This window comes from Apium graveolens, chromosome 8 (assembly GCF_009905375.1).
Source record: "Apium graveolens cultivar Ventura chromosome 8, ASM990537v1, whole genome shotgun sequence".
NCBI classification, from domain to species: domain Eukaryota; kingdom Viridiplantae; phylum Streptophyta; class Magnoliopsida; order Apiales; family Apiaceae; genus Apium; species Apium graveolens.
Genome location: NC_133654.1, coordinates 113,172,088 through 113,244,176, shown reverse-complemented (window position 1 = coordinate 113,244,176; position 72,089 = coordinate 113,172,088). Strand labels below are relative to the sequence as shown.

Here is a 72,089-nt window from a genome sequence, read left to right as displayed (position 1 = left end):
TTACTGGAATCACACTTTCTACACTCACTAGAAAAATGACCTGCCAAGCCATATTTGAAACATTTAAATTTTGACTTATCAACCATGTGTCTGTTTGGCTTGGCTGCTCCAAAATTCTTCTTGTATTTGAGCTTGGCAAATCTTTTGGATAAGAATGCTAGATGCTCATCAATATCATCCATGTCATTTTGACTCAATTTTTCTTCATTTTCATCTATCAACCCTTTACCCTTGCTTTCACAGACCTTTGATATAGATTCAACAGCTTCTACCTTCTCCCTTACTTGCTCAGTACCATCACAAATAATCTGTATTGTGTCCCAAACCTCTTTGGCTGTTTTATAGTTAATGATGTTGTCAAACATATCACCATCAACACTATTAAACAGTATGTTCATGGCCTTCTTATCTTTCCTGACTTGTTCAATGTCTGGATCAGACCATTCATGCCTAGATTTTGGAACTGATGGTTCATTCCCTGTAGCAGCTCTCATGGGGATATGAGGACCTCTTTCAATGCAATCCACATAAGCTTCATCTTGAGAAAGAAGATGTAGGTGCATCTTCACCTTCCAGTGGTGATAGTTGTCTTCGTCCAGAAATGGAATTTTAACTCCAATATCCTTTTTGTTCATCTTGTTGAATGTTGTGATCTTTACACTCTTTGTACTTCAAGAGTTTGCTCTGATACCAATTGTTATTTCCTAAACAATACAACAAGAATTACAGAAGGGGAGGTTGAATGTAATTCTAGCTACTTTTTGAGATTTTAAAATTGTTAAACTTAATATATATAACAGTGTTTAATTTGCAACAGTGCGGAATGAAAGAGTAATAGAATGAAAGATTATGTTGAACATCCGTCAGGAATATGTTGATCATCCGTCGGGAGCCTTGTAGATCATCCATCGAGAGTCTATTTGTCACTTGATTCTATTTCACTTATACAGAATTACAAGACATCTCATATTTACAATAAGCCAACCTATTCTGCATATCAATCTAGTAGTCTACATGACTTAGAGAATCCTACATAATCTACTAAACTAAAACATGTTGTTTGCATAAATTTGCAACAGTACTTATTTATTACATAAACTACACTCTCGATGGATGTCAAATTGTCATCCGTCGGGACTATAAAGTTCATCCGTCAGGACTATATAAAAAAGTCCGTCGAGAGCTACAAATTTCACTAAGTTAAATCTACTAAGGTGTTTTGTTTAACTTATCATCAAGTTCACAATATATTCCTAACACACATTTATAAAACCATCCAATTCTAAAACAATTCAATATGATAACCATTGTAATTCAATTATAAAAACAGAATCCTGATTAACATTGATAAAACATTTATCTCAGAGCATAAAACATTTCACAGGTATCACCAGCGTATATCAAGGGGTAAATATGAAGAACGGCTTCAATCCTGATGAAGAATCAAGTATCTGATGAACAATGGTTCAATGAAAATACATGGTATAGATCTTTGGTGTCATAGGGTATTCCAGGGTGTATAAGTTTCTGTATGATCAAGAAATTTTGTTACAATACTTGGTTTATGGTGTGTATGTATTTGTGGAGTAGTATTATATTTCCATGGTTTAATATCTGTGAAATCAATCATTGATGGTGTAACGCCCACCAGACCCGGAGTATAATTCTGGGGGTTACTAGCTAATCACCAAACCTGTGCAATCTGAATAACAAATAATAAAGAAATGTATCTAAACACCTTTAACACTAACCAGGATCGTTTTAGGTTGAAGTATGAAAACAAGAACCACTAACTACTTTATTACAAACCAAATTCAAAATCTTACAAACTCTCTTTATTACAAACCATTGTCTAACCAGTTTTTAAACTAATTTCATCTTTTATTCAAACACAGACACTAACTATCTACACTCCACATGTTCGGGAAACTCAAAGCTTTCTTCCTGGATTGGGATCAACACCTTGGGTATGAGAAGATCCCGAGGCTTGACCCGCTTCTTTACCACTCGAGTCCTGATGGGTTTTATATTCCTTCTTAATTGAAAACAATAAGGTGAATAACAACAAAAAGGGGTGAGCTAAAAATTGCTCAACAAGTCCGTAAAATATAAACAATGTTAAAGCAGTATAAATGAATCGGTAATCTGGGTATATCTGCAAAGATATAACCCCGCGAGAATAGAAAGAAGGCCACTGTTGGAGAATACAAACAAACTAAACCGGACACAAGTTTGCATCTATACCCTGCTAATCAGTCAGAATACAGTGCAGATCTATACCTCACTATATAGATCCAGTCGGGCACCCAGGCACTACGGCCCATCTCAAGGATCCGGTTATGTCCCGGTCCTTGGATTAAGTAAACTTAATCCCCAAAAATATCACTATCCAGTCCATGGAGTAGCAACCAGAACAATCGGTATGCTTTGATATATTCTAATCACCAGAATATATCAATCTATGTGAGTAACAATTGGAATATGAATAAGGAATTCAAAGAAAAAGAGAAATCAAGAATCGAAATGAAATATGAATAAGAGAATAAAAAGTGTGTATCAATGCTTATGAACAAGAATCAAAAGAGCGCAAGCATGATAAGAACCTGAAGAAATATCATTATTCTGGAATTAGAATAGGGGAAAAGCTTACCTTCTCCGCGACTCACTTCAAATACGTCACCTTCGTCTATCACCGACTCAACATGCCTTGCTGGCTTAGCTTCTGTTACATAAATAGACTGGTTTAGTTAATTCGTACTTCAATTGCGTCTTGAACCGACTTCACATCATTCCTATTGTCTGCCCATGCGCTTATGACTGACTCCAATATTATATATTAACAAGTAAGACTCGATTAACCACATAATACACATAAGCACATAAGCACATAATCATTTTTATAGTTAAAATAATTTTTAGAATCAAAATCGACTCGCTAATCACTCAACTGATCATTATCTAACTCGTTTCCTATTTTTCGAAATTTATCGGACTCGTCTCGGCACGCGATCCAGCTGATAATTAAACAAATAACAAATTCAACTAATTTCTAGAAGAAATTAGGTTTTAATATTATTTTAATGAAATTATTTCATATTACAGAGTCAAAGGGCTTTCGTTTCGCTCGAATCAGACTAACTGTCTAATTAATATCAATTAAACACAGATAATTCAATTTATTATTCAATAAAAATAATTATTACTAATTTTTAAACCCTAAAATAATTTTTAAATAATTATTTAAGAAAATTTAGAACTAAAAATGATTTTTCTACAATTTTTGGAATTAAAATGAATTTATTATGATTTATTGAAAATTATTTGATTAATTATCAAAATAATTAATCAGTTTTAAATAATTAATAAATAATTAAGAAAATAATTAAATCTGATTTTTAGAAAATATTTCAGAATTATTTATAATATAAATCAATTAATTAAATAATTAATTAATCAATTTATAAAATAAATAAAACTCATTTTTAAAATTAATAAAAATAAATAAATAAAAAATCCTGAAACACCTGTCAGAATTCAAACTCTGACAATTTAGGATCAAAGCGGGGTATTTTATACGGGTCAAACGGGTCAATTCCGGGTCATGAAGAACATGACCGGAATTTTCCCAAAAACCGGCCACCGGAGCAAATTTCGGTGAGCCAATTTCAGGACAAAAACAACACCGTTGGGTGTGTTTTTTATTGGATTTTCATTCCTGGCAACTACAGCAATCTAATCTGGGCCAAAATAAACCAAAAACATCACGGAATCTTCATCTCCGATCACAACCGACATTAACTCCGGCCAAATATCGAACTTTTGATTCTGTATATGAAACTCGATGATTTATAGTGCAAATCAAAGCTAGAGAATAGTATAATCAAACCCCTAACATTACACATACCAAAGATTCACAGAAATTACAGAGTTGTGATTTGAAAATCGAATATAAACCCTAATAATCGAACTTTGCTATCCAGGTATCGTTTGTTCGATTAAACACCATGAATCGATTGCAAATAACATCAGGATGCTATATCAATCATCAAAACATCATAATAACCCTAGAATCAAAAAGCCCTAATTTGAACATAAACCCTAGAAATCGAAAATCAAAAACGATGCAATAAAACGTGAAATTGATGCTAGAAACAGAAAGAACAGATGAAATCCTTCGATTTGGATACTCGAACTACTTGATTTAATGCTGTATTAGTTCAAAATCACTGATTGATTCTTCGACCCGCAACTGTTCTACCCGACCTGATTTGCAGAGAATTTGTGTATTTTCCGATTTTTAATTACTTAATTAATTATAATAAAATAAAAATTAGGCTATTTATAGTAGTAAAATTAATTCTCCTAATTAAAATTAAGGACCTAATTCTATACTTTTTTAAAATTAATAAGCCCCTAATTTTATAATTTTTGAGTATTAAAATTTAATTTCTAAATATTTAATATATACAATATATATGCCAAAATTTCCCAAAAATTATGAATAATGCAAAAGTACAAGGAAATGGTATAAATGAAAGTCCTATAATTTTATAAAAATAAAAATATGATATTTGTGGGGTTTTTAACAGCCAATGGGGCCCCGAAAAGTCATTTTTCGTGAAACGAGAAAATTTATAAAATACCTAGATGTTCACAATAATGCGATGGTAAAAGCCGTTTGATGAAAAATAAGGCCCATTGTTTTATTTGAAATATCTGCTTTAAAATCATGATTTGGGTCATATAACTTTTGAAATGAAAGCTACATATGCAAAGATAAAGTATCTGCAAAATATCTTAAAAATACCTGGACGACACAGAATGCACGAAACACATAGCAATTAGGGTTTGACAGTTAATTAAACATAAATGACATATTAACACACATAATTTATTATAAATATGATACAATACAGACGTAAATTTCCCAGACGTTACATCCATCCCCCCTTAACAGGATTCTGTCCTCGGAATCTCGCTAAGAAAACAAATGAGGATATTTTTCTAACATTTCACTCTCAAGTTCCCAGGTTGATTCTTCAACCATAGGGTTTCTCCAGAAAACTCGCACTAGAGACACAGACTTATTTCTTAACATTCTCTCTTGCCGATCTAAAATTCTTACCGACTGTTCTACAAAAGACAAATCAGGTTGGATATCTACCGGTTCATACTCTATTACATGCCTAGAATCAGGACTATATCTCTTAAGCATCGACACGTGAAACACATTGTGAATATGTTGCATATGAGGTGGTAAAGCTAATTCGTATACAACTTTTCCCACTTTCTTTAGAATTTCAAATGGTCCGACGTATCGTGGCTTCAATTTACCCTTGTTTCCAAATCTGGTCAATCATTTCCATGGAGATATTTTGAGTAGCACATGCTCTCCTTCTTGGTAGTCCATATCCTTCATGGCTTGATCTGCATATTTGTGTTGTCTATTGTGTGCTGCATACAGTCGCTTCCGAATAAGTTCTATATTTTCTTTAGTCTGTTGAATTAATTTTGGACCCAAAACCTTGCGTTCTCCAACTTCATCCCAATACACTAGTGATCTACATTTTCTTCCATATAACGCTTCCATATAGTTGTTATTGTAAGAAAATTCAACCAAAGGTAAATGCTCATCCCAACTGCCTTCGAAGTCAATCGCACAAACTCGTAGCATGTCCTCGATTGCTTGGATAGTTCTTTCACTCTATCCATCGGTTTGCGGATGATAAGCGGTACTCATGTTTAATTTAGTTACAAGATATTCTTAAAATTGTCTCCAAAATCTTGAATTGAATCGGGGATCTCGATCAAACACGATAGATATTGGAACTCCATGTCGCATCACAATTTCTTTGAGATACAAGTGCACTAGCTTGTCGAGAGAAAATATTTCATTAATCGGTAGAAAATGTGCCGACTTTGTTAGTCTGTTAATGATTACCCATATCGCATCATGATGAGCTTTAGTCCTTGGTAGTCCTACCATAAAATCCATCACTAGATGTTCCCATTTCCATTCCGGAATATCTAATGGTTGTAGTAATCCACTCGGACATTAATGTTCCGCTTTAACTCGCTGGAAGGTGTAGCATTTACTTACCCATTCTGCTATCTCCTTCGTCATATTCGGCCACCAAAAGTTTTCCTTCATATCACGGTACATTTTTGTACTTCCTGGATGAATGGAATACTTCAAACTGTGCGTATCTCGCAATATTTCTTCTTTTAGCTCGGTCACATTAAGGATCCAGATTCTTGATACAAAGCGTAGAATTCCTTCGTTATCCTTCTGGGTTGTAATTTTTTCTCCTGTTAAGTCGTCATCTTGACTCATCACTTCTTCTTGACAGCGTCGAATCTTCTCTAGTAATTCCAGTTGAAAAGTCATAGAGTAGATAGCTTCATTAGATTCATTGGGAACACGAATTTTGATTTCCAACTTGTCAAATTCCTTGGCTAATTCTTCACATGAAGTTAACAGATTCAATCTTTCTTTCCGGCTCAGCGCATCTGCCACAACATTTGTTTTCCCTGGATGATAATTGATCATAACATCATAATCTTTAATTAATTCCTGCCATCGGCATTGTCTCATGTTCAGTTCCTTCTACGTAAAGATGTACTTCAGACTCTTATGATCCGTGTAGATTTTGCATTTTTCACCGTAGAGATAGTGTCTCTAAAGTCTCAACGCAAATACAATTGCTGTTAATTCCAGATCATGTGTAGGATATTTCTGTACATGAGGTTTTAGCTGTCTCGAAGCATATGCAATGATGTTACCGTTTTGCATCAGTACACATCCTAATCCGCGGTATGAAGCATCGCTGTAAATGACAAAATTTTGATGCTCGTCTGGAAATACGAGTACCGGTGCGGTTACTAACCGATTTTTCAGCTCTTGGAAACTTTCTTCACATTTGTCATCCCATGCGAACTTTTCACTTTTTCGAGTTAAATTGGTTAGTGGCGTTGCTATTTTCGCAAAATTTTTAACAAATCTTCTATAATATCCTGCCAATCCCAAGAAACTTCGAACATCTGTTGGTGTCTTCGGCCTTTCCCAATTCAACACAGCTTCAATCTTCACTGGATTGACTTGAATGCCTTCTCTACTGATGATGTGCCCTAGAAATTGTACTTCTTTCAACCAGAATTCACATTTCGAGAATTTCGCGTACAGTTGCTCCTTCCTTAGAATTTCCAAAGCAATCTTTAAGTGCTCAGCATGCTCTTCTTTCGTCTTTGAATAAATCAAGATGTCATCGATAAATACAATCACGAATTTATCCAAGTACCTTTTGAATACCCTGTTCATTAGATCCATGAATGCTACTGGCGCGTTGGTCAACCTGAATGCCATTACCAAAAATTCATAATATCCATATCTAGTACGGAATGCAGTCTTGGGAATATCTTCAGCTTTAATCTTTAATTGATGATAGCCCGATCGCAAATTTATCTTTGAAAACAATGTGCCTCCTTTTAACTGATCGAACAAATCGTCTATTCTTGGAAAAAGATACTTTTTCTTGATAGTCAGCTTATTCAATTCCCGATAATCAATGCATAGTCGCATGCTGCCATCTTTCTTCTTCACGAACAATACCGGTGCACCCCACGGGGATACACTGGGTCTTATGATACCTCGGTCTAGAAGATCTTGCAATTGCGTTGACAATTCTTTCATTTCGACTGGTGCCATTCGATACGGAGTTTTCGAAACTGGTTCTGTACCAGGCGCTAAGTCAATCGTAAATTCAATTTCTCGGTCTGGTGGTAACCCTGGAAGCTCGTTTGGAAAGACGTAAGAAAATTCACACACAACTGGAATATCCTCTATTTTGGGACTTCCCTTTTCGGTATCTAACACGTAAGCTATATATATCTCAAATCCCTGTCGAAGAAATCGTTTGGTCTGCATTACTGTCGGAAATTTCTTTCGTTGTTTTTTGACTTTGAACATTACCGTTACATTTTTCACAGTTCGCAATTTTACTTTCTTGTCGCACAATCGATCTGAGCATTATGACAAGCTAACTAATTCATTCCCAAAATGACGTCAAACTCTCCTAACTTAAAAGGAATCAAGTCTCCAGAGAAATGATGTCCAGCTATTTCTATATCGCATGCAGGACACACTTGGTCTACTGGAACTTGGTCGTTATTCAATTTCGCAATATAACTTATCAAGGAATTCTTCAGAAATAAATGAACGGGTAGCTCCAGAATTAATTAATACTTTCAAATTTACAGAATTTACCAAAAGCGTACCTGCAATTACACTAGGACTCTGCCCTGCTTCTTTCATTGTCATGTTGAAAGTTCTTGCTCTAGGTTGATTAGGCGGCGGTGGAGGAGGTAATGCCAACACTTTCGGAATACTAGCTATCATTGATGGTCCTTTGCTATTTCTAGCGATATTCCCTTTCTTTCCACACTGGAAATAAGTAATTCCTGCTATTTTTCCAGTTGGACATTCGTTAGAATAGTGCCCTTTCTGCTTACATTTGAAACATGTCACATCCGCTTTGATACAGATGCCAGTATGTTTTCGTCCACAATTTATGCAGTACGGCACTGGGACTCTGACAATTCCCTGATGGCTGGGGGCTTGGAAACGATTACCTGTTTTCTGGATACCTTGTCCTATCCTTTTAAAATTCAAATTTTTCCGGGATTGAAATCCCAGCTTCCTTCTGGAGTGGCTTTAGAAACTTTCCTGTCCTCTTTCCTTTTGAGATCTTTCGCTTTCTCCCTCAATAATCAAGGTTTTCTAGACTACGGTGGTATACATCATTAATTCAAAAACTGCAACTTGCCCACGGATCCACGGTTGTAATCCTTCTTGAAACCTTTAGACTCGTTTTTCTTCAGTATCAACTTGTTCTGGGACAAACCTAGACAACTCAGTAAATCTGACTTCATACTCCGTCACGGACATATTTCCCTGCTTCAATTCCAAAAACTTAATCTGCATTTGATTCCTCACATAGTGAGAAAAATGTTTTTCTAAGAACAGCTCTTTAAACATATCCCATGCAATAACATCTTCACCTTCTAAAGCCTTCTTAGATTCCCACCAATAATTTTCTTCTCCTTTCAACAAATAACTAGCAAAGTCTATCTTCTGGTTTTCACCTACCTTCACTAGCGCAAATGTTTTCTCTATTTCTTTCAATCAAGTGGTAGCTTTAATAGGATCAGCTGTTCCATCAAATTTTGGAGGTTTAACCGACTGAAACTGTTTGAAAGTAACAATAGGTACAGCTGGTGGCATCTGGGGCTCAGGTTGAGGTGTTTGTTGTAACATTTGTTGTTGAATCTGCTGCCGCTATTATTGTATCTGTTGTTGCATTATTACCATCTGTTGTTGCATCAGATGAAACATTTGGTTCATGGTATCATTGGTCTGTTCTTCGGAGTTCCTGTTAGAAGTGTATGTCCTAGTCTTTCTCTTGGGTGCCATTTGCTGATAATAAAACAAGTGATGTCTTTTTAACAGGTTTATTAAACAATTGACAGTAGGTAAGAAAATAATTTATCTTGTATTAACAAAATTTGAATAATAGTTCGGAAAAAGAAAAACAGTTTAACTTATCATAAAAACAGGAAGTATAAACAGTTTATGTTAATATAAAGACAGGAAATGTAAGTAGTTAGATGAAATGTTTGTTCTTCTCTCAATTTTTTCGACAGAATTTAAAGTACGAAAAGCTGTAAAACAATATAGTAAAGGTAAATACTGTAAAACTGTAAAGACTAAAATTTAAATAAAAGAAAATTTGGAAAGTTCATTTTATATATATATGTGACACCGACCTCAGGTGTTAGTGCTTGGTCACGGCTACTGCTATATGTCAGATTACTACTACAAGTCAAGCTGCTACTACACACATATACTACTCACTATGTCATACTAGGTTGCATCTATGTACATCTGTCATCTCTACTACATCAGTCCCCTGGTAGTCGAAATCTCAGAACCCTGGCGGAATACGCCTCGGCTCGTCTCGAAGTATCTGAACCAACTTCTGTGCTAAACGGAAAATCCTATAAAACTCCGCAAAAAAAGGCGGCCCGTCATGTGCAAAGCATCTAACTCCCATGTAGCACTCATCAACGCAGACTGTAACCTCTGTCTCATCATATAATCTGGCTGTAAAGCGGCTAGTGGTCCTCGGTCTCTCTGATCAAACAAGTGCAAAATCTCTCTACACTGAGTAGAGCGGGCAATCGGATCGTGTCGTGTACTTTCATGTCGTGTAATTTCGTATTTCGTGTACGTAAACATGAAACCCATATCCGACCCGAAATGATTTTGTGTACCCATATGTGAAACCCATATCCGATTCGAATCGTGTCGTGTACTTTCCGTGTATTTTTCATGTATATTAAATAAAAAATTAATAATATATATATACATATAATATATAAAAAATCTATTTTAATATATAATTTAATGAAATATGGAGAGTGTATATATAAATATATATACATAGTATTCTATAAAAACTTGTAAATACTTATATTATATTTATATTTATATTATATACATAAATATATACATGTGTTATATATATTAATTTATAAATATATTTATCTCATGTAATTTCGTGTACTTTCGTGTACCTAAATTAAAACCCATATCCGATACTAAATCTATCGTGTAATTTCGTGTTCATGTACATTCGTGTTTCGTGTACCAAAAATTAAAATACATATCCATATTTTTGGTGTCATTTCGTTTCGTGTTCACGTGTTGTGTAACAAATTTCCCGCTCTAACACTGAGCTCTCCAGTACTCAGCATCATCTCTCATAACACTATACTCATGATACGGTACAATATGTGGTTGTGCAACATGTCCTACTGACTCCTGTGACTGAACCCTCGGTATCCCTGCACCCTGCTGTGGAGCTCCCAACTGTAACTCTATCTCATGCTCACCCATACCCTCGACTAGAACCATCTGAAATATCTCTGGCTCTGGAGCATGTACTGGTATAGGAGGTAACACTGGTGGTGGTGGAAGCTCTAGCTCAATCCCTGGTATGAACTGATACTCTAGCGGCAATGGAGGTGGAAGCATCGGCTCGAAGAACTCTAATGAATTAAACATCTCTACAGGATCATGAACTATTCCTGACACTGGTGGTGCTGGCTCCTGGGCCAATGGTGGAGGAGGTGGAAGAGGTGCAAACATATACTCAGATACTTGTGGAACCACAGGTGCAACTGGTCCTATCACAGTCCTCTCGGATGAACCTGAATATCCTAATGATGCCATCTGATAATATACCAAAGAAAGAAGAAAGGTCACTAAATCATTCCTAGAACTAATACTTTATATCCTAATCTTATCTAAATCCTAACACTACTCTTCCTAGTTGACTATTCTTATCCTATGTGATCTCCCTATCTTATCTTAACCCTAATGTTCTTGTTTTCAGGGACCAAACCTACAGCTTTGATGCGAAACCTGTAACGCCCTCCAGACCCGGGGTGTAAGTCTAGGGGTTACTAGCTAATCACCAAACCTGTGCAATCTGAATAACAAATAATAAAGAAATGTAACTAAACACCTTTAACACTAACCAAGATCTTTTTAGGTTGAAGTATGAACACAAGAACCACTAACTACTTTATTACAAACCAAATTCAAAATCTTACAAACTCTCTTTATTATAAACCATTGTCTAATCAGTTTTTAAACTAATTTCATCTTTTATTCAAACACACACACTAACTATCTACACTCCACCTATTCGGGAAACTAAAAGCTTTCTTCCTGGATTGGGATCAACACCTTGGGTATGAGAGGATCCCGGGGTTTGACCCGCTTCTTTACCACTCGAGTCCTGAAAACAATAAGGTGAATAACAACAAAAAGGGGTGAGCTAAAAATTGTTCAACAAGTCTGTAAAATATAAACAATGTTAAAGCAGTATAAATGAATCGGTAATCTGGGTATATCTGCAAAAATATAACCCCGCGAGAATAGAAAGAAGGCCACTGTTGGCGAATACAAACAAACTAAACCGGACACAAGTTCGCATCTATACCCTGCTTATCAGTCAGAATACAGTGCAGATCTATATCTCACTATATAGATCCAGTCGGGCACCCAGGCACTACGGCCTATCTCAAGGATCCGGTTATGTACCGGTCCTTAGGATTAAGTAAACTTAATCCCCAAAAATATCATTATCCAGTCCATGGAGTAGCAACCGGAACAATCGGTATGCTTTGATATATTCTAATCACCAGAATATATCAATCTATGTGAGTAACAAATGGAATATGAATAAAACATTCAAAGAAAAGGAGAAATCAAGAATCGAAATGAAATATGAACAAGAGAATAACAAGTGTAATAACCCCAATTTTTGAGAAATTATGAAACCCTTATGAATAGTGTTTTTGCTGAACGAGAAAACTTTTCATGCCACACTATGTAGGGGTTCTTTATGGATATTCTGAGATTTTATTAGTACTCTATATGGTATATAAGTGTATGTAAATATCGTCAGAATCCAATTCCGAACACTTTGATTTTTCCCGGAAATCCACTAGATACGGAAAGAATTGAGAAAAAGGTAACAGGATAAAAAAGGATTTAAATTAAAGGATTATAGGAGAGGATCATAAAAGGAATATAATATATTGAGAAAGGTTAAGGGAACCTAAGTAATAAGATCCCGGGTATGATCCCTCAAACGATAAACGAGAACGAAAGATAAGCGAACCGTAAAACAAATAAGTGACCAAGAGACAAGCTTGTACAAGAAGCCAGGGATTGTGACATCATCAAACCACAAGGTGTGGACAAGTGGGAGCATTATGACATGTGCAAGGTGACATAGGCATGACAAAAAAGGAAGGAATTGTTGGATGATTGTAAACCACACAAAGTTCAAGGTTAGAAGGGTAATTACCCAAAAACAAAACCAAAACAACCTAGCTAGCCAAAACAAATCAAAGCAAACACAAAATTTTTCATTCTTCAAGCATTGCTCTCGGCTTTTCATCTTTTTCAAAGGAAGAAAAATCAAAAATCAAGTTCCAAGCATTGTTAAATCACAAGGTAATTATCTAAGCTTCCTTGTACATAGATATGGATATGCTATAAGTTTAAGCTCCTAATTCCTTCACAATCTCTTCCAATAAATCAAGGAAGAAGATGGTTAATAGTAACCTTCAAGAAATAACTTTAGTTTTCTTGAATTTTTATGAAAGATTAAGGTTATACAAGCAAGGATCAAGGTTCTTTAGGCATTCAAAGTTCTTGTGTTGTGTTAAAAAGCTTCAAGGAAGGTATAATCTCTTAACCAAGCTTTGTTATTGAATGTTAAGAGCATAATATGAGTATTGTAGTTCATGAGAGGCTTGATGGTTGTGTATGTAGAGATTAGTGAGTTTTGGGATGTTGTTGGATTGGTAAATGTTGTTGTTTTGATTAAAAGAACTTAAGTATGATTAAAGTTAAGCTTAGGCATAAGTATGAATGATTAAATTGAATTGGTTGGGGTTTTTATGATGTGATAAGGATGGATGTTGGTTGTATGTTGGATTTGAGGTTGATTTGGGATGGTTTTGAATGGTTTAAAATATTGGAAATCGCGTAAACATAGCCGTCGTAACGTCCGATTTTCTTTAGACTGTTTTTGTGCATAACATTAGGACCCGAGAACCCCCTGCTAAATTATGACAATTTCCATGTCTAGATAGCTCATGTTACGAGCTTCGTTTTGATATGTAGTTTGTTCGATTCCGATGCACGGTTTAGGAGAAACGACCGTTTCAAGTAACGGCATTTCGCGAACGAAACTTTTCCCCTCGCCTTACTTTGAAACATAGGTTAAAGACCAAAAAGGGTTAATTAATGTATGAAACATTTATGGTAAGTGTGTTAGGCAGTTGGTAAGACACTCGCGAAGGAATCGCCTTAAAACTCATAAAGGTTAAATTATTAAAAATGGTGGAGCCGAGGGTACCCGGGTGACTTAAGCAAATCAGTAAGCGCAAAATGAGCGTTAGAGTCTGAGTTGGTTAGAGTATAGATTTATAAGTGACTTTGGTTTAATTCCAACTTACTTGTTGCTTATAGGTTACCAGACTCGTCCCGAGCCATTCGTAACCCCCAGTCGCTCAGGCAAGTTTTCTACCCATTATACTGTTGTTGTGATGAATATATGTATATGCATTATCTTGCGATAGATGCATGTTGGTTAATTAGCAAATGTTGCGATATATTGAAGCATGCTGATATGGTATATATATGCATGCCTGTTTCGTATTCTTGCCATATATATCTGTTGGTTCAGTTGATAATACCTATGCTAGAGAATAGCAGTAATTTGCATATACCCTTAGTATAGGGACCCAAAGGTGAAAACATTTTCTAAAACCGGGAGTCGAGGATCCCGAGTAGATTTTATATATATATATATATATATATATATATATATATATATATTTATATATATATATGGTTATAGTTTTCAAAACTATTAATCGAATAAGGTTTATTCGATAACTTTATTTTATTAATGAATATTATCTTGAATATTCATTCGAGGGCTTATGACTCCTTTTATTTTATTAATTAATTATTATTTGAATATTCATTTGAGGATGTATGACTCCGTTTATTTTATTTAATGAATATTATTTATAATATTCATTCGAGGTATTATGTCTCCGCTTATTATTTAATAATATTCTTTATTTTATTAAAGAATAAGGTTTCGATAATCAAACTTATTTTCGATTATTCAAATAAAGATAGTACTTTCATATAAGTATATCTTTGGTTATTTAATATCCATTTCCAGTATATGTTTTAAAACTTCTACTTCGATTATTTTTATAAGGATTATTCTTTATGTGAATATTATTTAAATAATAATATTCAGATATTTTCTAATATATCGGGACTGATTTATTTCATTAAATCAGCTTTACTCCAAACATTCTTAAAAATGTTTTCGAGTCTTCAAAATGATTTTAAAAGTTAGAGCGGATCCCAAAACTCGTTTTCCGATTTAAGATCTTCCTTTCGAAGGAGACTTGAATATTCGCTCAAAATCTTGGGGATCCGGCTCTGTGATGTATTTTATATTCGCAACATGGTTGCTGTTTTGAGAAAACAATTTGATTACTTGCCCAATGTTCGGGAAGTAAGTCCATCTGATTGAGTCGGCATAAGCGACAGGCCGGGGTACGGTCTATGAATGTGTAAGTGGCTGGGTGGCAGTCCATCAACGCGTGAGTGGCCGGGTAACGGTCTAGCGCGAGGTCCTAATGCGGCCAGGGTGATGACCGGTGAGGAATTCATCCATCTACAGTAGAAAAGGTTACTTATTGGTATCTTTGCCTGATCAGCAAGATATCTGGTTTATGCCAAAATTCTTTTCCTTCCAAATTCATTGGATATTGCAACTCTGTTCATACTTTACATGACAGAGGTTTTCAGGAAATGTATGGGAGATATATATGAATATATTTATATATCGGGTCTTAATGAAGTATCTCGTAACTTCATTATTTATAATGATATTCAAAGATTGAATCTATTCAAATCTTGTCTTGTAGTCTCATCTATGTGATGAACCTTTGAAACTGATTATAACTTGAACGGGGGTAGTTCAAGTAGTATTTGGGAAAGATATAAGTATTTTGGGGTATCTTGTAACTTCATCTTTTAAACTTATATCTAGTTAATGATTATCTTATGCATGACAAAGATTTTCAGAAAAACGTTGAGACAAGGTTAGATATATGAGATCACCTTGCAACGATATTTTTATACAGTTATACACTGGAACTCTGTGTATATTATGCATGGAAGAGGACTTCCAAGATTTTGAAAAGTATATATGTATATATACTGAATATTTTGCGACTTCATCGCATTAAGATATCAAACTTGGTTCATTTCTTTTGACCAAGACTTTCATGAGTACTATGAGAAGGCTCATATATTGTAAATCATTATACATATTATTTTGGTGGGCTTGCTGCTCACCCTTGCTTTATTTCTTCATCACACAACAACAGTTAGGAAAGATGGCCAGACTCCAGCAGACCCAGCGCAAGCGCGTGGGAAGCGTCCCGCGTCTTCCCGTTGATGTTGTAGCTGCTATAGCTGCAGAGGTAGATCTATTGTAGATCAGACCATCTACTTTTGAGAATCAATTATGTATAATTATAACTTGTGGCAGATAATGGCAATTAACTGTAAATTTATCAAGAAATCATTTTGGGTTGTAATAACTTTTAAATTGTGGATTCAAAGACTTGTACTTATTTAAATTTCATCTCTGAGACTATAACGGGTTGTGGTGTGTGTTAGTGTGGGGTCACAGCATAAGGTTATTATTATTAATTAAGTGAAGTGATATTGTGGAAAGAAAGACCGTGACGACCCGGATCCCCGACCCCGGATCTGGGGGTGTTACAGAAATGGTATCAGAGCTAAGCGTTATAAACCTCAGAGATGATGGGACGTTAAGATAATAAGTTCACTAAGATAATAAGAACTCTTGCCAAGTTCATAGTCGGGCTACCTAACGTAGTACTGACAGTTAAAACCCTTATGAGAACCCTTATAAATATCGTGATAGGAGCGTAGTTCGTTATCGTATATGGTAGCGGGACTCCGAACCCTGAGGTTGAGGAGCAACATCGCGATGATATTTTATTACTAATTGGAGATCGGATTGTGGATCCGATAGAGTGTCCTAATGCAGGACCGGATGATGTTGATATTGAGGATTTAGCGGTTGAGGATGTTGTCCTAGAAGGGATAGTTGTTGAGGAGGATCCCATGGAGGATCCTGACAGGATTGGATAAAGGACCACTGATGAATTGATGACCATGGTTTGGTCGACTACCAGAGGTAGGATTGGCCAGTCACTACCGGAGGTTCGTTCAAGTTGTAAAGATAGTAGCCCCTTTAACGCGGCTTACTCGTAAGACTGAGAAGTTCGAATGGACAGAGAAATGCGAGAACAGCTTTCAAGAACTGAAGCAGAGGTTGGTGATGGCCCTTATGCTGGCGTTGCCGGATGGAAAAAGAGATTTTGTGAAGTATAGTGACGCTTCGCACAAGGGCTTAGGGTGCGTGCTTATGCAGCACGGTAAGGTAATCGCGGACATGTCAAGACAATTAAGGTAATATGAAATTCGATATCCCCGCTCATGAGCTTAGGCTCGTGGTAATAGTTTTACCCTAAGGATTGGAGGCACTACTTGTATGGAGAGAAGTGCGAGAATTACCTAAGCCATAAGTGCTCCAGTACATTTTCACGTAGAAAGAGCTCAACATATGCCAGAGGAGGCAGTTAGAGCTAATCAAGAATAATGATTGGGAGATTCTTTATCATTCGGGGAAAGCCAATATGGTGGCTGATGCCCTTAGTAAAGAGGAGAGACTCAAGATGATAATGTCTTTTGGAGAGTTTATAAGAGATTTTGAGAAAATGGAAATAGAAGTGAAGGTAACTGGAGCCGGTACCGAAAAGCTGTTTGAGATTGCAATACAGCCCGAATTATTGGAAAAGATCATATTGTGCCAGAAAAAGTTATGAATGAAGGCAGGGAGCCAACAATTAGATAAAAGATTAATATCGAGAAAGATGATAAGGGAATAATGAGGTATTCCTATAGAATTTGGGTTCCGAAAGTTCAAGAGCGTAAGGATGAGAACTTAGATGAGAGCCATAGTTTGAGGAATAAGATTTAGAGTAAACCCTGAACGTGATAGTCAGGGAGGTCGCCATCAAGATAGAAGGAACCCATGACATAATGGAGTGGAAAATAAGGATTTTAAATTAAAAGATGACCCCAATTATGGGGAGTAGGATGAAACATTTCATACTAAGGAAACAGAAAGTCGAGTAAGGAAAGGAGACCCGAGACGGTACTCCTATACGGCAATTCATGGACCTGTCTAAAAAGAACTTAGACTATTATCCCCAACCACCACCCTGAGGAGACAGTGCGGTGAGAAATTCTTTCAGGACCTTTAAGTCGCTAAGCTCTCAGAGTTCCATGGAACAAGCTGACCCAGCCGAGGCAAGAGCCTGGCTAAAGGAAATATAGGAATTATTTGAGATTCTAAATGATTGACGAATCACAAAAGACTGTTTTTGTCACTTACCCTCCTAAGAGAGAGACCACCCGCTGGTGAAAGACCAAGAAAGGCACGGAGCCAGAGGTTATGATAAACTGATTAAAGTTCAGCCAATTGTTTTCGGGAAAGTAATTCCCAAGGTTATGGAGAGAGTGTAAAAGCTTTAGAGCCAGAACAAAGGCAGACGAGTATGATGAATTGTGAATTTAAGTTGTAAAAGTGGTCAAGATTCGTTCTAAGGGCACGAATCCAGAATGACGGGATGTTAAAATCAATGCTTATGTTGTGTTGGTTCATGAAATAATGATAAGAGAAAGGAAAATAAAAAAAAAAAGAAATTGAAGTGGAAAGGAATATAACGGCAATAGAGTTTGAGGTATGATAAGGGAGTTGGGTATGAGGAAACCCTAATGACTCGTAGCAATAGAAATAGAAAAGTATGCATTCGTCAGGATGAAGGTGATTCACCATAAGTTAAAATTGATGGTTGAGGGCATAAGAGATACATATAGTTATCCCCTGTAAGTTGGGAGGATTCGAGGAAACCTTGAGATAATTCGAAGGATAAATAATGAGACGCGGATAGACTAAGGGGATAAGGAAGTAAGAAATTAGGAAAAATTGGATGAAGGAAGTGACCTTCAAGAAGGTGAAATGTAAGACCGGTGGCTTGATACCCAGAAAGGGAGACGCCAGGTATGAAAGATATCCCAACATTGAGGTGACTGTTGAGATAAACAACAAAAGTAAATAAGGAATTATTAAGAAGAAGTTCACGTTGAACACGACCAATATCTTCCAGAACATCCTTGTTATCGTTACCAAATTAGGCAAGACAAGCGGATAACCGTTGTTATCTTTTGGATGCCATATGGATTGACCTCAATTTGAATAAGGATGCTATTATGAAGTTAGGTATAGACTATCGAGGTGGGAATGATGAATATGATAATCTATCAAGGATATATGACTTGATTTATTCGTGGAAGGATGCAGGTACCTTTTTAAGGTGGAATTAAGGATAGAACATTGGTAACTTAAAATGAATCCTAGGGGACTGCATAAAGGTTGGCATGTCACCCTTAATAGGGACAGTATGAGTTTTGACAGTATGATTGGGAAAGGGTTAAGGTAACAACAACCTTTAAGAATCAGTGGAGAAATTTTGCAGAAGTATATAGACAATGGTTCTACTATTAGTAAATGGTATTGTGATATGCCCTGTATCTAGGGAATACAGGAGGAACGATTGAAGGATAACCTTAGAGGTTTTATAAGGAAAAAGGTAATATTCAAAATTCTCAAGGATAGAAATGTGGATAAAGGAAATATGACGTAATTATAATGATGCCAAGTGGGGCACGTGTTAAACCACGAGAAAGTATGGATCGAACCAGTAATGGTCGAAATTGTTCAGGGCAATTAGGACTTAAGATAAAAAAAATGTTCTAAGTATGATTGAGAGTCAGTCTTGACAGTGATTAGCCTCTAAAGAATGAGGCAATAACTTATGGAAAAATGGTGATATTTTTTTTCCCATCTGATTCTAAGGAAAACATCTTCACTCAAGCAGTGATCAGAAATAAGGTAGAAAATTTATTTGGAGGTGGTTAAAATGACATTGACTGTAAGGAAATTTTACTATCAGGAAAGGCCAAAGAGGTGGCCGACACTTTAAAGGTAAGTGGATAATTATAGGCGCGTGTGCCAAAAGAATACAGTGATGATGGTTAAAAATGTGAAGGTTGAATTATGGTTTAGAAGATTGACATTCCTTCTGATGACTGTGCAATACCCAACCGTAATAGTAGTTGGTAAAGGTTTAATTCGTGTAATCGCCATGAATAGGCTATCTATCTTAGAAGGTCCTATCTTGAGATAAGCCAGGACCATGTTTCAAAAAGGACTAGATGAACCCTTGAGTTAATTCTTCTATTTAGGGCGTATGATTAAGAATGGTATTAACCTGCTATCGTTGCTTTGATTGAAACTCTTCTGCACTTTTATATGCTTCATGTCATGTATGTATGTCAGGATCAGGAGTGTTCTTCATGAATCAGGAATGGTGATTATGTTACCTCCTTAGAAGGATTTGATACGAGATGTATGGACTCTGTATGGTTAGCTATTAAGACTTCAGGGAAAATGAATGACTACAGTGGGTCAGTGGTAGACCATAGTAAGGCAGCAATGATTCTGCGAGTAGTGAGCTGATTACAACCATGAGAGTTGTATTGGAATGGGTGTTGAGATTGAGTACCACTAATCGGGTCGTGGTAGTGTATAAGTTATCATTGATAGACTAATTAAGTAGAGTATCTACCTGGTGAATAATTATTCTTTCTTATCAATAGAGAGTCGTATTATTATACGAGGAAGGTTGCGGTGCAAGCATAGAATTCTAGTAACGATGATGTATAGAATGAGATCCCAGATTCGATTTTCGATGTCGAGGGAGTTTCAAAGGTGATTATGTATAAGCTCGAGGAAGAGTGTGGGTCCATAGAATGATGGACGGGATAGCGAAAATATTTAGGCATGGGAAATACGAGGCTATAATGCTTAATGTTGATTTATATACGTATATGATTTGTTCTCCTATGACAAACCTCTATAGTTCAGAGGTAGGTTCCAAGCCAGATATTTTGTGGCAGTATATTTTTTTTTTCATATATACAATTCTCTTCAATTCGTTCTTTTCTCTTCTTTTCATTTCATGTAAGCTGAGAAGAACAACCCTTCCAGAAAGGGGAGGTATTGCCGAATGACTATCTATCTGTGTGATAGAAGCCTAGTAGGATACCAGCTATTGTTTAATTGCTTGTCAAGTACTAAAGGCTGGCCACCTTCTGTACTAACTAAGCGATATAACAAGTGTTCATGATCATAGTGATCTCTCAACAAATTCCTTTACTTCTATATGAAGGATTTAGCTTCCAAAGATAGAAGCAGCTGAAAAAGGAGTAGTAAAGTTATAGTGGTATTCAGAATGGAAACACGTTCATGATACTAAGGTTGACGTGGTTATTAAAAGGTTATAGAACACTAACGAGCAAAAGTGTAACCAGTATAATATTATGTACGGAAGATAGCAACGACTACGAACTGGAAAAGGATGGGTAGTGAGAAGCAAAAGATATAATGCTAGAAGCTATGATGAGAGCCGGTGCAATAGACTTGAAAGAATTTGGAATGATCACTTAACGCAGATTAAGTTATCTCACGATAATCGATCGTATGTTATTATCGAGGTATCGCCTTATGAGATCCTTGAGGGAAGACAATGTCGATCTCCCTTATGTTAGGATTAAGTTGTAGAGCGCAAGATGCTCGGACCCGCAGTTGTCCAAAGGACCAGGGATATAATAGATCTAATCAGAGGACGGCAGGTAGTAGCCCAAGATGGACATGATAAATATGTTGATTTGACACGAAAGGACAAAGAATAGGAAGTAGGGGACCTAGTGTTGTTATAGGTATTCCCTTGGAAAGGAAGGATGAGGTTCGGAAAGAAATGAAAGCTAAGTCCACGAATTGTTAGACCCTTGGATATATTAAGACATATTGGGAAGTTATCATATGAGCTAGCCCTAACCCCGAACATGTAACAAGTTTGTAACGTGTTTCACGTATCAATGTTAAGGAAGTGTAATTCAGATGCCAGATAAATAGGGGCATATGAGCGCATAGACATGCAACCCAACGTAACCTATATGGGGTAACCAGGAAGGGTTATAGAGTGAAAAGGAACAAGTGCTTAGGGGAAGGATTATCAAACTAGGCAGAGTTTGGTGGCAGGACCACAATGTGGGAAAATTGACTTGAGAGTTAGAAAGTGCAATATTAAGAAGGTATCCCTATTCATTTCTATCTGATTCCGGGACGGAATCCTTTTAAGGAGGGGAGACTGTAATAACCCCAATTTTTGAGAAATTTTGAAACCCTTATGAATAGTGTTTTTGCTGAACGAGAAAACTTTTCATGCCACACTATGTAGGGGTTCTTTATGGATATTCTGAGATTTTATTAGTACTCTATATGGTATATAAGTGTATGTAAATATCGTCAGAATCCAATTCCGAACACTTTGATTTTTCCCGGAAATCCACTAGATACGGAAAGAATTGAGAAAAAGGTAACAGGATAAAAAAGGATTTAAATTAAAGGATTATAGGAGAGGATCATAAAAGGAATATAATATATTGAGAAAGGTTAAGGGAACCTAAGTAATAAGATCCCGGGTATGATCCCTCAAACGATAAACGAGAACGAAAGATAAGCGAACCGTAAAACAAATAAGTGACCAAGAGACAAGCTTGTACAAGAAGCCAGGGATTGTGACATCATCAAACCACAAGGTGTGGACAAGTGGGAGCATTATGACATGTGCAAGGTGACATAGGCATGACAAAAAAGGAAGGAATTGTTGGATGATTGTAAACCACACAAAGTTCAAGGTTAGAAGGGTAATTAACCAAAAACAAAACCAAAACAACCTAGCTAGCCAAAACAAATCAAAGCAAACACAAAATTTTTCATTCTTCAAGCATTGCTCTCGGCTTTTCATCTTTTTCAAAGGAAGAAAAATCAAAAATCAAGTTCCAAGCATTGTTAAATCACAAGGTAATTATCTAAGCTTCCTTGTACATAGATATGGATATGCTATAAGTTTAAGCTCCTAATTCCTTCACAATCTCTTCCAATAAATCAAGGAAGAAGATGGTTAATAGTAACCTTCAAGAAATAACTTTAGTTTTCTTGAATTTTTATGAAAGATTAAGGTTATACAAGCAAGGATCAAGGTTCTTTAGGAATTCAAAGTTCTTGTGTTGTGTTAAAAAGCTTCAAGGAAGGTATAATCTCTTAACCAAGCTTTGTTATTGAATGTTAAGAGCATAATATGAGTATTGTAGTTCATGAGAGGCTTGATGGTTGTGTATGTAGAGATTAGTGAGTTTTGGGATGTTGTTGGATTGGTAAATGTTGTTGTTTTGATTAAAAGAACTTAAGTATGATTAAAGTTAAGCTTAGGCATAAGTATGAATGATTAAATTGAATTGGTTGGGGTTTTTATGATGTGATAAGGATGGATGTTGGTTGTATGTTGGATTTGAGGTTGATTTGGGATGGTTTTGAATGGTTTAAAATATTGGAAATCGCGTAAACATAGTCGTCGTAACGTCCGATTTTCTTTAGACTGTTTTTGTGCATAACATTAGGACCCGAGAACCCCCTGCTAAATTATGACAATTTCCATGTCTAGATAGCTCATGTTACGAGCTTCGTTTTGATATGTAGTTTGTTCGATTCCGATGCACGGTTTAGGAGAAACGACCGTTTCAAGTAACGGCATTTCGCGAACGAAACTTTTCCCCTCGCCTTACTTTGAAACATAGGTTAAAGACCAAAAAGGGTTAATTAATGTATGAAACATTTATGGTAAGTGTGTTAGGCAGTTGGTAAGACACTCGCGAAGGAATCGCCTTAAAACTCGTAAAGGTTAAATTATTAAAAATGGTGGAGCCGAGGGTACCCGGGTGACTTAAGCAAATCAGTAAGCGCAAAATGAGCGTTAGAGTCTGAGTTGGTTAGAGTATAGATTTACAAGTGACTTTGGTTTAATTCCAACTTACTTGTTGCTTATAGGTTACCAGACTCGTCCCGAGCCATTCGTAACCCCCAGTCGCTCAGGCAAGTTTTCTACCCGTTATACTGTTGTTGTGATGAATATATGTATATGCATTATCTTGCGATAGATGCATGTTGGTTAATTAGCAAATGTTGCGATATATTGAAGCATGCTGATATGGTATATATATGCATGCCTATTTCGTATTCTTGCCATATATATCTGTTGGTTCAGTTGATAATACCTATGCTAGAGAATAGCAGTAATTTGCATATACCCTTAGTATAGGGACCCAAAGGTGAAAACATTTTCTAAAACCGGGAGTCGAGGATCCCGAGTAGATTTTATATATATATATATATATATATATATATATATGGTTATAGTTTTCAAAACTATTAATCGAATAAGGTTTATTCGATAACTTTATTTTATTAATGAATATTATCTTGAATATTCATTCGAGGGCTTATGACTCCTTTTATTTTATTAATTGATTATTATTTGAATATTCATTTGAGGATGTATGACTCCGTTTATTTTATTTAATGAATATTATTTATAATATTCATTCGAGGTATTATGACTCCGCTTATTATTTAATAATATTCTTTATTTTATTAAAGAATAAGGTTTCGATAATCAAACTTATTTTCGATTATTCAAATAAAGATAGTACTTTCATATAAGTATATCTTTGGTTATTTAATATCCATTTCCAGTATATGTTTTAAAACTTCTACTTCGATTATTTTTATAAGGATTATTCTTTATGGGAATATTATTTAAATAATAATATTCAGATATTTTCTAATATATCGGGACTGATTTATTTCATTAAATCAGCTTTACTCCAAACATTCTTAAAAATGTTTTCGAGTCTTCAAAATGATTTTAAAAGTTAGAGCGGATCCCAAAACTCGTTTTCCGATTTAAGATCTTCCTTTCGAAGGAGACTTGAATATTCGCTCAAAATCTTAGGGATCCGGCTCTGTGATGTATTTTATATTCGCAACATGGTTGCTGTTTTGAGAAAACAATTTGATTACTTGCCCAATGTTCGGGAAGTAAGTCCATCTGATTGAGTCGGCATAAGCGACAGGCCGGGGTACGGTCTATGAATGTGTAAGTGGCTGGGTGGCACTCCATCAACGCGTGAGTGGCCGGGTAACGGTCTAGCGCGAGGTCCTAATGCGGCCAGGGTGATGACCGGTGAGGAATTCATCCATCTACAGTAGAAAAGGTTACTTATTGGTATCTTTGCCTGATCAGCAAGATATCTGGTTTATGCCAAAATTCTTTTCCTTCCAAATTCATTGGATATTGTAACTCTGTTCATACTTTACATGACAGAGGTTTTCAGGAAATGTATGGGAGATATATATGAATATATTTATATATCGGGTCTTAATGAAGTATCTCGTAACTTCATTATTTATAATGATATTCAAAGATTGAATCTATTCAAATCTTATCTTGTAGTCTCATCTATGTGATGAACTTTTGAAACTGATTATAACTTGAACGGGGGTAGTTCAAGTAGTATTTGGGAAAGATATAAGTATTTTGGGGTATCTTGTAACTTCATCTTTTAAACTTATATCTAGTTAATGATTATCTTATGCATGACAAAGATTTTCAGAAAAACGTTGAGACAAGGTTAGATATATGAGATCACCTTGCAACGATATTTTTATACAGTTATACACTGGAACTCTGTGTATATTATGCATGGAAGAGGACTTCCAAGATTTTGAAAAGTATATATGTATATATACTGAATATTTTGCGACTTCATCGCATTAAGATATCAAACTTGGTTCATTTCTTTTGACCAAGACTTTCATGAGTACTATGAGAAGGCTCATATATTGTAAATCATTATACATATTATTTTGGTGGGCTTGTTGCTCACCCTTGCTTTATTTCTTCATCACACAACAACAGTTAGGAAAGATGGCCAGACTCCAGCAGACCCAGCGCAAGCGCGTGGGAAGCGTCCCGCGTCTTCCCGTTGATGTTGTAGCTGCTATAGCTGCAGAGGTAGATCTATTGTAGATCAGACCATCTACTTTTGAGAATCAATTATGTATAATTATAACTTGTGGCAGATAATGGCAATTAACTGTAAATTTATCAAGAAATCATTTTGGGTTGTAATAACTTTTAAATTGTGGATTCAAAGACTTGTACTTATTTAAATTTCATCTCTGAGACTATAACGGGTTGTGGTGTGTGTTAGTGTGGGGTCACAGCATAAGGTTATTATTATTAATTAAGTGAAGTGATATTGTGGAAAGAAAGACCGTGACGACTCGGATCCCCGACCCCGGATCTGGGGGTGTTACAACAAGTGTGTATCAATGCTTATGAACAAGAATCAAAAGAGCGCAAGCGTGATAATAACCTGAAGAAATATCATTATTCTGGAATTATAATAGAGGAAAAGCTTGCCTTCTACGTGACTCACTTCAAATATGTCACCTTCGTCTATCACCGATTCAACATGCCTTGCTGGCTTAGCTTCTGTAAGAGAAATAGACTAGTTTAGTCAATTCGTACTTCAATTGCGTCTTGAAACGACTTCACATCGTTCATATTGTCTACCCATGCGCTTATAACTGACTCATATATTACATATTAACAAGTAAGACTTGATTAACCACATAATACACATAAGCACATAAGCACATAATCATTTTTATAGTTAAAATAATTTTTAGAATCAAAATTGACTCGCTGATCGCTCAACTGATCATTATCTAACTAGTTTCCTATTTTTCGGAATTTATCGGACTCGTCTCGGCACGCGATCCGGCTGATAATTAAACAAATAACAAAGTCAACTAATTTCTAGAAGAAATTAGGTTCTAATATTATTTTTAATGAAATTATTTCATTTTTCTGAGTCATATTTCATTTTTCTGAGTCAAAGGGCTTTCATTTCGCTCGAATCGGACTAACGGTCTAATTAATATCAATTAAACACAGATAATTCAATTTGTTATTCAATAAAAATAATTATTACTAATTTTTAAACCCTAAAATAATTTTTAACTAATTATTTAAGAAAATTCAGAACTAAAAATGATTTTTCTATAATTTTTGGAATTAAAATGAATATATTATGATTTATTGAAAATTATTTGATTAATTATCAAAATAATTAATCATTTTTAAATAATTAATATATAATAAATAAAATAATTAAATCTGATTTTTAGAAAATATTTTAGAATTATTTATAATAATAAATCAATTAATTAAATAATTAATTAATCAATTTATAAAATAAATAAAACTGATTTTTAAAATTAATAAAAATAAAATTCTAGAAACACCTGTCAGAATTCAAACTTTGACAATTTAGGATCAAAGCCGGGTATTTGATACGGGTCAAACGGGTCAATTCCGGGTCATGAAGAACATGACCGGAATTTTCCCAGAAACCGGCCACCAGAGCAAATTCTAGTGAGCCAATTTCAGGCCAAAAACAACACCGTTGGGTGTGTTTTTCACTGGGTTTTCATTCCTGGTAACTACATCAATCTATTTCCGACCAAAATAAACCAAAAACATCACGGAATCTTCATCTCCGATCACAACCGACGTCAACTCCGGCCAAATATCGAACTTCTGATTCTGTATATGAAACCCGATGATTTATAGTGCAAATCAAAGCTAAAGAACAATATAATGAAAGCCCTAACATTACACATACCAAAGATTCACAGAAATTATAGAGTTGTGATTTGAAAATCGAATATAAACCCTAATAATCGAACTTTGCTATCCATGTATCGTTTGTTCGATTAAACACCATGAATCGATTGCAAATAACATCAGGAAGCTATATCAATCATCAAAACATCATAATAACCCTTGAATCAAAAAGCCCTAATTCGAACATAAACCCTAGAAATCGAAAATAAAAATCGATGCATTAAAACGTGAAATTGATGCTAGAAACAGAAATAACAGATGAAAACCTTCGATTTGGATACTCGAACTGCTTGATTTGATGTTGTATTCAGTTCAAAATCACCGACTGATTCTTCGACCCGCAACTGTTTACCCAACCCGATTTGCAGAGAATTTGTGTATTTTCTGATTTTTAAGTACTTAATTAATAATAATTAAATAAAAATTAGGCTACTTATAGTAGTAAAATTAATACTCCTAATTAAAAATAAGGCCCTAATTCTACACTTTTTTAAAATTAATAAGCCCCTAATTTTACAATTTTTGAGTATTAAAATTTAATTTATAAATATTTTATATATACAATATATATGCCAAATTTCTCAAAAATTATGAATAATGCAAAAATTCAAGGAAATGGTATAAGTGAAAGTCCTATAATTTTATAAAAATAAAAATATGATTTTTGTGGGGGTTTTAACACCCAATGGGGCCCGGAAAAGTCATTTTTCGCGAAACGAGAAAATTTATAAAATACCTAGATGTTCAGAATAATGCGATGGTAGAAGCCATTAGATGAAAAATAAAGCCCATTATTTTATTTGAAATATCTGCTTTAAAATCATGAATTGTATCGTATAACTTTTGAAATGAAAGCTATAAATGCAAAAATAAAGTATCTGAAAAATATCTTAAAAATACCTGGACGACACAGAATGCACGAAACACATAGCAATTAGGGTTTGACAGTTAATTACACATAAATGACACATTAACACACATAATTTATTATAAGTATGATACAATACAGATGTAAATTTCCCAAACGTTACAGGTGGTTTACAAGAAATAGAGCGTACAACTCAAGTTCAAGGATATGATCAGGGTTCAAGGTTGAATAGTTTAAAGTGCTTGCAATATAAAACAAGAATTATTTTGAATACTAGCAATATGTTATAAGAAAGTTCATAAATGTTTGCAATATATCTTTAAGAAAGGTTTAGAAGTACTTCCCTTATCATAGATGATTTCCAACTTTACTTGTACTCATCTAACAGTTTTACTCATCAACCATTTTCCTTCTTTTTTTATGCCTTGCTTCTATTCATCAATCACTTGCCTACTCTTTCTATGCTTAAATTCTATTTACGGATCAGTGACTTTCTTTCTCTATACCTCGCTTACTCTTCTACGCATCACAAGTATCTATCAATACTCAATCTCATATCATTCTAATCGTCACATAGACGTCATAAGCTTTTATCTAACCTTCGTTTAACCCAAATCCGATTTACGGATTGAAAGTATAGCAAAAATCGTCAAACAATAACCACATAGGCATATAACACATCAATCAGATAGCACGTAGCACATAGCACGCAAGATATTCGATCAAAATAATTTTCCAAAAAAGATTCGGGGTAAAAATGATTTTCTAGATATTTAATACGAATTTTTGAACACTTTTCGGAGTTAAAGCGGGCCTCAGAATCATTTTATAATTAAATAATAGGGTTCGAATGCCCGAATATGACTTTAGAATAATTTTATAATAATTATCGAGCCTTAAAAATAATTTAAAATAATATTTTCAAGCTCGAAACCATTTTTCGGAATTTTTAAATCCAAAAAAATAAATAAATATAATTAATAATCAAATAAAAAATATTTAAGAACTAAATATATTAATTAATCAATTAACTTTTAAATTAATTGACTAATTAAATAATTAATTATCAACTAATATTAATTAATTAAATAATTAAGATTCATTTTTTAATTAATAATAATTTTTAGAAATTAAATAATGAATTTTTTGAATTTTAAAATAATAAAAATCAATTCCTGAAAATATTATAAAAAGAAAATACCATTTCTGAAAATAATTAAACACAAATATAATTTTTGAATTTTTTAGAAACAGGAATCTAAATTTTATAAATTTTTAAAACCAAAATACTGAATTTGTAAATCTGGGAAACTTCGGGTACTAAACGGTAGTTTCCTCGTCGTCTACCCCGATTTTTGCTCCGGTAGCCGGCCGCCATTAACGGCGGCCACCAAGCTTTCCGGCAACCAAAAACCTAGCCTAGAAATCATTCAAATCACTGGAAATCAGCTGTTGTTTTCCGGAAACATGTTCGTGCAATCAAAATTTTCAACAGGTCAACGAATCGGCCGAAATTTCAACTGGAAATTTTCGCCATCGTTCGAACCATTTTTCCGATGAGCCTCTTCCAGGAATACTCTATTAATCTAACCTATAGCATTCGACTGGTTTCTAGACAATCTACAATATGGTATAATCAATTTATAACAATAACTCCAAACACAGAAATACCCAAATTTTAATTAAAAATATTCAAAGCCATAAACCCTAGTTTAATAAACCGAGAATCAAACATCAATTTCAACATGTTATTGAACTCCAAATTAGTCATATAATATACCAAAATGACCAGGTGGAAAAGATCTACATGATTCAAGCATCAAATCACACAAACAACATGAAGAACAAAAATTCATATTTTAATAATTGAATAATTCAAATTCAAATAAATAAATAAGCAAATCATCTTGATTTCTGCACTAAAATGGTTGATTGATTTAGAAAGAACTTTTTGAGAGCTTCAATTTGATATATGGCACGCCCTAATCGGAATTCGATAACACCTTCGTTTGTGCGTTTGATTTTCAAGAACGCGGCGGTTAATTAGGGTTTTCTTTGTATCTTACTGGATTTTACTGTCTAATTATGAATATACGTGTAAATTGAAATAAGAAAAGTGCTATTTATATTTATGGAATATTAGTACGTGTTGGATCGCTTTGGATCGAAAAATACGTTGCTTAGCCGCTAAGTAACTGCAAAAACAATCCGATCGGATAACGTTTTGGATAAACATCATCCTGTTTTGGATAATTATCAAAAGTATTGGATAATCATCAAAACAAGACTTCTTATAAAATACTTGTACAAAGATAATGTTATCGAAAAGGGTTATCGTATCGAAAATTTTGCGCCGGGCCGCGCACAGGTCAAACCGTAATCCGGATCGAAAAAGTCAAAATACGAAAAATATCCGGAATTATTGGATAAGGTTAGCAAGGAGTTTTTGGAAGTTTCCGGTTGTAAAAACGCAAAAACGGTTGAAGTTAGACGATTCTCGGCTTTATAAAATAGTTTTGTAATTATTTAGAAAATAATTCATAAATTCATAAATCAATATAAAATCATATAACACTCCAAAAATTACCAGATGAATACCTTAATTACCTATATTTTATTCTGTACATAATAAAATTAATATACCTATACTTTACCACATATAAATATCCACATATAAATATCAATCATCAGATAATTCATAAAAAATCACATAATAATCATTTATCGATAAAAATAATTACACGCTATGTCCCGGATATTATAACATGTTTGTGTCCAAGATTTCAGTCAAATCCTAAAGAATCATATTTAATGGCTGCCAAGAAGATTTTCAGATATTTGAAGGGAACACCAAACTTGGGATAGTGGTACTCTAAGGGGACTGGTTTTAAAGCTGTTGGATACACATATACAGATTTTGCTAGATACAGGGTAGACAGAAAGAGTACAAGTGGAACCTGTCAATTCTTTGGTCAAAGACTTGTATCATGGTACAGTAAGAAACACCAATATGTGTCATCTTCCACAGCTGAGGCTGAATATATAGTTGCTGGAAGTTGTTGTGCTCAAGTGTTTTGGATTAGAAATCAACTAATGAATTATAGCCGAGTGTTATAAAAGATTCCAATCATGTGTGGCAATACCAGTGCAATATCTCTTGTTCCTAATATGGTTAATCATTCTAGAAATAAGCACATTGATGTAAGGTATAATTTTATTAGAGAACATGTTGCAAATGGTACGATTGAGCTTGTTTTTATTCCAACAGAAAAATGGTTAGCTGACATTTTCATTAAACCTTTGGATGAAGCAACTTTCACAAGACTTGTAAGTGAAATTGAAATATTAAATTCTTCATCCTAAAGGCAAGAACTCGGTTAACATGTTGCAGCAGACTAATTCTTGATAAATCAAAATAAATTTGATTTAATTAGGAATTAACTAGAATATGATTTATAAATATTTAAGAATTCTCTGTATAATTATTTTTCAAAATCTAGCTTGGAACTTTTCTAATTCTAAGAAAAATTGTCCAAATGTTAGTTCACATTATTAATATGTGAAATTAATATAAGACAGGTTCAAGAAAGATCAAAAATATGTAGAGAACTGAGTTCTCGATAAGTCTAAATGACTTGTCGATAAGTCACAAATTGACTTCTCGATAAGTCTTTTATGTCTTCTCGACAAATATTGTAGAGATCTCGATCTACTTCGATATGGAGTTCTCTACAGTTCAAGTTTTAGACTTCTCAATAACTCAGAAGTGAAACAATTTAATTCAATAAATTATTTCAGTAAAATACTTTTGATATAAAATTGAGTCTAATTTTATGTTGAATTCTACAATAGAAATTAGAATAATTTAGTCTGAAAAGGACAAACTGGATATTTATACAACATCTCGATAAGTCATTATCTAGTTCTCGATAAGAGTCAAGAAAGTGACATCTCGACATGAGTTCTCTATAAGTCATGTGACTTCTCTATAAGCATTTTGAACCGTTCATTCTTCTCTTGCCGATAAGTCACATATATACCCTATAAATACCCAGACATCTCGACATAACCCCTCTTTACGCTTTCGAGATCTCAATTGACCTAAAAAATGTGATTTTGCACCATTCTTAACTTTTCAAGCTTTTTTTCTCTAAAAAACACTTACTCATTAAAACCCAATCTCTTAAATGGCTGATAACAACGTAAGAGCTGTTATCCCAAAGGATGGAACCAACTATCTTACCTTTGTTGACCTAACACAGGCACCAGACAACTTCAAATATATTCTGAAGTTCATTGCTGATTCATATCTATCAGGAGCCTTAACCGTCAACCTAGTGCTTTACTTGGACGTTCTCAATGACTTCTGGAATATTGCAATCATTAACACCAACATCCATGAAAATCAAACAGTTTCCATGGTGGTTAACTAAACAATAAGGGGTGTGGCTGTTGCGTTCAATGCAAATTATATCAACAAAGCTTTGGGAATCTCTACTGACAATCTAGTTGAAGCTCCCACAACTCAAGAATTGGTTGAATTCATGGACTTCATCAATTACAGTAAGAAGATAGACCTGGCTAGGTTTAACAAGAAAAACCTGAGAATGGAGTGGTCTTTTGTTTTTGAGTCCATAATAAAGGAATTCATATGCAGAAAGACTGGTTATGATATCTTCAGTGTGGTCCAAAAGCTAGTGTATTCCATGGTCTACAACAAACATCTAAATGTTGGGAGCTTGATCTTGGAGGAGCTAAGAACCAGGCTAACCATGCCCTTGGTAAGTAGAGGTAAGGAGATTTTCTTCCCAAGGTTCATTATGTCTACCTTAAATCATAAAGTAAATGACATACATTTTCTAGAAGGTATAGATAGAAATCAAATATGCATTTGCAAACAAGTGTCCAAAATTCTATTTGGCTCACTAAATGTAAATAATCAAGTAAAGGTAAGTCTAAATTTCATCGACTTTATGTTAGGGAAATTTATTTAGAATTTACCCTTACCCAATGCTTAACATGAGAAGCAGTGTAATAGCTAGTACAACTATGGCATGTGGTCCTGTAGAAGAACCTTAACAGGACAACCCATAGGGGCCTACCACAGCTGAAAACCCTTCTTCAAAACCTTAAGGGGCTAGAAAACTAACTGCTTCATCCTCTCAAAAGGATGGATTTAGTAAAAAGAAGAGGGAGCAAACTAACCAAATGGTAGTTATTGAAACTGGTGAGGAATCTAGTTAGACAGTGTCACCCTTGGTCAAAAAGCCAAAGAAGCGAAAGAAAATAGAGCTGACTGTAACGACTGAGAAATTACACTGTTTAATATTATAATAAATGAGTATTATATGTTTTATTATATCATAAATAAGTATTGATCATAAAATATTAGCTATTATATGATGTATGTGTTCTGTATGGTCAAGATATTTTTTGGGTATTTTATTATGTGTTAAATGCATTTATATTAAAAGATATACTATCCACATTTCGTTTTAATAGTTGTTATTTCGTATAGAGCAATTGGACTTATTTTGCATCATATGACATATACCATATTGATTTTCCGAACTTCGAGTTAATTTAGAAAATGTCTCCTTTTGTAAAAAATGATTTTTTCGGGCCTCTACGGGTACTCAGAACCCCTCAAACATCATATTTTTATTTTTTATAAAATTATGGGACTTTCAAATATTTTATATCTTTGCATATTTGGCATATATTTTGTAATTATTTGAAACTAAAAATTTAAAAATGATTCCCCATAAATTATTAATTAAGGGCTAATTAATTTTACTAGGAGATATAATTAAGGCCTAAATTATAATTCGGGGTATTTTCAGTAAATATTAATAGGTTTATTTTATTAATTAATTATATAAAACTATAAAAAATCAGAAAAAATCAGATTATCTCTGAAACTTGGGGATTAGGGTTCTTGACCAACTTGGAGAATCAAACTGTGAGTTCTAGTGATTCTGAGATCCAAATAATATCATGTAAGTACTCAAATTGAAGCTCTCAATATGTTTTATCTCTTTATGTAATCAATTTCATGTACAGATTCACGGATTTTTTATTTTCATTTTAGGGTTCTTGACTAAAATTAGGGGTTTTTGATTCGAGAGTTATTTGATGAAACTGATGGTTCATATAACTTCATATGACTGTTTAAAGTCGATTTGCAACCTTAATTTCATTGAACTATAGCTAGGAAGTATGATTCGATTTCTAGGATTTATGAAATTTTTTGAACTGATCATTTTCAAGTTTGAGTTATCTGATATATATATATATGGTATTAGGGCTTTCCTGAATTGATTATATAGGTTATATGCTTTGTTTTGCAACCAAAATCATCAAGTTTGGTTAAGGATTGAGAAAAGTCGAGTTTCGCCGGAAAATCTTCGACTTTTGGCTGGAGATGGTTATTCCGGGATGATTGTGGTTAGATATTGTTTGACTAATGTTGGTGAAGTAATTTAGAATGGTTTGGGAGCAAAAAATGTACCAAACGGTACTTTTTTCCATGAACGGAGTTGGCCGGAATCGTCGCCGAATTCTGGGTTCTTGGTGACCCGAATTTGTTCTTTGTGACCCGGTTCCTAACCTAATTCTCACCCGGTTTTGATCAAATAATTCCCCAATCCAATTTCAGAAATCTGTTTTTGGATTTTGTATTTTTATTTTTATTTTTATAAATTCAAAAATCAGTTTATTTATTTAAAAAAATTTATTAATTAATTAATTTAATTATTTTATAAATAAATCTAAATTATTTAAAAATAATTTCCAAAATTTGAAATTTTATTTATTTATAATTATTATTTATTTAAATTGATTAATTATTTTGTTAATTAATCAGTTTATTTAAATAATTTTTTTTAAATTCATTTAATCTCCAAAAATTATGAAAAATCATTTTTAATTCTGATTTTTCCTAATTAATTATTTTGAAATATAAATAATATTTAATTAATTTGAATAATCAATTATTTTGATTAATAATTAGATTATTCTTATTAATTGAATCGTTTGTCCGTTTCTAATGAAACGAACGCTTCTAAAATCAGAAAAATGATATGTTTTCGACAATAATAGTTTTAAATCCCAATTTCTTTCGGAAACGAGTTGGCTTTTGATATTTATTCATTTATTGAACCAATTAATTAGGAATATGAGTTAAATAATTCTAAAAATTAGAATGTGAGTCAGATATTGTTCAATAATATGAATAATGACTCGATTTTAATTCTAAAATATTTTAATTGAATTGAGTGACTATCTGACTTACGTGATTTGTGATTTATGTGGTTAATTGAGTCTTAAATGCTATTTTTAATTATTATACGAGTTGATTATTATTGCACGGGTAGACGATAAGGGATAAGCGAATATGGATTGATGTACAAATAAGGTACAAGTCAATTGAATTGATATCTTTCCTTTATAGATACGAATCAAGCAAGGGAGTAAAGCTAGGGCTAGATAGCAGTAGTAGATTGGATATAGATCGTGTATCAGGAAAGATTTCTCCCCTATTCTAATTCAAAATAGTAAACTGCTATATTCATTCCTTTACCTGATACAATTTCTTGATATATTGAACATATAACCCCCATTCAAGTTCATTGCAATTCAGTTACTGTTTTTTATCATACTTTTATCTTAAGTTCTAATTATCCTAGATAAGTTGAATACCTCTATATATATTCCAATAGATTACACATTATCTATACCTGGATACAAATCGTGATGTTGAGATAACATTAAAATATACCGATTGTTCCGGATGTTTACCTTATGGATTAAATGGTTACGAATAGGGTCAGGGATGGACTGGACCCTTTCTTATTATGCCAGAATGGGCCTGGATACCCGATATGATGGTGGATCTTTTTCGATTGGCATAGATCTATACTATATCTTGACTAATCAGTAGGTTATAGTACATATGTTGGTTCTTGTTTCCAGTCTAGTTTGTTGTTGATCGCCGATAGCGGCCTTCCTTATTCATTACAGAAATAAAGAGATACCAATGGAAATTGCTTATCTATTTTTTATCAGATTCACCTGATTTACTTTTATGATAATGATATATATATACATATTGTGGACTTGCTAAGCAATTCTGGCTCAGACTTGTTGTTACTCACATTTATCTTTCAGTATAGCTTGAGAATGAATCTTATTCAGACACGGGTAATATAGAAGCGAGTAAAAAGGCGGGACCCTCTGGAACCAAGAGTGTTAATTCCATCCAAGAAGAGAGTTTTGAGTTACCAGATCAGGTTTAGTTTGAATAGTTCTTGTGTGTGTTTGAATAAAATGAAAAGAGTTTTAAAACATGTTTAGACTGTGGGGTTTGTAATAAATAGAGATGTTTGTGAGAATTTGAATTTGAGATGTAATAATAGTAGTATTGTGTTCTTGTCTTCATACCTTGACCTTAAAGATCTCGAGTAGTAGTAGAAAGGGGTTAAATGTATGTTTATATATTTATTATACAGGTCGATTTATGTTGATAATTTCCAAGTAACCCCCAGATCTAGACCCCAGATTCGGAGGGCATTATAGTTTGGCATCAGAGCTGTAGGTTTTGGTCCCTGAAACAAGAACACTAGGATTAAGATAGGATAGGAAGATCACATAAAATAGGAATAGAGTTGTAATGGTTTCTAGTAGGATATTTTAGGGAATATGATAGGATTTTGTGGATTTTAGGGATAGAAGGTTAATTTTTTCTTATATCATGGTTATTTTATTAGACTGAGACATCTTCCGAGCGCAGACGTATGGAGCAGGCACCTGTAGTTCCACCAGCTCCGGTACCAGACCAGATAGATTACCCATCGGGATTTGAGCCACAGCCATCACTGGTAGTTGCCCTATTCCCTTTGGTTGTCTATGCACTAGCTCCAGACATATTTCAGATGCCCCATATAGAAGAGATGGGTGAGCAGGAGGTCGATCAGCTAGTTATTCCACTAGACCTCATTCCATAGATGGTACAACAGGACTTAGCCGAGGCTCTTGAAGTTGCATCGATGGGATCTGTTGGACATATTGGAGAGCCGCACACTGTTCCATACAGAGAGTATGCCAGCATGAGGGAGTCCACACTTATTCAGAGAACTGACGTGCAATCAGACTTATTGATGTGATACTAGTGTCACTTCGTCAGAAGGTAGATCGATCACCGCCAGGCTTTTGAGGACATGGCTAGGCTGATAGATACTGGATGTATGATATGTATGATATGTTAATAGAGGCAAGCGTAGATAGTACTAGTGAGATTAGGTGTGTATATCTCATAGTTTTGGTTTGTAGTCGGCAACTAGTAGATGATAGTGTTTTGTATCAAGCACTCACACATGTTACTGGTGTTGATATATACTAGACCTTTTGCAACCTCTTTTCTTTTGTTTATTTAAACTCCAGTTTTTGCATTACTCACATATCTTAATTTATCCTGTAGTCCATTTCCATACTTTCAAATTGTGTTTGACCTGTGAGAGGACAAGCAGATTATTTGATAATGATGTATTGTGCAACAGGACTGTTAAAAAATGTTTAATTTATTTAAATCCTGTTCCAGTAAAAGTTAAATTATTTCTTTATTTACTAATTATCAATTATTTAATGGATTATTAAATAAATTATTTGTCTTATCACCAGAAAAATGGCACCCAAGAGAAAAACCAGATCAGAGACTTCAAACAATGACCCTGAAGAACAGACTAATCACATTATGAACTAGATGCTAATTTGACGCAACAACAAATGGCCATGATGCAACAATAAATACAACAACAACAACAACAACAACAATTCCAAAAATAATGGATGATGCATCAACAACAACCTCAAAATCCACCACAAATACCACAACAAGTTGTACCCATTGTTACTTTCAAACAGTTTCAGGCAGTAAAGCCACCAGAGTTCGAAGATTCCGCAGATCCGAGTAAATCCTGGACATGGCTGAAGGAAGTTGAGAAAGCGTTTGCATTAATGAAAGTTGAGGCAGATCAAAAGACTGAATTTGCAAGGTACTTTCAGAAAGGAAAAGCTAATTGTTGGTGGGAATCAAAGAGGGCTCTTGAAGGTAATGAGATTGTGGCATGGGATAAATTTACTAAATTATTTTTGTGGAAAAGTTTTTCCCACGCTCTATGAAGAATCAGATGGAATTAAAGTTTATAGAGTTGAAGCAAGGGAACTTTTCAGTGACAGAGTATGAGGCAAAGTTTACCGCGTTTTCTAGGTTTGTGCCGGAGAAAGTAGACACGGAAGAAAAGCAAGCGAGGAGATTTCAATAGGGGTTGAAATATCAGTTTGATGAATGGTTAGGATGCTTTTACAAGAATGAGAAATGCTAAATTAGCTAAAAGATTAAGAGAGAGAGAAAGAGAGATTGAGAGATAGAGAGATAAAATGCATGCTAGGGAAAAGGCTGAGAGGGAAGCTAATGAATTGAAATATGCATAAGAGATTGAGATGTTTGAGTAGAGGTCTAATGACCCAAAGGCAAAAGGGTTGAGTAGAGTTTCTCGTGGTTATGTGTTTCTGAATCTTAAAACTCCTAGATTATCAAGGTTTGGAATTTAATATCTTGACAGTTACTTACTTAAGGAAGGGCTCAAACTGGTTGAAGCTCTAAGAGGAACTGAAATAATTGAAGAACTTGGGTTACTGGTCAGACTCAAAGATTTGATTAGAGAACAACCGGGATATGAGAAATTTAGGTGACCTTGTAAATTCTTGTTCTGACAATAAATGCAAAAATGTATACAATTTGTACCTTGTTAATTTATTTGTTTTTGCTTAAATTTCAGCTTGGGGTTAGTCTTGATATCAAGCCTGAATTTGTGAAAAGTAATCTTCTGACAAATTGGGGGAGATTGTTATGCAAGACATGCCTGTACATAACAAGACTAAGTCACCTACAACCCTAAGGATAAGTTGTATGATAATCTCATTGTATTCTGTATTTGTATTTCTTGAGTATGTAGAAATGCTAAGTAGATTAGACTGAAGGATTTTTCTATGGACATCCATCAAGCTAAGGAAAAACTCTGGAAGAAAATCAATCTCGATCATGCCTCAGAGAGAAGTATAGAAGCGTCGAGTTGAATAACATTGTTCTAGGAAAAATGTTATAAGTCAAATATCGACAAGTCACAGATCAAGGAATATAGAGATGTATGTCGAGAAGTCAAAAATGGCTTGTAGAGAAGTCCCAAGAGATATTAAAGAACTAGAGATATCGACAAGTCAAAAGCTTATGTAGAGAATTTGAGATATCGACAAGTCAAAAGCTTATTAGAGAATTGGAGATATCGACAAGATGAAATCTACTTGTTGAGAACTGGAGATATCGACAAGTCAAAAGGTTATGTAGAGAACTAGAGATACCGACAAGTCATAACACTTATCGAGAAGTAGAAATATCGATAAGTTATTTTACATATCGATATGTGACATCTCTATGCAAGAAAAGAGATATCGATAAACAACTTCAGAATTCAGAATACAGAAAACTTGAAAATCCAAGATTATCAGTCAACAAACAATTCTATCACTGAACTGGAAATCCTACAAATGCAGCTTGCAGAATGCATTTATTGTAATATTCCTAGATGCATTTACTGTTATTCAACTTGAAACACATAAAAATAATATACATTTATACCAAGATGAACAACATTATCCAATTATATTTTTAAACAGGTAATAATAGTATATAGGTATCATGAAAATAAAACCTTTTGGCGGTGTACCTGTACCATTCACGAGCACTCTGCATTTTTTATTAACTGGTGCAACTTGCAAGGTATTGGAAATATATAAATATTGTACCAATAGATGATTTAAACAATCAAAACAGATAAAAACAATTAAAGACAGAATGAAGTTTTTTCAAATTTAATACATGTAGTATAACTCATACCACTTGCATCCGAGGTCCATTGAAATCCATGATTCTCATTATTTTCAAGAATTACGTGACCAAGAGATAGCAGTGTGTTTGATATAAAAAATGTAATCCTGTAAATAAAACCTATAACAAAAATTAGGATATAATAATTGTGGATAAACATACTATTAGAAACGCGCGGCAACAGAGACTGTGTATTGGTGTTATGTTTATTAAGTTGGAGGACATTAGAAGATGAATTGTTACTACGGATTTGCTGCAATGAACCTGCAAATGAAATCATACAGACATCAGAACTCATACAAACAAAGTGCTTATATAAGCCAATATGAACACCAACCAATTGGAGATACATTCTCCTTGTCCTTGGACATATTTTGCATGTTAATCATTCTGTTATGTAAAAACCTGTCGAGGGCGGAAACACGGTTGGGACGAATAAAACATGTACATAAATTACCAAATCAAAGGACCGTACGCAAATATGTAAAATTAAACATAAGACATTAAAGAAACATTTGCCAGGCTGCGTAATGTTCTTGTTGAAGGCATGTAGCTGAGAATCAACATTTACGGAATTGGTAGAAAGATACATTACAGAATCATAAAATACATGATCATTCCCATGAACGAAACTACGATGCTTCGAAACTGCTATGATACATATTTTAAAAAACCAAACATCATAACATACATGTTAAACGAATACATAGAGGTGCCGATGAATATGTGAAACGTAATTACCATTATTAATGTTCTGATGCAACCCATCTCGTTCATGCATGTGACGGGATGTATTGGACTTCTCCCCATCAGTATGACGACTACTACCACGATCCATTAACCTGTAAACTAAGAAAAGATAAATGGATGAGAAATTTCTAAATAATTTTGTTTTCTCTCTTCAACAAATCAAAACGAATCAGACGTCAAAACACTGAAACAATGAATCTGCGTTCATAATTTGGTCATGGTAGGAGAAGATAGGAGAAGACAGGGTCGTCTCAACCAAGTCTGAGGTCCTAAGCGAATCTTAGAAATGAGGCCCTTATTTTTTAATATATATCGAATTAATTAATAAAACATCTTTACATAATAAAAGAAAACTTTTAGAAAAATAGTATATTAATAAAAGATCTATGTTCTATTTTCAACTTGATATATTAAAAAATCTATTTTAATGAGTTATGAGGGGCTGGAGTAAGTTAGGAGAAGAGTAAGTTTGTTCTGTATAGTGTATTTGATCATTTATATAGATAAATGAAAAAGACGTTAGGTGCTTTTATGTTTAATTAAACTCCATTTTAATGAACATGAGGTTTACCAAGACATATCATTTATGGATGACACTATTTGTCTTTCAAACTTCTTTAGACATTTACATATTTTTATTTTTGATTCCATAATACATGGTACATATCATAGTAAACTCTCTAAATATATATTTTTATTACAATTATGATCATAATGTATATTTTTAAAATTTTGAACACATATTATACAAATATGATATATAATATTTATGATAACATAATTACAATAATTTATATTTCATAAATCTTCAATAAAATGATAAATTACTTGGCTATTCTTAATATTTAAAAATAAAATGATAACTCAATTTTCTTTACTTTAATTAATTATTTTGAAAAAGTGAATACATTGCAAAAAGAATTAAAATTTATGTAGGTTTAAACTATTTATCCTTAGATTTCTTGAAAAACAACACGTTTGCTATTGGTATTAAAGAGCACATTTTTTGATAAACTGATAAGCCCGAGCAAATGTAACAACAGTCTAGTAATAGTTTTGAAAAGCTAAATTGCACATATATCACAGGAGTATTAATGTCATTTATTTTTTCAATTTGGTAAAGTAAATATAGGTTATATTTTCTAATACCAATTTGATATTTTTTTTTTTGGAGAATTTTTCTATTTTACATTTTTTACCTAAAATAATTTTCTTATAAAAATAACTAATATTTATATGTATATATATATATAAAGTACAAAAAATATTGGGGCCCTTGTATATGTAGGGCCCTAATCGACCGCTTAGTTGGCTTTACCGTTGAGCTAGCCCTGGGAGAAGATAGGGTTCATCAAAAGAGAAAATTGTGAGGATTTTTGAATTTGAAAATAGGTTAGCATATGATATGGGTCTTGATTGAAATTATACATGGGCTCTTTATTTGTTTACTAATTTTTAATTGCTAGAAATTGATTTATATCGACTTATATGGATTAAAATCTCTTTTTTAATTAGTTTAAAATAACTAAACGGGTCAACCCACAGCCAAATCTAAATTTGTCCGACTCCTTTAGCACACATTAGGGACATATAGATAACATATAAATGTTTTTTGATTTTATTTGACTTTTTTCTAAAATATCATTATAATTTAAAATTAATTTTATAACTTATATTATTATAACAAAAGAAAATATGAGTTGTTCATTAATTTTAATTTTTAAAATATAGAATTTCTGATAACCAAATCATATAGATTTTATTTAAAAATATTATCAACTTAATCCTAGCTATGGATCGGACATTAGTCCGTTCGTTTTACAGTACTATTTCTAAAAAGATTAGTTTGCTCCAGACCGTGAACTCTAAAGCTAATTTATATAGGATAAAATTGACCAAGATGTTAATCACATACCAGTTAACCATTTTTATCAATTTATTCCACTTTATAAAATAATATCACGCTATAGTCCCGCCATATAGCACACTTTATATTGTCTTGTCCTTTCCATACAACCAAATCCATGAAGGTCACCACTCCAGTATTATGAATATAATAAATTTAGGACAAATAAATGTCTTGATGAATCAATACACGGAATACATCTAAACGGAATACATCTGTCCAAAATCAATGGCTTACAGAAAACTGGGAAACTAACTTCATTGTTTCTTGGGATACTCCCTTGATCCAAAAATGGTAGAACCGATCCTCACGTTGGTACTTCCCATTTCAATCTGCATTTAAGGCCAAAGTTTCATTACAATAGAGATATCTTCTGCGATATCTGAATACATATAAATATGTAAATATTATAGATCACGGTACAAACCAAAATCATAAATTAACTGCATCTGGTACCATATTTCAGGTAGTTATATTTTTCTATCACTCAATAATATTAAACATTATGCACGGTGTTTTTATAGACATGACAATATACTCCAATGAAAATATGAAAGTTTATATCCACAACTTACAAGGTTATGCCCATTCTTACTAAACTATGACTGTGACACATTACTTCAAACCAGGGCCGTCTCAACCAAGTCTGAAACCCTAAGCGAATCTTAAAAATGAGGCCCTTATTTTTTAATATATATCAAATTAATTAATAAAAGCATCATTACATAATAAAGAAAACTTTTACAAAAATAGTATATTAACAAAAGATCTATGTTCTATTTTCAACTTGATATATTAAAAAATCCATTTTAATGAGTTATAAGAGGCTGGAGTAAGTTAGGAGAGGAGTAAGTTTGTTTTGTATAGTGTATTTGATCATTTATATAGATAAAAGAAAAAGAAGTTAGGTGCTTTTATGTTTAATTAAACTCCATTTTAATGAACATGAGGTTTACCAAGACATATCATTTATGGATGACACGTATTTGTCTTTCAAACTTCTATAGACATTTACATATTTTTATTTTTGATTCCATAATACATAGTACATATCATAGTAAACTCTCTTAATATATATTTTTGTTATAATTATGATCATAATGTATATTTTTAGAATTTTGAACACATATTATACAAATATGATAAATAATATTTATGATAACATAATTACAATAATTTATATTTCTTAAATCTTTCAATAAAATGATAAATTACTTGGCTATTCTTATTATTTAAAAATAAAATGATAACTCAATTTTATTCACTTTAATTAATTATTTTGAAAAAGTGAATACATTGCAAAAAGAATTAAAATTTATGCAGGTTTAAACTATTTATCCTTAGATTTTTTGAAAAACAACATGTTTGCTATTGGTATTAAAGAGCACATTTTTTGATAAACTGATAAGCCCCAACAAATGTAACAACAGTTAAGTAATAGTTTTGAAAAACTAAATTGCACACGTATCACAAGAGTATTAATGTCATTTATTTTTTCAATTTGGTAAAAATAAATCTAGGTTATATTTTCTAATACCAATTTGATATTATTTTTTTTGGAGAATTTTTCTATTTTACATTTTTTACCTAAAATAATTTTCTTATAAAAATTATTAATATTTATGTATATATATATAGGACAAAAAATATTGGGGGCCCTTGTATATGTGGGGACCCTAAGCGACGGCTTAGTTGGCTTTAGTGTTGAGCCGGCCCTGCTTCAAACGTACAAAATCAAACAACAACAACAACAACAACAAATATTTAAAGACAGTAAAAAACATATACAAAAATTAAACTGTCAGATTGGTCTTACAGCAAGCTCAAAGTCACCAGACATTCCCATTGATAGCTCACATTTCTCTTCTCCCATTCCAAGAGCATTGCAGACCTCACTTCTACAATTCGCTAGTGTCTGACAATAAAATATTAAGTGGTCATATTGCGAGGCAACTGCAAAGCATGGTTGAGCTATGTTTTTGGACTCACTACCTTAAAGTTCTCTGGGGTGGACGTGTAATCTGGCATCCCTATTGTCATTAATCCACAAAATTCAAGGTTTGGACAACCCAAACTGACATGTTTTGCAAGTTCCATGCAACCGGATGGATCAACACCAAATTTTGCTGCACAAAGTTGTATATTTAATATATGAAAATATTACATTACTATGCTGATCAAAGAAAGCAAGAATATCTGTCAATGAATTTATTAGTCCTTGCTCCTTAATTTTTAGTGCAGTAGGTAAAATAAATTCACTTCCACACTTTACTTACATGCTTCCCCGCTAGTATTAACTTGAACCAACACCTTCAAAGGTTTTCGTCCAATGCTTCCCGTGACACGGTCAAGAAGATTTGCAATCTATCATTAAAAAGTATGACGATGTTATGTAACTGCAATATGACACATTATTACAATTTTTACAGGATCACTGTACACAGTATACATACGCGAGGGAGTTGCGTGTGATCTCGTGAGTTTAGTTTCTGTAAGGAACAGCTCCCTCTCCATGCCAAAAAGTTATGGGAGATGAATAATTATTCAATATACAGATTTATTCTATTATACATTGTTATATTACATCAGCTAGCTCCATTAGTCTTTGCATACTGACTGTTTTTGAAATTATAAGATATAGAATACTGATAATAATTACTTTTAAATCATTGAAAGCGTGGAACAGTTGTAACACAGTGCTATGGATATAGAGTTGATATATTAATATGATGATCATACTTGATCCAACTGGTTAACAAGAGAAATTGATTTCAGGCTTCCCCATCTAATCTCTTTCATGTTTAGGCTACTTATAAAATGAGACATAGATGATAACTGAAGGCGAGTTCTAGGCAGCCTATAAATTAAAAAAAATAAGAATTTGCTTCTCAACTATAACTATGTTAATTTTGAGCTCTTTCTCTTCCTGCATTGACGCAATCTTTCATCAACCTAGCATTAAGAGAATTCTACTATAGTGCGTTCACTTGTCGTAGAGTTTAATCATGTAATAGATAGACAGTTCGACAATATTACATCGGGCCATTAATATATTCCTTCCTACCCTGGATGCTTTACAAGAAAAAAGATACACTGACTGGTCTCTTACTATAATGGAAAGTCCCGCGCAATGTCATTCTTTGATAGGGGCTCGCTTCTACTGATCTCTTACAGTCTTAAGTAAATAAACATCGCTTAAGATTTATTGGGAACTAGCAATGGAATCCAGAGATATCTTAGAAGCATAGTATGAAAAGACAAACAAGTTGTCAGTTGATATTGTAGATGAGAGCAGATCAGTCGCGAGCTTTACAAGTTCAATATATGTGTAGTTGACTAGTACTTTATAATGACCATACTAATTGCTAATTCCAAATTTGCTTCTAATATGTTTCTTATTGTCAAATAATCAAAAAAGAAAGACCTAATTGGAGGTTAGTGCACATTGATTCAGACCTAAAACAATGTTCACATAAGCCATCTCTACTTTTTGATCAACAATAAATATTGTAATATAAATAATGTATTTCTTCAAAAAAACAATAGATATTGTAAAATTTGCCCATGATCCATGTATTAGGAAAACACTTCATATAAATTGCTTACCTTCTCATCATCTACAGTCTCGACCATGAAAAGATTTGGTACACCATCTGCCCAATGGTAAAAGAAAAAGCCTATTACTATTCTTGTTAAAAGCAATTTCATGATTTTATAGTTATAACATGCCATTTACTCAAAAACAATTCCACAAAAAATACAAACAAAAAGAGCCAGACAAAGATCTGCTTGTGAAGATTATGACTAGTGTTGATATGCAGGAAAACAACATGTCAATTAAAGGAACAACCAAATGTCAACTCATTAAGCATCATTAGATGATACAGAAAAACAATCACGATATGTGTACATTACTAACAATTTGAGCTTCATAAAAAAAACAACTTCACATAAATATATAAGAGCTCTACCTAAATTCAACTTCCAATACCTATGGCCCTCTTTTCCTAGAATTTCTAACTCCGCGTTATAAAAGCCAAAACCAGTTCATATGATCATATCGACTCAAACATAGCAGTGTAACCTATTCACACATATATAGATAAAACACAAGAAAAGAGGTGGACAATCAAGAAAAAAGGTTGCAATACGTACTGAGAAGAGGCTTTACTTTGTTGCTCTGCAAATTCCCAATAAAATGCCACTGAATATCGTCCGGAAGCTGTAATTCACTCAACAGTTCTCAAACACATTCAACATTTCCTCCCAAAATAATCAAATCCAAACTAAATCAGTACGTATCTACCACAAAACCTCTTTAAACTACTACCAAATAATCTATTAATTTATCGACATTATATATTTATCAAGATTGAACATACATTGCCTTTAAAAATAAAAATAAAAAGTCTTCCAAAATTATTAACTCTACTTGATTATTATAAACTTATCAAGATTAAAAATATAACGTCTCTATTATATTGGGAACGAGAAAGATTATATAGTTTTCGAAAAGATAACAATACCTGAGGAGCTTTGTCGATGATTTCCTGGACATAATTCTCGCCAAAGAAACGGTGACCGGCGTCGTAAACTTCACGGAGAAGAGGAACGGGTTTGGTTTTACTAACGGCGACGACTTTGATTTGATCGGCGTTTCTACCGAACTTGACGGCGGCGTTATTAACACGGTGGAGGACTGACCGGAGCGCCGTCGCGGCGACACCATCCATGGCGGAAGCGGCCATTTCACTGCTTTCGTTTTCCACACTCTTCTCGGCTGCTTCAGTCATTAGCGAATGATTTTTTTCTGTTTTTTTAGTAATATCAGTAATTTATGATTATACCTTTTTCAGTTTTTTTAATCATTAAATTAAATTATTAGTCCGTGAAAAAAATATTAACAAAAGGGGGTTTCATTAATATGACCATCGTACCCATACATTAATATATATAATATTTATTTAATCTCATCTATCTATACTAAACTTCCCTCTGTCTCATTTAATTATATACATTACTTTTTTACACGCTTTTCAATACTACTTTAAAGTATAATAAATCATACTCATCATATAATAATTCAATATAATAATATAAAATATGAATATTTTAAAATATTAATATTAAATTCTAGTTTGGAATGTTCCACATCCCAAACTAGTATTTAATATTAATATTTTTAAATATTCATATTTTATATCATTATATTGAATTATTATATGGTCAGTATGAATTAATATTAAATTACTATTTAATATTAACACCTTATGATATTCATATTTAATATTATTATTAATATTTAATATTTGAAAATTACAAAAAAAATGAAAAAAAAAATTAATTATTAAATAGTTATTAATATTAATAATTTAATACTAACATATATTAATAAAATTTTAATATTATTTATATATTTTAATGTTATGTGAAAGAGCGGTGTCTTTAATATGTATTATTATCATAATTTTTTGATATAATTATAATCATTATATTTTAACATCCGTATAGTTGGATCGTCACAATTTGTATTTTATAACTTACATGTCAAGAAATATCATCTCACTCAACTATTGTGTCAAATATTCACAAGATTATGTAAAATAGTTACATTTTTTAATTAAGTTACTCTTGTGAACATTTAAATTTTGAAATTAAAATTTCACATATTAAATGAAATATAAAAAGTCTTGAAACTATTTTTTAATATTTTTTTGAATAAATTTTCTAATTTTAAAGAAAAAAATAAATATGTTTTCCATTATTAATATAAAGGATGAAATTTAAAAAATATTGTAATTTTTTGATATGATTAGAAAAATTATATTTTAACATCCGTATAATTGGATATTTGAAATTAATATTTTATAACTTATATGTCAAGAAATATCATCTGACCCAACTATTGTGCCAAATATTCACAAAACTATGTAAATGTAAGTCATATGTCATAGCCTATTTGTATATTCGAGGATTCAACTCAACTCAAATAAGAATGTAATAAGTAAATAGTGGATCTACCGTCAGAGAGATCTCGCAAAGTAACATCTGTCAGAGGATTCAGAAACAAGGTTCATCTACAGACTTGAGGAGTTAATTCACTGGAAGAAGCTCAAGAAATTGATCAAGCCTCAGTGATGCAAATCAAGATTGTGGATTTAATCAAGTGACAGAGATCTCGTCAGAGTATCATTAATTACAAGGATTTAATCTGAAGAAAATCAAAGTGTCAAAGTCAAGACATGAAGAAACATCACGGAAGTTAGTCACTCATGAACCAGACAGTACATCGAGTGTCAACATTGAAGTGGTGGAATTGATTCATAATTTTCAGTGATTTTCAGAAGATTTGCAGAAAGATGGGTGCTGTTGAAGACTAGAATTAATTCTCTATTAATTAATTAAGTCATCTAATTTAATTAATTGATTAATTAATTCTGAATTAATTTTAGGAATTTTTAGAATTTAAATTGGATTAAAATTCATTTAAATTCAGCAAGTCAAACTGATTGTACTAGTATGACAATCGGTATGACAATCAATAGTCATACCGAAAGTCATGCTAGTATAAACAATAGTCTCACCGAAAGTTACACTGGGAGGAGGATTGTCTTGCTAGTTCATTCTGATTGTCTTGCTATTTCATTCTGATAGTCTTGCTAGTTCATTTGATTGTCATACCGAAAGTCTTGCTGAGCTCAGGATTGTCATTCCAGTTCAATTCAATTCTGTTGAATGAATTAAAAAGAAACAGAAGCAGCAGAAAGAATAATCATCAAATACACAAGTCAACAAACAAGAACAGAGCAGCCGCAGCAAACATTTTATTCTTCTCTGCAAAACTTCAAGATCAATTTCTAGATTGTAAAGTTAAATCCAATCAACTAGAAATCTTTATCTTGTTCTTGTGTAACAATCTAGCGGATCAAAATCCCTAGAACTTAATCTCAAATCGCGTTTAGCATTTGATTCTAATTATTGCAAAAATAGAAAAAGTTCATGTCGAATTTATTCTAAATTTGTGATAATTAATTTGAGATTAATTCCTTGTAATCGATACAGTTGTTGTAACACCTTTCAAGTTTAATAATATTTTTATTTAACTTGAATTTTGTTTCACATTTTTTATTCCGCATTTAATTCGATTATTTGGTATTGTTTGTATTCAACCCCCCTTCTACAAACACATTGGGACCTAACAATTGGTATCAGAGCCTTCTGATTAACGAACAAATCAAGATCCTAGACTTTTGTGATTTTTCAACTCCTTGAATTTTTATTTATTCAAAAATTCATAATGACTTCACATAAAGTTGGAACCGTTAAAATTCCACAATTTGATAAAGAGAATTATATCATGTGGAAGAAGACGATGCTATTATTTTTACAAGTTGCAAATCCCAAATATTCAAACTTGTTAAAGAAGGGTATAAAAACTCCGATGGTTATTGAACCGGAGGTAATAATAGATGGTGTGGTGACTACTAAAGCTAGAACCTATCCAAAAGAGCCCGAAGATTTTACTCCAGCTGAGAAGGAAGAAGCCTCCTTGGATGCCAGCCTTCAATTAATATTAATTGATTCCCTTGATCCCTTGATGAACAGACATGTGATGAACTGTAAAAATTCCAAACACATGTGGGAAACTATTGAGGTGATTAATGAAGGCACAGAGGAAGTTAGGGAGAACAAGTTGGAAATCCTAACCTCTGACTATGAGCATTTCAAATCAAATCCAGGAGAAGGAATTACTGAAGTGTTTGAGAGGTACAATGCGTTGATCAACAACCTGAACATCAATGGAAAGTATTATTCAATCAGGGAGGTCAACAAAAAGTTCCTTTTAACACTGCCAGCTCATCTTGAACATAGAATCACTGCCATTAGAGAAGCTAGAGATCTGAGTGAGATTTCTTTGGACAGGCTCTATGGAGTGTTAAAAACCTATGAGTTGGAGCAGATTCAACAGAAGGAAGTCTACGGGAAGGATAGAATGGTCAGCACATCTACTGCACTTGTAGCTGAAGGTCAACAACAACAACAATCTCAACAGTTAGAAAGAATGGTACAGTTTTCCAAGGGTGAGGAAAATGAGTTAGTAGCAGAATATGATCCTCCTACTATAAATCAATCAAGTGATGATTTTTATTCCTTGGAAGAGCTGGAGCAATTGGAAGATGAATCAATGGCCCAAATTGTCAAGAGATTCTCTAATGTTAGATTCAGGAGGAATCCCAAGCTTAAGTACAAGTCCAACTACAACAAATTCCAGAAAGGTGGATCTTCATCCTCTAACACGAGCAGTGGTGGGTACAAAACAGGGATGGTTGATCGAAGCACCATCAGATGCTATAACTGCAATGAGTTGGGACACTTTGCCACAGAATGTAGGAAGCCAAAGCAAGTAAGAAAGAACTCTGAAAGGGCTTATCTGGCAAAGGGAAGAAGCTGGGATGATACTGACAGTGAAGATGAAGATGAAGGAAATCTTGCTCTTATGGCTATTGATGGAAAAGCTTCATCGTCAAGAATAGAGGTAAAACTTTCTGATGCTGAAATGGTTTATCATCTAAGAGGTAACTTAGATTGTGCACGTCGTGATAATGAACTGTTAAGTTTACAGATCACAGACCTTGAGAAAGAGGTCAATGAATTAAGACTTGTGAACATTAATCAAGACAAATTAAAAGAACAAGTATCTTTTCTAGAGAATAGAGTTGACTGTTACAGAAAACTCAAAGCTATTCTCAAAGACAAGATCACCGGTCTTGAGACTAAGGTTAGAGCCTACTTCAATTCTTGTTCGAAGGCTAAAGAGTTCTACAGTAAGCAAGCTGTTAATCAAACATCTGGAATAGGTTATGATTACAATGCTGCTATTGGAGAATTAGGCATAAACTCCCCTCCTCGTGTCTGTGCTAAAGGGAGGGAAGTACCACATGTGCTTAAGGGTGTTGATGAACCCCTCTATAAACCATCAATTGTTGAACCATTTGATGCGACCTCTTCTGTTATTCAGGAAGAAATACGTGCTGAAGATCATGCTAATGAGAAGGTTGTTTCCAAGTCAAGTGTGTCGAAAGTTCCAGTCAAAGTTGTGAAAGCAACTGAGACTAACTCAGACACACATGAGTTGGATAACAAAAATGCCATGTCTGCCATGCATAAATTGCCCACTATTAATCACTCTCATAAAGCATGTGGTGTTTCTAATTGTATGTCTTGTGCTTTTAATATGATGTATGCTTATTTTAATGGTAAGCATATTTCTAATGATAAGACTACTCCTCGTCAGCATGTGAATAACAAGAAGCATGATAGGTCTAGGACTGTCAGTCCTTCTAAGGCTAGAAAGGAGACATTTGTGCCTAAGCTTAAACAGAAATTTGTTAAGGCTGTTTACAAGGTCAAATGTTCAGTCATTGAAAATGTTGAGATCGTTAAAATTAAAAATGTTGTTTTGCATGACAAAGGACAATTCTACAAGTATGCCGGGCCCAACCAAGTTTGGGTTCCGAAGAAGGTCTAATCCATTTGAAGTGCAGGGCAGTATACAGGTGTAACTGGTAGTGTGGATTCTTGACAGTGGATCATCAAGACATATGACCGGAGATAGAGCCCTGCTATCAAATGAGGATTGAGAAAGCTGGCCCCCTGGTTACCTTTGGAGATAACAGCAAAGGTTTATCCAAGGGATATGGCTGTTTGCAAGCTGGGAATGTTATCATTGAAAATTTTGTATAGTGTGCTAGGTTATTATCAGGAAGCATAATCTAACATAACCAGTGACGAGACTTGAGAATATTATGACATATCAGGCACCTGCTGCACATTACACTTGGAATTGGACTCTAGTAAGATGTGTACAAGTGTACTCCTGGTTGGTGAGTCAAAAGAGGAAGTCAATGCACCACAGTTCATGGACTTTGCAGCTGCAGATCTATTGGACTAAGCAATCTCTTCTTCACAATCTCACTTCAGGTTGGTATGAACTAGTGTACTACTCAAGCAATCGTCAAGAACATGGTATGGCACTCTAACTGAAGTTATTGTTTAATATGAACTAGTAGAGTCGTCATATTTTTAACTCTCTTATCATTAGGCACAATCATATTGTTTTATATGTGCAGTGATATATTGATAATGCAACATAACAATTAGTATCTAAAGTACTTGACAAGTATCGGTCAATGATATGTTGTTAACATTATGTTGCAGATATTTGTAAGCTTTTGACATGAATGAGAATTACTTAGACTTTACCCTAAGTGATCAATGTTTTATCAAAAACTCATTCATATTAAAAAAACAAAATCAAACTTCTTTCTACATTAGTGATTTCTTATTTCATGTAAAATCTTTTGAAATCACTATTGTACATCATTATCTCTATAGTGCCATATATGCTGTGTTACAGGTTCAGTCTCCAATGACTTTCTTTCATTGACAGTCATGAGGTTGAAAACCCACAACGTCTATCCCAGACTGTAAAGACAAACACAAAAACAGAACCAACCGACACTCTCTTACCACTAAATGTAGTATGAATGAGCGTGAGGGAGATAGTGCCTTAGTACACCACATAAGGAAGGTTCTGTAGTCAACCCAGTAGCTCTGTCTCCTACATAGATGAGTAGTATTTAAACCAAGACAACTGCTAACCCCCATACATCTTCTCAAAAAGATGTAATGGTTGAAAAGGCACAAAAATAGTTACTAGATTCATTCTCTCAACAGGGTGCGTCTATTGAAATTTGCCTGTCGGCCAGGGTATCCGATGTAGTGTCACCACCTCAAATATAAACAATTCTTAATACACAAGGAAAGGTTACACACACAAAGGATGAGTTGACGGAAACAAGAGTTTCGACCATTTTAAGGTCAGATTCGATTGTTCAAGGTTCGTTAATGGACCAATTACCTTTACAGGTGTTAGGAGAGGATACTGATCCAAAAGCCATATGTCAGTGGTCAGTGTCTACCTCCCCAGGCTTAAATCCCCTGGATGCATCTGCGGATAGTGGATCTGACATAGGCGCAGATCGGCAACTTGTTGACAATGATTCAGATATAACCTGATGAGTCACAAGGAAATGTCTTCACAGACATTTGAAGGGAACCTTGATCTTTATGCTAAATTCGTTGGATCATTGTTTACCTTCCCAGAATTCAAATTTGGAACCCTAAAAGGGAAGCTAGCAACTTGTAGATTATGACTCAGATTCATCTAACGAGTTTAACAAGGATGGGGATTTTCGAACTCCCATTGCACCACCTGTGACCTCCTTAAGGATGGCTAAGGTGATTTTCCTTGCAGGTACAGCTGGAATATGGAGCTATGAGATGAGTGATACACTTGTGAGAAAGAGTGTAAACACGAGTGGAGAAAAGAGTGAAACACATGTGAGGTACACTAAACAGAATCACACACTCACAGTGAGGAAGAAAGAGAAACTACTTGTTATTTCTTTTCCAACCAAGTGAATATGAGAACTCCTTCAGACGACGGCATACATTCCTTCTTTAAGGGGGAGATAAAAGCTTAAGTAATAGTTTGGAGGATTCCTCAACTAAGGGGGAGAAATAGCAGGGAGTAAGAAAAAGATCCTGCATATGTACACTACACCACACCATTGTTGTTTGTAACTACGGATCCTATTGTACGGGAGAGGTGGCAAACACAAGGTGATTTTCTAAGTAAGGGGAGAAGCTGTTTTCAAAAGGGGAGTACCATTGGCTTTTATCTGCGGATCCTATTGTACGGGAGAGGTGGTAAACGAAGGTGATCTTCTTTAATCAGCTGATTCTCATAGGGGGAGAAGCAAGAGAGATATGGGCTTCTCAACAGGAAATGTGGTTGTACAAAAGAAAATGAAACTACTTGAAGATATGTTCAGTCTAGAGGAACATCTTATTTGGAAGCTGGAAAATGTTATATTTATTCCAGAAACTTTTTTACTATTTACTTTGTATTTCTGTTTATATCTTTTTCTTATTTGTTAGTTGAGTTATCCTTTAGGTATTTGTGTGTTATTGTCTAACAAACAAATAGGGGGAGATTGTAAGTCATATGTCATAGCCTATTTGTATATTCGAGGATTCAACTCAACTCAAATAAGAATGTAATAAGTAAATAGTGGATCTACCGTCAGAGAGATCTCGCAAAGTAACATCTGTCAGAGGATTCAGAAACAAGGTTCATCTACAGACTTGAGGAGTTAATTCACTGGAAGAAGCTCAAGAAATTGATCAAGCCTCAGTGATGCAAATCAAGATTGTGGATTTAATCAAGTGACAGAGATCTCGTCAGAGTATCATTAATTACAAGGATTTAATCTGAAGAAAATCAAAGTGTCAAAGTCAAGACATGAAGAAACATCACGGAAGTTAGTCACTCATGAACCAGACAGTACATCGAGTGTCAACATTGAAGTGGTGGAATTGATTCATAATTTTCAGTGATTTTCAGAAGATTTGCAGAAAGATGGGTGCTGTTGAAGACTAGAATTAATTCTCTATTAATTAATTAAGTCATCTAATTTAATTAATTGATTAATTAATTCTGAATTAATTTTAGGAATTTTTAGAATTTAAATTGGATTAAAATTCATTTAAATTCAGCAAGTCAAACTGATTGTACTAGTATGACAATCGGTATGACAATCAATAGTCATACCGAAAGTCATGCTAGTATAAACAATAGTCTCACCGAAAGTTACACTGGGAGGAGGATTGTCTTGCTAGTTCATTCTGATTGTCTTGCTAGTTCATTCTGATAGTCTTGCTAGTTCATTTGATTGTCGTACCGAAAGTCTTGCTGAGCTCAGGATTGTCATTCCAGTTCAATTCAATTCTGTTGAATGAATTAAAAAGAAACAGAAGCAGCAGAAAGAATAATCATCAAATACACAAGTCAACAAACAAGAACAGAGCAGCCGCAGCAAACATTTTATTCTTCTCTGCAAAACTTCAAGATCAATTTCTAGATTGTAAAGTTAAATCCAATCAACTAGAAATCTTTATCTTGTTCTTGTGTAACAATCTAGCGGATCAAAATCCCTAGAACTTAATCTCAAATCGCGTTTAGCATTTGATTCTAATTATTGCAAAAATAGAAAAAGTTCATGTCGAATTTATTCTAAATTTGTGATAATTAATTTGAGATTAATTCCTTGTAATCGATACAGTTGTTGTAACACCTTTCAAGTTTAATAATATTTTTATTTAACTTGAATTTTGTTTCACATTTTTTATTCCGCATTTAATTCGATTATTTGGTATTGTTTGTATTCAACCCCCCTTCAACAAACACATTGGGACCTAACAGTAAAATAGTTGCATATTATAAGTAACTTACTCTTATAAACATTTATATTTTAAAATTAAAATTTAACATATAAAAGAAATATAATAAGTCTAGAAACTATTTTTTAATATTTTTTTGATTAATCTTCTAATTTTAAAGAAATAAACAGAAAAAAACGAAAAAAACCCCGCAATGAACTTCAATGAAACATTGGGGGGTGTGTTGTACATTTTTTTTAAAACTCTAAATACTTACAGCTGTTGGCTTGGGGGGCGTGTACAGTGTATGCACTGCCGCATTGTTTCATTGCGCCCGCAATGATCCAATGCTGTAGTGCAGTAAATGCACATACCTACCTTATTTTGCCTGTATTTTTGATCTTATACTGTTGTTTTTACTGCTGCTTAACATTCTGCTCAAATTTGTTCTTCTGAAAATCAAGGTTAGTATTCAAAATTCATGGCTTCTTATTTATTTGATTATTCAAGTTCATCTAATGATCATAACGATTTTAATTATGTTACCCCCCCCCCAAAAAAGAGGGTTTATCGTAAAAATTTTAATGATGATGAAGTAATAGATGTTGATAGCATTGAAGATAAAGTTAATGATCCGGGGAAGGGAAAACGCATGTTTTAATAGATAGTGATGATGATGTTGGTTTCGGTTGGAAGAATCACGATGTTCACGGTGATTCTGATGATAGTAATGATTCTTCTAATGGCGATGATGATGATAAAATTAATGATGAAAATTTTATTGGGAAATATGAATGATGTAGTTCATTGTGTTGGTATGATACTTGATTCGTTGGATGAAGCGAAAAGTTTACATCACTTTGTTTTTGCAAGTCTCTTAACAAAACCAATCCACACCCCGCATCACCGGAATCAAAAACCCGTCTTCGAATGTCACGTATTACATTTCGTACGTCCTGAGCGGAAAAACCAACTTTTTCAATACCACCACACGTTTCACTAAGTAAATTCATCACTTTCGGGGTCTCGATACCCGGTTTGTTGAATAACTCAATCAAAGATCGGGTAAACAGATCTATGTTGCGTGATCTTTCCATGAATTGTACCTTATCCGATGTAACCATATCATGATTGTGCTCTAGGTTAACCTTGGTTACTTCCCATTTGTTTGAGCTTACTATCTGAGCAACACACATACGAGCACGACAACAAGTTCGAGGAATGACATCTCGAGGTCGTTTTCCTTTAACCCTATCTTCAACTTTCAAGGGTTTTTGGCCCAATCTTCCACCCTTTCGACATATATACAAATGTGACGATATACCACCATTTCTTGAATTCCTATGACTACTTCGAATAATTATCTCGAACCCTATACTTCGTTGCTTTGAAAGTTAATGATAAAGCTTCAAAAGAAAAGTCTGTTGGAGCTGTACGAAAGAAGAACAATTTTCCAGAATCAGATACTGATGATTCATCATCAAATCCTGATGATAATACTGATTTTGAAACTGATGAGAACATGACAGATTCTGATGTCATGCAAATGGCCGCATTGCTGGTAAGAGCTTCAGGAAAAAGTTCACTGGGGGTGAAAAGAAGTCAACTGGGAGAAAAGATGGAAAGGACTCTAAAGCTGGGAAGGTAGACTGGACAAAGATCAAGTGCTACAATTGTGATAAACCTGGTCACTTTGCCTCAGAGTGCAAGAAAACAAAGCATGATAAAGGGAAGAGCAAAGCCCTGATCACTTCAAGCAAGAATTGGATAGACTCCTCTGACTCTAAAGATGAAAACACATATTATGCACATGACACATGATGGCTAGTCTTGATGATCCTGCTGCTTCTGAGCCTAAGGGTAACAAGAAAAATACACTTGTCTTGGATAGTGGATGTTCAGGACACATGACTGGAAATAAATCCATGCTATCAGAATTTGAGAAGAAGGCTGGCCCAGATGTATCTTATGGAGATGGAAATGTAGGACATACTCTAGGATATGGCAACTTGATAATTGGAAAGGTAGCAATAGAGAATGTAGATCTGGTGGAAGGACTGAAGCATAATCTTCTGAGCATCAGTCAAATCACTGACATAGGTTATCATGTTGTATTCTATGACTCATACTGCGAAGTTGTTCATAACAAGTCAAAGAAAATTGTCTTGATAGGATACAGACATGGTAACATTTATGAAGCAAGGCTACATGAAAGTCTTGAAAAGGAAGCTACTTGCCTTATCTCTAAGACATCAGTAGATGAGAGCTGGAACTGGCATAAGAAGCTCTCACATCTCAACTTCAACTCAATCAATGAACTTGCCAAGAAGGAGCTTGTAAGAGGATTTCCAAACATGATATACTCAAGTGATGGTCTTTGTGATGCTTGCCAAAAGTCTAAACAAAGAAGAGTGTCTTTCAAAAGCAAAACAGAATTCTCTATCTCTGAGCCGTAACACATGCTGCACCTGGACCTTTTTGGACCAGTGAACATAATTTCATCAACAAGAAAAGGTAGAGACTTGTAATTGTTGATGATTTCACTAGATATACATGGGTGTATTTTCTACACAGGAAGGATGAAACTCCAGAAATTCTTCTGGACCACATAAGGCAAATTGAAAATGGATCCACTTATAAAGTGAAAATTCTAAGAAGTGATAATGGCACTGAATTCAAGAACTCAAAAATGGAGGAATTCTGCAAGTATAAAGGAATAGAACAATAATTCTCAGCTCCTGGTACACCTAAGCAAAATGGTGTTGTTGAGAGGAAGAACAAAACCTTAATTTAAGATGGCAGAACTCTGCTAGAAGAAGCAAAACTACCCACTTACTTCTGGGCTGAAGCAGTAAACACAACATGTTATACTCAGAATGTCACTCTGATAAATAGACATGGTGTTACTCCTTATCAAATGCTAAAAGAAAAGAAGCCCGGTCTTAAACATCTTCATGTATTTGGATGTAAGTGCTTTGTTTTGAGAACTCACACTGATCAGCTTGGAAATTTTGAATCAAAGGCTGATGAAGGAATCATTGTTGGCATCAAAAGCTTAATGAGTGTTTAATCTAAGAACACACACTGTAGTAGTCTCCATCAATGTATCTTTTGATGATAAGAAGTGTTAGGTCACACTTTCACTGTAGAGGGGATGAATACAGTGTTTATTACAATCAAATCAAACTTCAAGAACTTATGTAACAGAAAACAAACTTTATTGAAACAATAAACTCTGTTACAATCTGGAACTGTTATCTCTCAGTGATGAACAAAATATCACGAGAGCTGCTAGGGTTACAATAAATAATATTCTCGATAATGATAACACTTATAGTGTAAACCCTATGTCTGTGTTTATATATTACACAGTTACAAGATAATCGCTAATTGATATGGAATATAATTCTGTTTCCTAATATATATCAATCAGATATCTTTTCTTCCAAGTATTCCATTCTTTACGGAATTCCTTCTTCATGCATATCTCTTCTTATGTTTATCTTGATCTTCTTAACTTTAATCAGCTACTGTCCTTATCTGATCGTCCTCCAGCACTTAAGTTCTGATATCTATCTCCTGATGCTTATCTCCTGATAACATAAGTACTGATATCCCTTAAGTCCTGACGTCCAGTATAAGTACTGGTCAGTTAAGTACTGATTTGTCCTGTTCAAATAAGATCTGAAATCTAAACATAAAACATATTAGCCATGACATTATCAAATATATCTAACAATCTCCCCCAACTTGTAAATTAGAAAAATATACAAGTTTAACAGATATTTGATGATGTCAAAAACATTAAGTACAAATGCATGAGAATTAGACAAGATAACTACAACTTACAGTCCTTAAAGCTTTTACCAATTCAACTTCTGATAACAACTTTAGTCTGTATACACATCAGAATTTAAGCAGTTGTAGATCTTCGACTTGGCTTCATCATTTTCTGATCTCTCTGATGTCAGGAGTTGTTCTGAGATAATTCTTCAACAAACATTTCTCAGCATATCTGAGTTCATCAATCATTCTCCGTTTGACATCTTTAAGCTCTGCAGTATCTTCACCAGTTTGAAATATTGCAGCTCTGAGATCATTAATCTTTGCTTTTCTCAACTCCTGATCTAGTCTTATGACATAAGCTTTGTCAGACTCTAGATTAAATTCAAGCCCCTTAATACCAAGATATGTTCTGATCTGTGCAGTATTAGGCTTCATATCAACAATATCACCATTGTGATTTCTGTACTTTGGAACATATATGCTGTCAGACTTAACAGAATAAAGTCTTTTCTGTCTCTGAATCTGTTCTTTCAAATAGTTTGCAGCAGTCCCTGTCAATCTGTCATCCACTTGAAGTAAGAATAATACATGCTCCAATTCTTCAAAATACTTCAATGGAATGGCATTTTGTCTTATATGATAAACCCTACCATCTGTCATGAAATACAACAAGATGTGTTCCTTCAAGTAGGTATGGTAAACCATTTGTACAGATTCCAGTTGATTCAATCTTTCAGGAGTTGCTCCAATACCTGGTTCACTCAAGGAAGTTGGATCATTGGTAGTGTTGTGTACTCTTCTTTCATCAGCACTTCCCAATCCAGTTTTATCTCTTGCTTCCTTTCCAGTAACTACTCTAGCTTCAAAACGACTTGCAGTAGTCTTCAAAGGTTGAGTTTGTTTTGCTTTAGTGAATCCTGGTAGGAGTGTTTTTGATCTTCCTTCTGATATCAAGTTAACTTGAGCTGTGTCAGAGGTTACTTGCTTCTTTTGAATATCAGAACTTTTAATTTCTTGACTCTGAACAACTTGAGCCATGTCAGAGGTTGTTTTAAGAACTTTTCTTGAAGTCCGAGCAAGATTATCTTCTTTATCAGTAATTTCTTCATCAACAGGAGGTACATAAACTTTAACAGGTTCACCAACCTTTTCTTTACCCTTGGATCTTGGATCTATCTTTGGTTGTGATTTAGCAAATGTTGCTTCAGTTTGTGCCTTTTCTTTAATCACAATACCTTTCAGTTTTGGAAGTGACTTTTTACCAGAAGCTTCAGATTTAGATGTGGCTTTCTTTGATTTAAGTCTATCTTCTTCTTCCTTTAAACTTTCCAAGTCCATTCCTGGATTTTCTTGAAGAAATAATTGTCTTGACATTTCTTCATCAAGATCTAGAAGTTCATCAGAATTTATTCTTTTACCAATATCAGAACTTATTCTCTTCCCAGTATCAGAACTTATCCTGTGACTTGCAATTTCAGCATTTCTTGATGAGAATCTTTTACCTTGACTATGACCTCCACCCATTCCAGAGTTTCCTTGGTCATCTTTTTCATCATCCTTTCCTTGCAGTGTCTTGTCATCCTTGCATTTGGACTTAATCACTTTCTCCCCCTTTTTGGCATCAGCAGGAAGTAGAAGAGAGATAAGCAATTCCACTGAAGATTGGATTTCAGTCAGTTGTGATTGCTGAGAAGCTTGATTTTGCAGATATCATCAATATGTGCTTGTTGACGATCTTGAGTCTTCTCAATATAAGCAATCCTGTCCATAGATGGTTGAAAGAACTTTTTCTTATCAAGTTTCCAAACTTGTTCTTGTTTGATAAAGTTCTCCTGAATCTTGTGTATTTCTGCATGAGTAGTTGAATGAAGACCTTGTAGATGTTTAGTACTCAATGCAGTGACACGAAGCTGAGTTTTGGAATCATCAGAATTTAACATTTCATCAGCTTTAGTCAAGTGCTCAGTAAGATGTAACGCAGATTGAATACATGAGACTGAGTTCCATTCCTTAGTCCACTCCTGTCCTGCAGGAGTTTCACTCCAAGGCACTGGTGGTTCCTCTGTATCAAACTTCTTTACTAGTTCAGACTTAGAAAGAGGAATATGTCCTGAAGGACCTGCTGCATCAGTATCTGCAGTTGGAGCAGCATCACCAGTATCTCCAGCATGTACAGCATCAGAACTTATAGAATCAGTATCATCTGATATAATAGCAGTGTGAGTAGCAATGGAGGCTTCAGCATCCTCTAGTTGCTGAGCTGATGCTAAGTTCTGATCAACAGCCATATCCTGATGCTCACCTAAAGTCTGATCATCAGTGTCTAGATGCAGAGAAGGTGACTTAGATAATTCCGGAGTTTGAATAGCATCAGGAACAGGTGTTGGCAAAAGATTTGTTGTTGTTGGAGCTTCTAAGAAAATTACTCCAGGCACAACTAAGTGTTGATCAGCATTATCAACACTTGTGCCTTGATTACCAAGAGACACAGATGGGAAATTAGCCTTGTCAGATACAGTTTCCTGAGATGGAGTGGATGGAGAAGAAGTAACTGGATCAAATTCTTTTTCTTGTGAGATCAGAGATTCCTGATCCCCTTCCTTAGCTGCTTCCTCCTCATCATCTGAAACTGGCCTTTTTGCCCACTGTTTCTTGTATTTCCTTGGTAATTTAGAGTCCTTGGAAGTTTCAAGAATTGTCATTTTTCTAAGCCTCTTGAGAAGCTTAGATCCTCCAAGTTCAGAATCCTTCTGAGAAATCTTTTTCTCAGCTGCAGTTACCACAGGTTCTGAAGAAAGAATCTGTTCCTCAGAATCTGATTCATCTCTCAAAGTAATCCTCCTCTTCTTCTGAGGTGTTTGAGAAACAGTCTTTATTCTCTTTGACTTAGAAGATGTAGGCTTCACATAGGACTTGAGATATGTTCTGAGAGATGGTTGAGAGGTTTGAGGTGGCTGAGTAGAGGTGGTAGGTGCTGATGAACCAGGTTCCGATGTTTGAACATCAGAATAAAGTGCAGTGTACTTAACAGGATCATAGGTGATTAAGGCTTGTTTGACAGATAAAGGTATTAAGAGGGGTCTTAACACAGCCTTTTTATTATCAGAAGATAATAAATCAGTAAAAGCTCTCTTAGCTATTCTGAAAGATGGAATTAGATCACCAAAATTTTGGGGCTGATTACAACAAAAACTATAAATAAGCTGACAAAATCTTGCAAAATATACAGTATTGCGATCTTCTGTCATCCTATCCCCAATAGAACCTAAGACTGCTCGTGCATAATCAAAATCAGTGTGATTTAGAAGTGCATACCCGATTTGTTGGCTGAATATGAGAATTGCATCAAAATTTGAACATTTGTTGGCGAAAGCTTTGGTAATGCAATCAAAGAAGAAACTCCATTCCCTCCTTATGAAAGATCTCTTCAACTGTCCAAGCTTGGTCAATGTTCCTTCATATCCCAGACTAACCATCATGTTTTGAAGAACTGAGTCATCAACAGTAGAATAAACACAATCCTCAGGTAGCTGTAATGCCTGTCTAACCGTAGACAGAGTCACAACATACTCATTTTCCCCTGATGAAAATATTAAACTTGGGGACCCTTGAGCACCACCATTGTCATATACTCCACTCCTCCAAAACTCCAGTACTTGAACTCCAGAAATGGATGTAGGCTCAGTTAGAGCAAACCCAATATCAGAACTAGTGAGAAAGTCCTGAATGAAATGAAGTTCAGAGGGTGCCTCTGTAGTGTTTAGTATCGCAGAGAAGTTATTAGGAACAAACTTTGCTCCATCAAAGAGAATGTCCTTGGGTGCCATTATGTTTGAAAAGAAATCGGTAACCTGTAATGTGTTTGAGAAAATGCCTCTTAAAAGAAAATCGTCAGTAGATGAGAGAGTTGAAAAGTAAAGAGAGAGATAAAATATAAAGGTAAATAAAAGATTTGACAATCTTTGCTCTCTTTTACTTATACACAAAAAGTAACCGTTGAGGACACATGGCAGACATGCATTTAAAAGTAGTGGTAAATACCTTGACACCTGTTATACATAGAGAAGGCAAAAAGTAATGGGCACGGTAAATAAGGAATAATTACCACCCACTTGCAGTTTTTCAAGGAAAAACCGTTCCACTTACCTAGATTCCATTAATCAAGGTGAATCAGTTTTAATTTAAAATTGAAACTGTTCCCACTAATTCAAATATTTTACTCTGCAATATCAATATTCTGAAAAAAAACTGTGTGTGAGAATGAGTAAAATCAATCAGTTAAGTAAGTACTGATAAAACAGTATCAGAACTTAAAGTCAGACACAATTTATACGATCATCAGAATATTTATCAGGATTTATCAATGCGTATCAAAATTTCTCAGAGACAAGATCATAAGACAAAAACAAATTCCATTAATATATCAAAATAATACATTGATGAAATTGAAATTACATCAGAACTTTTACAATCTTGTCCTAAGCTTCTAAATCTAACATCAACAGCCTTAGTCCTAGCTAAGAAGCCTGACAAAGCTGAGGATGAAGAAGAACAGGAAGAAGACGAGATTAAGTCATCTTCCTCTTCCTATCTTCGACAAACAAGATAGCAAGTCGAATGATTCGCTCTTGCTGACGGATAGCTTCCCGCCTTTCCTCCTCCAATCGATCAAGATGAAGCTGGTAGTCCATCTCGAAGAACAGAAGTCGGTTCAGCACCGCCTGTGGGACAGAGCCCCATATCTCTTCAGGAATGGCAGTTACATGCCACTCCTGCTGCCAGTCGGCGCAGCTTAGCTCCATATGAAAATTTTAGTAATTCAAAAACATGTTGAATCGGACCATGATGTTTTTGAAAAAGAATATGAAGTTAAGATTGTGAGAAAAATTGATGGAAAGACTAATGTGAAGTGGCTGTTTATATAGGCAAGAGAATGCCAGGAGACGCGAAGATATTTAATGCTGACAGATAGAGTTAAGTCTACCTCATCTCCCTAGACTTGAAAAAGAATAACAGTCATTTGAAAAGGAATGTGCACATGTAACAAGAGTGAACTGTTCAAGGACGAGTGCCATTAGTCCTAACCATAGACTATTAATCTTCCACTTCAACATATTCTAAATTAATCTGAGACTGTTACCAAATTTTACTCACAGATAAGTCAAGTAAAGGGTTAGACTGAAAAATCAGAACTTAGACCTATACCAGAACTTAACAGTCATCAGAACATAATGTCTTAACTCGAACAAGGAATATCTATCTTAGTAAGTTTTCATACAAGTTCTGAGTTATAATCTTCAGAACTTAATCATCAGAACATATAACTAGAACGTGTCCTCAGAATTTGTGCAAGGTGACACAGTGACTGTTTGTCTAAAAGAACATAGACCACCACAAAAATTTCATCATTCATATGGAGTGATTTGTGTGTGCATTAAGCTAAATAACTAATAAAGAGTAAAGTCTGATTTACTTCAGTACATCTTAGAAATAAGTCATAATTAAAATTTTGCTAAAGAGCTGTCATTATCCTGAAACCTACTGATAAATGAGTTCATGCATGAGTCCACCTCAACTGTTTTTGTGCTAATTTTATGCATCTTTTTAAATTCTATTTTACAGTGGCTTCTCAGTGTAAGTGAGTTACGACTGCTTATCAGAATTTATGCTATTATCAGAGTATTTCTCCAGTAATCATAGAGTGTGAAAAGTCACCAAGAAAATATTTTGCTTTTCTAATGCATATTTACTTAATACCAGCTATGCACTTGGTTCGTCCCATTCACATTTTTACTCTAGATCTCAAAGGAGTACCTGATATTATTCTTTGATTCTTTTTCTTCTTCTTTTGATAAGTGAGGTTTATCAGCACTTAGTACATTCAGCAGTTTTACTAGAATCAGAACTTAAACAGATGAGTAGCATTATTCTAATTTGGGACTTAGTAATAAGATGAATAAAGTAAACTAAACTAAGCTCAAGTATCAGAATTTGCTTGTGTCATAAGATTTCCACAGAAATAATTACTTCTTTTATGGGATCATTTGTTTATTGAAGACTAGTAGGTCAGTATCTAGCACAATTATCCTCATAGGATTGAATGATTACTTAAACAGATATATCACTTATTAGAGTTAAGAGATATATATCAGACAACAGTCAATACTTAAAAACATTTATCAATTAAGCACAGAATACACAAAGAGATTAATTCTGTAAATATTGATCATAAAGTCTGATAACATAGAACAAGTTTAAGCAGATTTAGAGAAAGAACCTGAAATCATTCCAAGTTCATTTACCAATCTTGTAAAGGTAGCTTCACACAGTGGTTTTGTGAAGATATCTGCTACTTGTTGATCTGTGGGAACAAAATGCAATTCCACTGTACCTTCATCCATATGTTCCCTGATGAAATGGTACCTGATGCTAATGTGCTTTGTCATAGAGTGTTGAACTGGATTACCTGTCATAGCAATAGCACTTTGATTATCACAATAAATAGGGATTTTGAAATATGTTAACCCATAATCCAGTATCTGATTCTTCATCCAAAGAATCTGTGCACAGCAGCTTCCTGCAGCAATATACTCTGCTTCTGCAGTTGATGTGGAAATTGACTTTTATTTCTTGCTATACCAAGAAACCAATCTGCCTCCAAGAAATTGGCAGCTTCCACTTGTGCTTTTCCTGTCAATTTTGCAACCTGCAAAATCTGCATCTGAGTAACCTATTAATTTAAAATCTGATTCTCTAGGATACCATAATCCTAGATCAGCTGTTCCTTTAAGATACTTAAAGATTCTTTTTACAGCTGTTAAGTGAGGTTCTCTTGGATCTGCTTGAAATCTTGCACAAAGACAGGTAGCAAACATGATATCTGGTCTACTAGCAGTTAGATAGAGAAGTGAGCCAATCATACCTCTGTAATCAGTAATATCTACTGAATTACCAGTATCCTTATCCAGTTTTGTTGCAGTGGCCATGGGAGTGGATGCACTTGAACAGTCTTGCATTCCAAATTTCTTCAGCAAGTTTCTGGTGTACTTAGATTGACAAATAAAAGTGCCTTCTTCACTCTGCTTGACTTGAAGGCCCAGAAAATAACTAAGTTCTCCCATCATACTCATCTGATATCTTGACTGCATTAGTTTGGTAAACTTTTTGCAAAGTTTGTCATTTGGAGACCCAAAGATGATATCATCAACATAAATCTGGACCAAAAGTAAGTCCTTGCCATGGTTGAGATAGAATAGTGTTTTGTCAATAGTTCCTCTGTTGAATCCACTTTCCAGAAGAAACTGAGCTAAAGTCTCATACCATGCTCTAGGAGCTTGCTTAAGTCCATAAAGTGCTTTATCAAGCCTGTAGACATAATCTGAATGTTTGGAATCTACCAAGCCTGGAGGTTGTTCAACATATACTTCCTCCTCCAATTCTCCATTGAGAAAAGCACTTTTCACATCCATTTGAAAGACAGTAAACTTTTTGTGAGCAGCATAAGCCATGAATATCCTTATGGCTTCTAACCTAGCAACTGGCGCAAATGTTTCATCATAGTCAATTCCCTCCTGTTGAGAATATCCTTTTGCAACCAGCCTTGCCTTGTTCCTTTCAATTATGCCATCACTGTCAGTTTTGTTTCTGAATACCCATTTTGTACCAACAACAGATCTATTCTTAGGTCTTGGCACTAAGGTCCAGACTTTGTTTCTTTCAAATTCATTCAACTCTTCCTGCATTGCTTGCACCCAATCAGCATCTTGAAGAGCTTCTTCCACTTTCTTTGGCTCAGACTGAGAGAGAAAAGAATTGTAAAGATATTCATTCGAAGTACCTGTTCTAGTTCTGACACCTGCATCAGGATTTCCAATTATCAAATCAGGTGTATGTGATTTTGTCCACTTCCTTGCAGATGGAAGGTTTTCTCTAGAACTGGATGCTCCCCCATGATTCATGCTGTCTTCGTTTTCATTTTCTGATGCTCCCCCTGAAACTATGCTCTCTGAGTTGGATTCTTCAGCATTTAGATTTTCAGCACTATCAGTACTTGGCTTATCAGAACTTGACGAATCAGAACTTGAAGAGCCAGATGTATGTTCTGATGCTTCTTGAGATGTGATAATATCTTGAGTATGCTCCCCCTGCATTGGTGCATCTTCCTTTGACGTAGTCACCACATTTTCAATAACATCAGAGTTTAATCCATCAGAGTTTACAGTATCAAGACTTAGACTGTCAGGACTTAAGGTATCAGAATATGAATCTTCATTTTCGAATCTCAGCTGATCATGATCAATGCAATCTTCAAGTCCAGTGATCTTCTTGTCATCAAAAGAGACATTGATAGATTCCATGACCACTTTTGTTCTCAAATTATAGACTCTGAAGGCTTTTGTGGAAAGTGGATATCCAACAAAGATTCCCTCATCAGCTTTTAGATCAAACTTGGATAGCTGTTCAGGATGAGTCTTGAGAACAAAACACTTACATCCAAATACATGAAAGTATTTCAGATTTGGCTTCTTGTTCTTCACCATCTCATATGGTGTTTTTCCATGCTTGTTAATGAGTGTTGCATTTTGAGTCAAACAAGCAGTCTGCACAGCTTCAGCCCAGAAATAGGTTGGAAGCTTTGCTTCTTCAAGCATTGTTCGTGCAGCTTCAATGAGAGTTCTATTCTTCCTTTCAACAACTCCATTTTGCTGTGGAGTTCCAGGAGCAGAAAATTCCTGCTTTATTCCATGATTTTTGCAGAACTCTTCCATTATCAGATTCTTGAATTCAGTGCCATTATCACTCCTCAAAATTTTCACAGAATCTTTGATCAATTTATCCAGATGTTTGACATGATCAATCAGGATAGATGCAGTTTCACTTTTTGTGTGCAAGAAATACACCCATGTGTATCTGGTGAACTCATCTACTATGACCAACGCATATTTCTTCTTTGCAATAGACATGACATTCACTGGACCAAATAGATCAACATGAAGTAGATAATAAGGCTCAAGAATTGATGATTCAGTCTTGCTCTTGAATGAAGATTTTCTTTGTTTGGCCTTCTGACATGAGTCACAAAGACCATCAGGAGCAAACACTGATTTTGGCAGTCCTCTCACAAGATCTTTCTTGATCAGTTCATTTATCTTGTTGAAGTTTAAATGAGAGAGTTTCTTGTGCCAATTCCAGCTTTCTTCAATTGAGGCTCTACTCACTAAACAGATTGCAGAACCATCAGAACTTGTTGAAAGCTTAGCTTCATAAATGTTACCACGCCTGAATCCCTTCAGAACAACTTTTCCTTTAGATTTACTAACTATTTCACAATGTTCTGCAAAGAAATCAACATGATAACCTCTGTCACAGATTTGACTTATACTCAGTAAGTTGTGTTTAAGTCCTGAGACCAGAGCTACATCTTTAATGATGACATTCCTAAGATTGATATTGCCATATCCCAAAGTTTTTCCAATGTTGCCATCTCCATAAGAAACACTTGGGCCAGCTTTCTCCACAAAGTCTGATAGCAGGGCCTTATTTCCAGTCATATGTCCTGAACATCCACTGTCCAGAACTAAAATATTTTTCCTGTTGCCCTTTGTTTCAGCAGCTTCAGAACTGCTCTCAGAACTTGATTTATCAGCATTTGCCATCAATGCATAGTTCTCCTCACTTTCAGAGTCTGAGGTGTCTGTCCAGCTTTTCTGCTTTGTGACAAGAGCTTTGCCTTTGTCACTCTTGGTCTTCTTGCAATCAGGAGATATGTGGCCTTTCTCACCACAATTATAACATTTAACATTGGCGTAATCTCCTCTGTCAGACTTTCCTCCTCTTCCTTCAGATCTTCTGAAATTCTTCTTATCAGAACTTATGCCTTTCCTGGAAAACTTCTTTCCCTTCCTGAACTTCCTGTATGCAATCTTTGTGATTCCTTTCACCATAAGAGCACACAGCTTCATCATCTCCTCATCAGCATCAGTTTCAGGCAAGCTTTCAGAATCTGAGTCATCATCACTCTCAGAACTTGATGACTCAGTATCAGACTTTATGAAAAGAGCTTTACCCTTGTCTTTCTTTGAGGAAGGTGCTTTGGGGGATTCCTCTTCAGCCTTGAGAGCAACTGTCCTTGACTTTCCTCCTTTCCTCTTGCTTCTTTGTTCCATCTCAAGTTCATGAGTCTTGAGCATTCCATAGATTTCATCAAGAGTTGTTTCATCAAGATTGTAGTTGTCTCTTATTGTTGTTACCTTCAAATCCCAGCATTCAGGAAGAGCTAACAGGAATTTTAAGTTGGTATCTTCAAGATCATACTCTTTATCAACCAATGACAAATCATTCAAAAGTTTGACAAATCTATCATATAAATCATTCAATGACTCATTAGATTTTGAGTCAAAATATTCATACTCTTGAGTGAGTATTGTCTTCCTGTTCTTCTTAACTGTTTCAGTTCCTTGACACCTTGTCTCCAGTGCATCCCATATCTCCTTGGCAGTCTTGCAGTTGATTACCCTGTTTGACATTACATTATCAATGGCACTATGCAGTAAGTGTCGTACCTTGGCATCCTTAGCAATAGATGCTATATCTTCAGCAGTGTAATCACTCTTTTCCTTTGGTACAGTCTTTGCTGCTTCACCTGCAACTACAACAGCGAGCTTGGTAGGTTTGTGAGGCCCTTCCTTGATTCTATCAAGGTATTCTGGATCTGTTGCTTCCAGAAACATGGTCATCCTTACCTTCCATATGGGATATTCAGATGGTCTCAATATGGGAACTCTGATAGTCTCATATCGACTCTGGATTGATGTCTTTGATGATTATTCAGTTTTGGTAGGCTTAGTTGGAGTTTCTGTGTCAGACATGATTGTGTTTGGATCTTTAACTGTATGTGTGTTAACAGAAGGCTCTGATACCACTTGTTAGGTCACACTTTCACTGTAGAGGGGATGAATACAGTGTTTATTACAATCAAATCAAACTTCAAGAACTTATGTAACAGAAAACAAACTTTATTGAAATAATAAACTCTGTTACAATCTGGAACTGTTATCTCTCAGTGATGAACAAAATATCACGAGAGCTGCTAGGGTTACAGTAAATAATATTCTCGATAATGATAACACTTATAGTGTAAACCCTATGTCTGTGTTTATATATTACACAGTTACAAGATAATCGCTAATTGATATGGAATATAATTCTGCTTCCTAATATATATCAATCAGATATCTTTTCTTCCAAGTATTCCATTCTTTACGAAATTCCTTCTTCATGCATATCTCTTCTTATGTTTATCTTGATCTTCTTAACTTTAATCAGCTACTGTCCTTATCTGATCGTCCTCCAGCACTTAAGTTCTGATATCTATCTCCTGATGCTTATCTCCTGATAACATAAGTACTGATATCCCTTAAGTCCTGACGTCCAGTATAAGTACTGATCAGTTAAGTACTGATTTGTCCTGTTCAAATAAGATCTGAAATCTAAACATAAAACATATTAGCCATGACATTATCAAATATATCTAACAAGAAGATTCCTGGTTTTGAAGAAGACACTCATGAAAGTTTAATCTTTGCAAATGAAAAGGCATTGTTGGAATCTGGATCAAACTCTAATGAACTGTCAAATCCTAACACTCCTTCAAATTCTGAAGATAATCATTGTGCAAATGAGCCTGCACAAGTTGAGGGGGAGCAACAGCAAAGGTCAGCTGATGATGCTAACACTGAAGAATCATCTCAAAGTTCTTCTCAATCCAATGCTGATTCAACATCAGAAGAACATGAGTCAAGTCCCAATAATTCATCAGGAAAGGACCCAACTGATTCAGGGGGAGCCTCAAATGCATTTGAAGAGGCATATAATTCAGGGGGGCATCAAGTTCCAGAAGGACACTTCCCAGTGCCAGAAGATGGACTAAGTATCATACTTCTGATCTGATCATTGGAAATCCTGATGATGGTGTAAAGACAAGAAGTGCAACTCAGAATGAATGTTTATATCATAATCTACTTTCAAAAGAAGAGCCAAAGAAAGTAGAAGATGCACTC

The 72,089-nt window shown here is 34.3% G+C and overlaps 2 protein-coding genes across 3 annotated transcripts; both read right to left on the bottom strand.

Moving 5' to 3' along the window:
- Positions 1-25,689: 25,689 nt before the first annotated feature.
- LOC141677117 (uncharacterized) lies at positions 25,690-41,096 on the bottom strand. Its single transcript, XM_074482875.1, has 4 exons — positions 41,046-41,096; positions 40,314-40,568; positions 26,177-26,295; positions 25,690-25,804 (listed from the first exon to the last, which is right to left on the bottom strand). The coding sequence occupies exons 1-4, from the start codon at positions 41,083-41,085 to the stop codon at positions 25,799-25,801; spliced, it is 420 nt and encodes a 139-aa protein (XP_074338976.1). The 5' UTR covers positions 41,086-41,096; the 3' UTR covers positions 25,690-25,798.
- A 1,870-nt stretch (positions 41,097-42,966) lies between these two features.
- Positions 42,967-47,787, bottom strand: LOC141679078 (uncharacterized). Of its 2 annotated transcripts, XM_074485561.1 has the most exons (7): positions 47,487-47,787; positions 47,116-47,182; positions 46,567-46,613; positions 45,237-45,324; positions 44,953-45,086; positions 44,777-44,875; positions 42,967-43,292 (listed from the first exon to the last, which is right to left on the bottom strand). In XM_074485561.1, the coding sequence occupies exons 1-7, from the start codon at positions 47,751-47,753 to the stop codon at positions 43,218-43,220; spliced, it is 777 nt and encodes a 258-aa protein (XP_074341662.1). In that variant the 5' UTR covers positions 47,754-47,787; the 3' UTR covers positions 42,967-43,217. The 2 variants fall into 2 exon arrangements, with proteins under 2 accessions (XP_074341662.1, XP_074341663.1); XM_074485562.1 differs by lacking the exon at positions 46,567-46,613 and having other exon boundaries at positions 47,132-47,182.
- Positions 47,788-72,089: the final 24,302 nt, after the last annotated feature.

What these genes read in the sequence shown, in the direction of transcription:
- LOC141679078 (XM_074485561.1), bottom strand. Translation starts at nt 47,753, where the DNA reads ATGACTGAAGCAGCCGAGAAGAGTGTGGAAAACGAAAGCAGTGAAATG. An exon ending in AGACTGTAGATGATGAGAAG is followed by an intron (nt 45,325 to 46,566) that starts GTAAGCAATTTA and finishes TTTTAATGATAG; the next exon opens with ATTGCAAATCTTCTTGACCG. An exon ending in CTGGTGACTTTGAGCTTGCT is followed by an intron (nt 43,293 to 44,776) that starts GTAAGACCAATC and finishes CCTTAAATGCAG; the next exon opens with ATTGAAATGGGAAGTACCAA.
- LOC141677117 (XM_074482875.1), bottom strand. Translation starts at nt 41,085, where the DNA reads ATGCATGAACGAGATGGGTTGCATCAGAACATTAATAATG. An exon ending in GCATCAGAACATTAATAATG is followed by an intron (nt 40,569 to 41,045) that starts GTAATTACGTTT and finishes TTTCATTTGCAG; the next exon opens with GTTCATTGCAGCAAATCCGT. An exon ending in ATGGACCTCGGATGCAAGTG is followed by an intron (nt 26,296 to 40,313) that starts GTATGAGTTATA and finishes TTTCTCTTACAG; the next exon opens with AAGCTAAGCCAGCAAGGCAT.